Below are 72,089 nucleotides of genomic sequence, written 5' to 3' on the forward strand. Positions count from 1 at the left end.
TCAACCAATTCGGCACCGCGTGAGTGACGATATTACCAAGGTGGCACCAAAGTCTACATAGAATCTTTTCGCCTTACGCAGTGGCATTTCGAAGAGATCTGGTCATATTTTGCGGAAATATGATTTGAACTGTGTTTCTCGAGCACCATATAAGATCAGTGTCCTTTTGGGTTCCGTGAAGGATGATCTTGTTTTGCGCAAGGCGGGTGTTTTACCGTACTCCATGGTGTTGCGGCATGTCATATATTGGTTTGACTATCAGGACTGTGGGGGACCGGTGTACTGAGCACATGCGGCACATACGCTTTCAACAGCTGAGCAAATCCGCCATTGTAGAACACTGTCTTGATCATCCTATGGAATATAACAATAGGGTGATTCTGGCATGCACTACCAGCTAATGGTATAGTGTCGCTAAGGAAGCTGTTGAAATCAAATTAGCAAGTAGCCTCACAAATAGAGATGGTGGTTTTTGTTTAAATTGTGTTTGGAAAACTACTCTCTCCCTTGTCAAAACACAGAGGGACGGAGTTGATGTTACCTCACCAGTTGATTCTTTATTTCACTATCGATAACTTCCGACGTCGGTCATCTTCGGTTCGTGATGGCGCTAGCGTTTACAGCGTGTGTGAGTGTTATCTTTCTGGATTTTCTCTGAAAATAGAGGTTTTAAATTCCCTTGAACAGCGCTTTCTTGCTGCAGATTTGCCTCGAAACTGGCAGGGTATGCTCCTGTCGAAATATCGGCGGCGTCGACAACGCACACGGCTCCATTCCCGTAAGTTATTTGAACAGTTTACTTACCTGTGGTGTGCGTACTGTAAGACCTTCGGTACACGGACCACCAAATTATTTGACTTGTCGCTCTAACGAAGTAGGCGAGTATCAGCAATATGTCTCGTGGTCTTATCGTGGCGTGTTTATCTTCTGCCGTTAGGTCAGACGATAGAAATGCCACTTGCACGCTTAGAGTAGCAGATTGACAGTGACCAACTTTAAACAGAACTTGATTAATTTTCACACACATTTATTAAAATAATAACAAGCATAAACATTACGTAACTTTATTCTGGATGCTGTTTACAATTGACAATCTAAAGCTCCTTCGGTCTTGGTACGTTAATCTTATTCTCACATATCTCTGATACTTGACAAAGTGTCTATTCATTTATCTTCATGGCTATTTACAGGAATATGATAATCTTCTTAGGTGCAGACTGAAACTTGACAATAGACTGGTACAGACTAATGCAGACTGGTACAGACTGATGCAGAAAAATGCAGACTCGTACAGACTAATGCAGACTCGTACAGACTAATGCAGACTGACTAATCGGAGGTCTGTACACTCGTTATAATACCTCGCGCGTTCAGGTATCACTGCGCGAGTGTGATCCGTGAGGAGAAAAGGTTCTACGTTAGAAGCAATCTCATTGGCTGCGTTACATATTAATACGCGGATCGGCGGAAGCAGAATTTGGTCCGTCTCTAAGGCAGCGCCATCTCGTAGTGCGGAGACGGACGAGCGCTGCGCCTGCGCTGTTGTGCTTAGCGGGGCGCGCTCTAGTGGGAAAGTTGTGTACGCGCTGACTACGCGGAAGTATGTGCACAACATTACCATTCTTCCACCTATCTCGTATTCATTTGATTACGTCTTATAGCTGTAGTAGGAAAAAGAAGGGTGAACTAATTAACAGCAGATGGCCAGCACGTCCTACGTGATTCCGGACGTAACGGCCTTTCAGAGCTGTCGCGGAGAGGGGCAGGATGACAGAACCTGAGGAGGAGCGCGGGGCGGTGTTTCGCAGCGGCCACGGCGGCGCTGCCTCAGCCCTCCTCTTAATATGCAAATGGGGGGCAGAGACAAAAGCCCGGGCGGCGGCAGGACCGGCACCGGCGCTAGAAAAATTACGGGAAGCCGGTCCGGCCGCGGGGCTAGTTTTTCAGAGCTGACCGGTCCGCTAAGCGCGAGTTCGTTTGTCTTAGCCGACTGTTGGATTATTTGCATAGGCAGACAAACAAAAAAAAAACCTGCTGCTTTACCCCTTATGACCATCGCGAAACGAGGGGCGAATGTGAAACTGGTTTTGATTGCGCGGGAATCAAGCTCCCGCGAACAATACTGTTCACACAGTACTGGTACCTCGCCGGCAGTTGGGTCGTGTTTTAAACCTGAACCTCTCTTGTTTTAAATGTGTCTTTCCGTCTGAACCACACCTGTTTGGCATCGTTGACAGTATAGCAGCTGTTGCTATGGATTCCTTTGCACCATTAGCTCCACAGTTTTCCTTTCAAAGTCCACTTTCTTCGCTTTACATTTCATGGCAGGAGGAAGACGTATCTTTTTCTGTGTGAAAAATCCGCTCTGCAGCGGTGTATGTGCTGATATGAAACTTCATGACAGATAAAAACCGTGTGCCGGACCGTGACTCGAATCCGGGGACCGTTGCCTTTCGCGGGCAAGTTCTCTACCACCTGAGCTACCCGAGCATAGCTCATGACCCGTCCTCACAGCTTCACTTCCGGCGGTATCACATATCCTACCTTCCAAACTTCACAGGAATTTTGCCTAACTTGCAGGACTATCACTCCTGGGAGAAAGAACGTCGCGGAGACGTGGCTTAGCTGTTTTGATCTTCCAGGAAGTCTCAAATCAGCACGCACTCCGCTGCAGAGTGAAAATTTCGTTCTGGAAACAGTCCCCTTGGCTGTGGTTAACACCCAAACCTCCAGATGTCAGACAGTCTGATCGGTACCAAACGATGTATATCGACAGAGTATAAAGCATAGTTTGTGCTATGCACTGTCGTCCTGGAGAACATGCGTAAACAGTATGTGTCAGGTAATACATGACCTACGGAGCCCAGGAAAAGCATAACTATGTACGCGTGAAACATGTCCCTGGCATGTAAAAGGACTATTCGGAGGTTGTAGATGCACGACGGTGCTGAAATTTAGCAGTCAGTTATTATTATTGTTATTATTACTGTTAATTCTTCCGCAGGTGTGATGCAATTGTTTCCTTATTTTTCTTTTCTGTTAGTTCGTATTTATTCCGTAAAACTACAAATGTACTCTATAGGGTTGCTACTTTCAAATAAACGAAGCGAAAGCGGACTGCCAATAAAAAATGGCTCTGAGCACTATGGGACTTAACAACTGAGGTCATCAGTCCCCTAGAACTTAGAACTACTTAAACCCAACTAACATAAGGACAGAACACACACACCCATGCCCGAGGCGGTCGCACGGTTCCAGACTGTAGCGCTTAGAACCGCTCGGCCACTCCGACCGGCGGACTGCCAATAGAACACTTTTATAAACACTTAACAATCCTTTTATATGTCAGGAACACTTTGACGCTTACGACAGTTTTACTCGTACTGCATTACAATAACTGACAAGGCCAGGATTCGATCCCGGGACCCTCTACTAACTTCCCCAAGGGAGCTCTACAAAACAGACGCTCACAGTTATGCTTTTCCTATTCTCCACAGGTCATTTGCTACCCATCACTTACCGTTTATCAACATTCCCTTGGACGATAGCACATAGCAGAAGCTACAACGGAGTTCTGGTTCATACTCTATCGATATACAAAGTTAGGTTCTGATCTGACTGTCTGACATCTGGATTTTTGGGTATGAGCCATGTGTCCGCAATATCCGGTCTTCCGGGAGTGCTAGTCCTGCAAGGTAGGCAGAACTTCAGTGAAATTTGGAAGGTAGGAGATGAGATTGGTAGATCACTTATCCGTGGAAGAAAACGGTCCCGGGAACGAGTCCCGGTCCGACACACGATTTTGATCTGCCAGGTAGTTCCAGATATATCATTGCCTGTAGATGGAGCGTCCTAGGAGGAGGAGATTAGTGTTTAACGTCCCGTCGACAACGAGGTCATTAGAGACGGAGCACAGGCTCGCATTAGGGAAGGATGGGAAGGGAAATCGGCTGCGCCCTTTCAAAGGGACTGTCCCGACATTTGTGTGAAGCGATTTAGGGAAATCACGGAAAACCTAGACCAGGATGACTGGACGCGGGTTTGAACCGTCGTCCTCCCGAATGCGAGTCCAGCGTGCTAACCACAGCGCCACTTCGCTCGGAGAGCGTTCTAGGATGAAGCAGGAAGAAGAAAGGAATAGTTTGCAGCCTTTTCAAACGAAATCGTATGGAAATATAGTGATGACGGGTAGAACCTAGATCAGGGTTGCTAGGGGGATTTTTAACTCCTCTGCTTCTGACTTCCTCAACCGTTACACCACCTCGCTGTGTACACCTGTTAAGTTCTCCCGACTCTATAATCAAATGGCTCTGAGCACTATGCGACTTAAGTTCTGAGGTCATCAGTCGCCTAGAACTTAGAACTAATTAAACCTAACTAACCTAAGGACAAATGGTTCAAATGGCTCTGAGCACTATGGGACTTAACTTCTGAGGTCACCAGTCCCGTAGAACTTAGAACTACTTAAACCTAACTAACCTAAGGACATCACACACATCCACGCCCGAGGCAGGATTCGAACCTGCGACCTTAGCGGTCGCTCAGCTCCAGACTGTAGTGCCTAGAACCGCACGGCCACTCCGGCCGGCTACTATAATCAGTTTTATCGCATTACTTCCCTGTCAAACAAACATTTAAAGTGCGATATACATCACACAACAGTTCACCTTTCTGGACTAGACCGAAAGCTGCCGTATCTCCAAAGAGCAAGTCAGCAAACGTTTCTGTAATTATTAGAAGTCACGAGCGTGGTGGAAAGTATAGATTTTCTCTGAGAATATAACCCATTGCACTGCTGTAAGTTGTTGGAATTCTAGCAACCTTTTCGTTCAATATACAGTGAAGAATGAACGCAAGAACGTTAGCAGCAGATTATATTCACAAATGTTGGACAGGAATATCTCTACCAATTTGCTCCAAGTCCCTTGCTCATCACTAGAGCACCTGCATTTAAAACGTGATTGAGAAAACTTCGTGTTTGGCAACGTGCGTTAAAAGTCAATCCATTTACATGCGTATTTGCTTTGAACGATGTACATGGCCAACAGGGAAATGTAATCAAGATGCTCGGGGAACAAATAGGAATGTTTGAAATAAAGGTTAAGTTGTTCTCATGGAAACCAGGCAGGTGAATTTTTTCGATGTAGATGGTGCAACAGTTGTTCAGCCTCTATCGAATATCGCGTGTGGACTCAATTAGAAAAGAAAAGAAAGACTGAGGACGCGTATGGAGGCGTTCACACAACCATTTTTCCGTCACTACGTACAGAAATGTTGATACGAAGTACCCTCCTCCACGCCCGTCCGACTAGCCGCGCGGTCTCACGCGCTGCTTCCCGAGTGGGAAGGCGTACAGGTCCCCAGCACGAATCCGCCCGGCGTATTAATGTCGAGGTCTGGTGTGCCGGCCAGCCTGTGGATGGTTGTTAAGGGGACATTGTATGTCCTATGCTGCCAGTGTTAAATTATTGAATTTTGTGATCTTGGAAACTTTTTAAGACGCCAACTGACAATTTTCCATAATTATTGAATGCAGCTTTCTAGATACACTGAACTAGAATTATTACTAAAATTGAATTGTGGGGCATGTTATCTTTTTTTTTCAAACACTCAATTTTTTGATAGAATTTTGTAAATATATGAACATAAAAACGAAACAACTCAGGATATTTTAATCATTCTAGTTCCATAAGTGTTGAATCTAACACATGGCATGCTGTGAAAATTTCATGTCTCTACCATCAGTACTTTTTTTAGAAAACGGGTCATTTATTGCAAAAAAATGTAATTCAGAGAGATTGAGGTTTAAAACTTTTTTATTACAAATTCTTATACAGACTTACATATCTGCATTTTTTACGCACTAGAATTGCCCTGGCCCATAATCTGTGTCTTCTTCAGTGTCACAACAGCCCAGTGCCTGCCGTCTCCTTTTCTTTCTTACTTCTTTAGTCATTTGCTGAGCAGCTAACTCTGCTTCACATACACAAAGCTCATCCAGTTCCCATTGACCTTTAGCTGTGTTCTGTCCAAATCTTACCCCTAACTTCTCCAGAACCTTAAGTCTTTCATAGCTGCCACCATTAAAATTTTATTACATAATCAGACACTGCCTAACTTTAAAGTCGTAAGGCCAACAAATAAATTTTTAGCCACACGTCACCACACAACATTATTGAAGGACTTATTCACATTCTGGGTCTTCCCATGTAAACACTACTTTAGTAGCTCAGGAGTTGCCAGATCTCTATAAATAGGTTTTTTTGCCTCCATTACTGCCAGAAAATTCAGCTTGCCTATATTTACACCAAGTGTTTGGTGGAGGTGGACACAAAGCATGACATAGCGTTACATCGGTTGATATTCAATGAAAGAAAGTGCTCCACACAGCTCTTTTCATCTTCTTTAAATTGTCACAGTTATCTCTAATGGCCTTCCCATAATATTCTTGTAATTCATGAATTACTTTGTCCGTTAGTCTTCCATCACATTTTATTGTCTTGCCATCAGACAGTTTCGTGTTACCCAACTTGGTTTTTAGGTTACGCAGACGTGTTCCCATCCTTTTCTTGACGTGTCCTACACACTCAAGTTTTCGTATAAGAACATCATATGGCTTACTGTTTTGTACTGTAATGAAAACCTTGCTGTCTCCATCACCTAAGTAATTCACGTATCTGACACCTCTCTCCTTCTGCTAACGCTGGAAAATGTTAACTGCTCCTTTTACCTCCATTCTTCCACTTGTTCTATCATAATTTTGTTTATACTGCTGCTTATGAAGTAATCTGTTCTTATGGTTCACTGTACAACCTTGGCAGTACTTACTGAGAACTTCAAAATCCAAAACTATCCCCGTGTCAATACTTATTGCAGATATAAAACCATTTTTAGAACTAAACCCACGCTTTTCCCAGGATCCATCCACAGCGATGCTGATGTCTGTGTCACGCTCATTTTGTTCAACAACTTCTGATGTTGCATCAACCATTGAATCTTCAGCCACATCATTTACAGAGTCCCCAATTGCTGTTACATATTTCGTATAACTAGAAGGTGGTTTTGGCAAATTCAACACAGTGCAGAGAACATTACCAGCCCCTGCACCTTTACCAATGCATGTAAAGCCATAGAACAGTCTCACATTTTCCTGAACACTTTGCCGGCCGTTGTGGCCGAGCGGTTCTAGGCGCTTCAATCCGGAACCGCGCTGCTGCTACGGTCGCAGGTTCGAATCCCGTCTCGGGCATGGACGTGTGTGATGTCCTTAGGTTAGTTAGGTTTAAGTAATTCTAAGTCTAGGGAACTGATGACCTCAGAGTTAAGTCCCATAGTGCTTAGAGTCATTTGAACCATTTTGAAGACTTTGATGAAGTATGAAGTGCTTTTTCGTTTTTTTACTTCTGACATTTAATAATTACTTTAGACACAACACCTATTGTAGGTCCAATAGCCTCATAAAGTTTAACTTCACCACCACAAAGACAGCAAGAGATAGTTTCAGAAAGAACTTGTGCAAGAATACCATTACTTTTACTACTGTCACCCATTTCTAAAGTTACTTTCCTTTTCGATGCAGTAGGGGGCGTGGTCACTTCAGAAACATTATCGTGGTTTCCTTCAGTGGTAGCACACGTGTTTTCAAGTACTTCAGAAGAAAATGCAGGTCTCACATATCGGTTACCTGCAAATTTGCGTTTCTTGAAGTTACTTTTACGCTTAGTCATTTTACTTACGTATGAAAAGCAATAGAAGTTAGCTTACTACAAAAATAGCCGATAATCGCACTACTTTCAACGAAAACTAGTATCAGAAACAAAGGACTGATTTGTTTATTCGTAATGCCAATTTCTGAGACGTAGCAGTAGTCACAAAACAAAGTGCAATTTTGTCATATGATGACATGATGGAGACCGTGGCTGTTGTTTGAAGACAAATGTTGATGGTGTTAGGACAGCAACTAGCCACAAATTTACTTCCAGTTCCTTTATTCAAAGGGCAACGTATTATTTATATTTTAGGACAATTAATCTGTAAAAAACGCACCACATGTCATAAAGAAAGTGTGTAAACCGTCTGAGGATGAATCACACCGATTCGAAACCGGTAACGGTGCCCTTTGAATAAAGGAACTGAAAGTAAATTTGTGGCTGGTTGCTGTCCTAACACCATCAACATTTGTCTAAAAAACAAAGTAATTCACAGCCTTCTAGAATGTGTATTTCCCAAGATATGACTGCTCAACTGTGGCAGTATATGCATAGCCGCGAAATTTGACAGTCACACGCCAACATTCAAAATATTATTTGACGGTCTCACAATTGCGTGATTTTAATGTATTATATACCAAAAAGTTCAGGAAAGTCCAAAGTTCATTGTGGAGTAGAAAACAGAAATTGTCAAATTTCAACGAATTTCACTTACAATGTCCCCTTAAGGCGGTTTTCCATCTGCCTCGGCGAATGCAGGCTGTTTCCCCTTATTCCGCCTCAGTTACCCTACGTCGGCGATTGCTGTGCAAACACTTTCTCCACGTACGCATACACTAAAATTACTCTACCATGCAAACACTGGGGTTACACTTGCCTGGTATGAGACGTTCCTGGGGAGGGGTGGGGAGGGTGACACGAGGGGTGGAGGCGGGGGAACCACTGGGGGCCGAACCACGCAATAACCCTGGGTTCGTTGTGGGGCGGCGGTGAGGTGGGTGGGCTGCTGTGGGGTTGTGAACCACTGAGGGCTAACTAAGGTGGGACGAAGCCTCTCCGTCGTTTCTAGGTCCCCAGTTCAATGCACAACATACACCCTCCTCCATATTCCACACAGTAGATTCTGTACATATAGCGCAACGCATCAGGAATAAAAACAATAGAATTTTGCCGACTAAGACAAGAGTGAATTATTTCTGTGAAGAAGATTTCTCTCTTGACGCCTCATGACATACCAACTGAGGACACTTGTACGGCCGCCCGCTGTGGCCGAGCGGTTCTAGGCGCATCAGTCTGGAACCGCGCTACTGCTACGGTTGCAGGTTCGAATCCTGCCTCGGGCATGGATGTGTGTGCTGTCCTTAGGTTAGTTAGGTTTAAGTAGTTCTAAGTCTAGGGGACTGATGACCTCAGATGTTAAGTACCATTGAACCATTTGAGACTTGTGCTAGGATGGAGAGGAACAACGCACATTTATCAGGTGGTGTTAAACATTACGAGGGATTCGTATGCGGCAAGTGTGTGAAAGAGGCGTCGTGAGCAGAAGCACTCTTGGTAAGGAAAAGGAAAACTGTACATACATTCAAGTTGGTCATCGACAAGAATAACGGTTTACGACATTGAGCAAGTACGACAGATGTTAACACAGAACCTTTGCGTTTCCGGTATTATTTTTCTGGAATTGGCATATTAGTAAGAACAGCACTGAAGCTATCATTCATGAAGGCTTCGGTACGTTGAAGAGTAGATCCATGTTTGACTAGCGCTCATTAATTCATAGTGGTTATCTGGTACCACTTATTAGATGTGAAATACCATGGGAAACAGTCACCGTCGTAGAACAAAAATGTCACCGAGACATTTCGACGAACTCGCAAACAATGCACGAAATACATGAAATGTATTCGCAGCTGCGAATACGGACAACCATCAGCTACATAATGGAATGACGACAATGAAATTATGTGCCGGACTGGGACTCACCCAGATTTCCCTCTTTACAGGAGCAGTCACATTAATCGCTTTGGCTATCCTTGCCAGACACAAAACATGCATATGTAGTCGTTCATGCGTCACGAGCTGCTCTCGTACACATATAATTCCCGTACAGGGGACGACATTTTAAATGAAAGTCGCTGCCTGGTATCGACAGATAAATATGAAATATTGTAAATATGATGTTGCATGTCCGAAGGAACATTGCATCACACTTCTAAACAACACAGACACAGCAATATCGTATTTATCCAGCGATACCAGGCATCAGTTTTCAATTAAAATATCCTCCACCTGTAGGGGACTTACACATCGAGTAGATTGCAGGTTGTGATGCATGAACGGCGACATACGGAAATTTGTGTCTCGCTGTGGGTCATGCACGGATAGCCTGTGAGTGTGTGGGTTTTATTTTGTCAAGTTGCACAATGGATTGATCCAACAAGTACCCTTTGGCTCCTGCAAGAAACAATTTCCACCTCACACTACTCCAGAAGTCAGACAGACGTTCCTAATGTACCAACAAGAACTGCTTGAAAACCTTCAGCAACAAATATCTTCTGGAGTCGCCCGCTGTAAGGAAAAGACACCAAAATATTCTATATTCTTACATAACTAGTGGGATACTTGGGTACAGGAGTATTACTAGTTAGTGTAAGAAAAACATTAAACGAACGAAAAATATTATTTATTGCAAAAAAATTCTGAGAAATCAAGTGAAACTTTTTCTTGTAAAAAATTAATAAATTTCCGGGTTCTTTCTGGAACAGGATATTGCCTCTTATGGATAGGAATGCTATTACTTTTACAAAGTATGGAAAGGTTCTTTTCTCTGTTTTTTTTTTTAAGAATGTTATTTACTCGGCAGAATGGCTGAGAGCCACGCCTACAAAACTTAAATAACTTTTCTAGGTACGGTCAAGGCTGTCGCTTGAGAAATGTAATAGAGTGTACTGTTATGGAGGACAGATGGGGCTCACATATGCTGTAACGTACAGTACCGTGAGCTGCGACGACTGCTGCCTGCATCACCCGCTGCTGACAAATAACACAACTATCTCTTTCTATCTGGATTGACCTTCGCCAATCAAACTCTTCCTACACCTTGATAAAGTCAAGGACCCCTATCCGCCCCTAGTCTAACTATTGGTATGGTACATTGCTCAGATAACCAGTCCACCACGATGCCACTCAATACTCGCTCGCAGAGAATAATGCGTAATCGCGAGCGACTCAGTATAGAGTGTCACTCCGATTCGCTAACGGCAGAGGTGCTCTCCCAGTGAAGTACTGAGGAGAGACTTTGTTCCTCGCTCTTTGCGTACACATACGAGCGCACTCGCTCTCATTACCTGTTCCCGCTCCGAGAACGACAATGGAGTGGCCCCTTTTTCTGGAAAAGTTGCAAGGGTACCCTCACTCCTCTGACTCTTTGCGTCAGAAATATTCCGCCAATCAGCGTCGCTCTTTTAAACGGGAGAATGACGTTTCGTTTAAGTCGACCAGTGCGGAAATCTGGAGCATCTCTGTTAGTTGTATTCTGTCCTCCTGTGAGAACTCCGTAACTACGCAGTCGGCCCATGAAAAAAATGCATCTTCTGGGCGCTCCCACACAATGTAGCGGAATTTGCTTTTAAGTCGAACACGGGGGTCGTTATCCCTTCGCTATGGCAGAAGCTATCTTCTCTCTGGGCGGTCGCTTCAGCTGAAGTAGGTACATTGTTGACCCAGCCCTCTGAAGGGATGGTCTTCCCAGCGGGCTGGTTTCCTTTTTAGAACGAAAATTCCTGTGGCCGTCATGTTGTGTACGCCAGCCTCGACTTTTTTCAACCTCGGTGCGCACTTGCAATTTACTTATTAGATTTGCATGTCGCTTCCATGAATTCATACAAAATTGACTCTACCTTATCGAGTTTGGGTTCGAATGAAGCGTCTTGATGTGCGGAGTACGATTGTGAGGACGGAATATGTAAGAATGAAGGTCAGGAGACCACCACGCCACCTTACAAGCCACAGCGCTTAAGGTGACCCCTCGTGTAGAGCGGGAAATCCGCATTCGAGCCCCATTCCGGTACAAATTTTCATTGTTGTCATTCCATTATACAGCTGATGGTTGTTCGTTTTCACAACTGCAAATACATTTCATGTATTTCAAGATGGCTTTAGTCGCCACAGTGCCTGTTCCTTCGGACAAGCATGCATGTCGGAAGGAACACTACATCGTACTTCTTAACATCACAGGCACTGCAGTATGGCAGTGCATGAAATAGATGCTTCGATGGACCCAAAAGAAACATTCAAACACAACTTCCAAAAATTGTATGAACGTTGCGGAAAGCCTATTTTCGTAAAAAAAAGAGTTACTTCTCATTCTAATAGTACTATTTTTGTTGTATCTTCTGATTTCTTAGCTGCGCGAAATTCGTTGCATATATTGAGACTGAAACATATATAAAATTTCGTTGTTTTTAGAAGAATGCAGAAGCATGGTAAGATAGAGAGGAGATCTCCTAGCGCCTTCAACAATTTTGAGTGGTGGTGAATACCTCGGAATGGTTTCTTCGAGCTTTTGACCGACAGTCACAACAAAAAATCTTAGTTAGTAGCGGAGAAATGGTACTGCTAATTCTATACGTTAAGATCAGGCACTCATGCGTGTACAACGTTTGGTGCTTTCGTGGCTACATTGCCAGAACCTTACACAACATTTACTGAAGTACTCACTGTCCTTAAGTGTTATTTGACTGATATGTACAATTTTTCGGTGCATTTTGGCACGTTATGTCTGAGTCATAAGTCTAGGTGTCTTATTTACTGTTACATCTTGTCCTCCTCCTCCAGTTCCTTTTCTCTTTCACTATTTACGCTGTCACTATGGGTGTCACTGTCCTTGCTATGCAGATTGTTGTTGCATGTAGGCATGTATGTTATGTCGTATCCGCAGGTACACTTCATGTGTTTTTCTTAAATACTGTTTGCCGGCCGGTGTGGCCGATCGGTTCTAGATACTTCAGTCTGGAACCGCGCAACCGCTACGATCGCAGGTTCGAATCCTGCCTCGGGCATGGATGTGTGTGATGTCCATTGGTTAGTTAGGTTTAAGTAGTTCTAAGTTCTAGGAAACTAATGACCTCAGATACTAAGTCCCACAGCGTTCAGAGCCACTTGAACCATTTTGAAATACTGTTTGTTAATGCATTCAGTTGTGCCCATTATTCTTCGTCTCTTATTGCTGTGTATATACCAGGTGCAGAAGTATGAAACCCGAATTTCCCTATAGATGGTACTGGCCGTCAGTGTAGCGCCCATGAGACCGCGTCTGCAGCGCCATCTGCTTCCTGTAACGGCTGACGACAAATGTCAACACACAGTAACGCAAGTTCCATGCATCGGTATCTGTTTCAAACCTGAAAACATGTCGAGTTCTGCGCCAACGATCTAAGATTTGCGGACAGCATTGGTTTCCGGTTATCGTTTGAAGAAAACTGCTGCAGAATCGCATCGAATGCTTCTCGAAGCTTCCGACGAACACGTTCTTGTGAAAACACAGTGTTCAAAAAATTCAAAAGTAGTAATTTTGACATGAGAAACGAAGAGCGCGGGAAACCACCGAAAAAGTTCGAAGACAACGAATTGCAGGCCTTATTGGATGAAGATAATACTCAAACTCAAGCAGGCTCGCGGAATAATTGAATGTGACGCAGAAAGCCGTTTCTCCTCTGTTGAAAGCTATGGCAAAGGCTCAGAAAATGGGGAAAATGGGTTCCGCATGAATTGAGTGAAAGACAGCAAGCAAATCGTAAGAGCACTTGTGAAATGCTGCTCGCCAGATACAAAAGAAAGTCGTTTCTCCATTGAACAGTGACAGGTGATGAAAAATGGATATATTTTGAGAATCCTGAGCGTCGTAAATCATGGGTGAATCCAGGCAAACAATCGACATTCGCTACAAGGTCAAACCTCTTTGGAAAGAAGACAGTGCTGTGTTTGGTGCGATCAGAAGATCGTTTATGAGCTGCTAAAACCTGGTGATCTCTACTAACAGCAAATGATATATTTACAGCGAGCATTACTTGGAAAGCGACCGGAACATGGAAAAAGGCAACAGAAAGTCATATTGCTCCATGGTGGTGGTAAGTCCCTATGGTACCAAACTGCTGAGGTCATCGGTCGTTAGGCTTACTCACTACTTAATCTAACTTACGCTGATAACACATACCCATGCCCGAGGGAGGACTCGAACCTCCGACGGGGGAGAATTGCTCCAGGATAGCGCCCCATCACACACAGCAAAACGGGCCAGCGAAACGATCGAGGCGTTCAGTCGAGAAATACTAGGGCATGCGGCCTATTCTCCAGACTTGGCTCCGTCCGATTATCGTCTATTTGCATCACTGGGACACGCTTTCGCTGAAGAACGCTTCAGTTTGTGTGAAAATGTACGAAAATGACTCGCTAACTGGTTCGCTTCAAAAGAAGAACTGGTTTTTTGGCGTGGCGTTCATAGCCTGCCGAAGAGGTAGGAGAAATGTATAAACAGCAATAGAGATTATTTTTGAATAAAATATTGTTTATCAGTTTTAAACAACAGACGTGTAATTATTGCAACGAAATTCCGGTTTCATACTTTGCACCTGGTGAGTATGTCTGTTTCTGTGTAGTGCATCATCATCATCATCATCATCATCATCATCATCAGTGTTCTGCCACAAGGCAGGTTTTCAAATGGTAGTTCTCCAGGTTGTCCGGTCTTCTGCCATCCTCTTCAGGTCTGCATAATTTCCTCTTCCCTTTATGTCGTTTATCATCTTGTATCTCCTTCTTCCTCTCAGTCTTCTCCCACAAACCAATCCTTCTGAAGCATCTGCTAGCAAGCACTCCCTTCTCAATGAAAGTCCGAGCCAGTTCCTTTTCCTTTCTCTTACAACCTTCAGCAGACACCTTCTCTCACCAACCCTTTCCAATAATCTTTCATTACTCACTCTTTCCATCCAGCTTATTCTCTCCATTCTCCTCCACATACACATCTCAAATGCTTCTAACCTTTTTTCATCCTCTTGTCTCAGCGTCCATGTTTCTGCCCCATATAGTGCCACACTCCAGACAAAAAATTTGCCAAGTCTTTTCCTTAATCCTTTATCTAATTTACCACATAAGAGTCTCCTCTTTCTGTTGAATGCCTCCTTCGCTATGGCAATTCGAGTTTTCACCTCCTGGTGATATCTCAAGTCTTCAGTTATTGTGCTTCTAAGATATTTAAATTCACTTACTTGGCTAATGGTAGATTGCCCTATTTTAATATTGGACAGTCTGCGTCTTGTACTGATGGCCATACTCTTTGCTTTTGCTGTGTTTATTTGCATCCCATATTCCACACAAGCTTCGTTCAGATCTTTGAGCATGTTATTCACTGTCCGCTCACTTTCTGCCACTAATACCATGTCATCAGCAAAACTTATACATTCTATTCTCTTTCCGCCAATACATAGTCCTCTTTTCCCATCCAAACTTTTCGCAATAATCTCTTCAAGGTAAACGTTAAACAACAGCGGGGAAACGCAACAACCTTGTCTAACACCTCGTCCAATGCTGCTTCCTGCTGACATTTCATTTCCAATCCTTATCCTTACTTTCTGGTGGAAATATAGATTCTGTATCAGTCGTCTCTCTTTCCAATCTACTCCTTTCCTCTTCAAAATATCCATCAGCTTGTTCCACTGAACTCTGTCAAAAGCCTTTTCTATAAAAACAGCAAAGATTTGTCTACCTTTTTCCATATGTCTTTCCCCTATAGTTCTTAGCAGGCCAATAGCATCTTTTGTTCCTTTTCCTCTTCTAAATCCGAACTGCTCCTCTGCAATCCCTCTATCCAGCTTGCCATATAACCTTCTGTTCAACACTCTCAGCGAGACTTAAGCTGCATGAGAAATTAGACTGATGGTCCGGTGCTCTTAAAAAATTTTTAGTGTTTCTCTTTTTCTCTATTGGTATCATAACTGTTGCAAGGAAGTCCTCAAGCCATTCCCCTTCGTCATATATCTCGTTACAGAGGTAGACTATTTCTTTTCTTGCCTTGTTTCCCGGACTCTTCACGAGTTCTCCTAGTATAGTGATAGTGTAGTGGATGTCTATCGTTCACGTATTGCCCAAAGAAAAAGAAAGTGTATTTTGGAGAACTTTCTTCCCCGCATGGGCATGCAGGTGTCTGTCTCAGACTCGTGGTTAAAGTGCGTCCGTGTCGATTTAGGAAATGTACCATACCGCGACTGGGATCGACATGTTTCATTCTCAACCGCTCTCTTATGTCAGGGAGGAAGTCGTGCAGTCTACGTCTCTATCACTTACGTCCCACTCACCTTGCCGTGTATCCAAATGTCAGCTTTTAAGGAGACGTGTCGTCTGTATCGGCACACCGGTTACTGTGCGTAACTTATCTAGTCTCCCCATCTCTAACCAGTAGTTTGCAGCTCAGTATTTGATCGTGACATCTATGGGGCATATTCTGACAAGGGAACCTCCCCATCGCACCCCCCTCAGATTTAGTTATAAGTTGGCACAGTGGATAGGCCTTGAAAAACTGAACACAGATCAATCGAGAAAACAGGAAGAAGTTGTGTGGAACTATGAAAAAAATAAGCAAAATATACAAACTGAGTAGTCCATGTGCAAGATTGGCAACATCTAGGAGAGTCCGAGTTCAGGAGCGCCGTGGTCCCGTGGTTAGCGTGAGCAACTGCGGAACGAGAGGTACTTGGTTCAAATCTTCCCTAGAGTGAAAAGTTTACTTTCTTTATTTTTGCAAAGTTATGATCTGTCCGTTCGTTCATTGACGTCTCTGTTCAGTGTAATAAGTTTAGTGTCTGTGATTTGCGACCGCACCGCAAAACCGTGCGATTAGTAGCCGAAAGGACGTGCCTGTCCAATGGAAACCGAAAACATTTGATTGCAAGGTCATAGGTCAACGGATTCCTCCACAGAAAAACACGTCTGATATATTCTATACGACACTGGTGACGGCATGTGCTTCACATGACAGGAATATGTTGTCGACCCACCTAACTTGTACACTTGGTGAATGGGTAAAAAGATTCTTCTACCTTGCCCAATTTAGGTTTTCTTGTGGATGTGATAATCACTCCCAAAAAAGTGTGAAAACATAAGAGTTTGTCACATAAACTGCAACAAATGAATGCAACAGTTTCACAGTCGCTCAGATTTCCCTGTGCTCTGTCAAAACATATGTTTTTAACGTTTTCAAATTTTTCCGTGTGTAGACCGTCAAATCCTGCATGTGTCCAAGCAAATCTGAACATCTCCTGGAATTTTGGAGAGCGAAGTTGATTATATGTGAGTGCCTGAACTTTGATAATTGTCTGAAAATAAAAAATTAAAATTTTCTCGCGAGGGAAGACTAGAACCAAGGACCTATCGTTCTACAACTGCACACGCTAACCACGGGACCACGGCGCTCATGGGTTTACAATCACCAGGATGTTGCCTATCTTACACATGGACTACTCAGTTTGTATATTTTGCTTATTTTTTTCATAGTTCCACACAACTTCTTTCTGTTTTCTCGATTGATCTGTGTTCAGTTTTTCAAGGCCTATCCACTGTACCAACTTATAACTAATTCTGAGGGGGGTGCGATGGGGAGGTTGCCTTGTGAGCATCGTCGATTATCCGGCACGCCGGTCTACGTGAATAGTGACAGTCCTTTGGCAGAGAACAGGACTTTGGGATACGGTAGCGCGTGCCACTGCCCGCCGGCCGCTGTCCGCCATGTGCGATGGTGGGCTCGCTTTGATCCGCAGGCTGGCGCGGCCTGTATCACAGAGCGGGGCGTCTGGCGGCGGCGGCGGCGGCGGCGGCGGCGGCTCTATTTCTAGAGCGACAGCCGGGGGGCGGCCACAACCGACGCTGACGCCGACGCCGACGCCACTTGAATCAATTTGGAGCGCCGTCAATTAGTCGGCTGGCTGCCGCCGCGGCGCCCCCGTGCTGGCTAGGTGTGCAGACTCCGCCTGGCCAGCTGCCTGTCCGATCCAAGCACGGGAAGGCTGAGAGAGGTGAGAGGAGTTTATCAATGAAAGCGGGAGCGCAGCTACAGGAGCACCAGAGCCAATGACACAGCCTGTCAAAGGGGCCCAATTTCTGAGGGAGCTGCATCGTACGAGGGTCACTCCAAAAGAAATGCACACTATTTTTGTAAAAATACGGTTTTCATTCTGCATGTGTGAAAGTTTTACAGTGTGTAGATACATCCTTCCCGCTTATTTTCAAAGTTAGTTCAACCTGTTCCCGTGAGTGGCGCCGTCACAGCATTTCTTCAAGACGGCTGCTACACTTGACGTTCGTCAGAAGCAACGTGCTGTCATAGAATTCCTGTGTTGTGAAAACCAGACAGTGGGAAACATCCACGAGAGGTTGAAAAAGGTGTATGGAGATGCTGCTGTCGATCGCAGTACAGTTAGTCGGTGGGCAAGCAGGTTATGTAATGAAAGCGGGCACGGCAGTATTGAGGATTTTCCTCGCAGCGGCAGGCCTCGTACTGCACACACTCCAGACAATGTGCAGAGAGTTAACGAATTGGTGACTGCTGACAGACGCATCACAGGGAACGAATTGTCACCGTACGTTGGGATAGGGAAAGGAAGTGTTTGCAGAATACTGAAAAATTTTCAAATGTGTGCGGAATCTTATGCGACTTAACTGCTAAGGTCATCAGTCCCTAAGCTTACACACTACTTAACCTAAATTATCCTAAGGACAAACACACACACACACACACACACACACACACACACACACACACACACACACATGACCCATGCCCGAGGAAGGACTCGAACCTCCGCCGGGACCAGCCGCACAGTCCATGACTGCAGCGCCTAGACCGCTCGGCTAATCCCGAGCGGCGCAGAATACTGAAAGTGTTGGCGTTAAAAAAGGTTTGTGCCAGGTGGGTTCCCAGGATGTTGACAGTGGCTCACAAAGAAACAAGAAAAACTGTATGCAGCGAACTTTTGGAACAGTACGAGAATGGTGGAGATGAATTTCTTGGAAGAATTGTGACAGGTAATAAAACATGGCTCCATCATTTTTCACCAGAGACCAAGAGGCAATCAAGGGAGTGGCATCATGCAAATTCAACCAAGGAAAAAAAAATATTCAAAACCACACCATCTGCTGGAAAAGTTATGGCTACGGTGTTTTTCGATTTCGAAGGACTCTCGCTTGTGGACATCGTGCCAAGTGGAACCACCATAAATTCTGATACATATGTGACGACACTGAAGAAACTTCAAGCTCGACTGAGTCGTGTTCGACCACATCGGCAAAAGCAGGATGTTTTGCTGTTGCACGACAAAGCACGGCCACATGTCAGTCAAAAAACCATGGAAGCGATGACAAAACTCGGATGGACAACACTGAAACACCCGCCTTACAGTCCTGACCTGGCTCCATGTGACTATCATCTCTTCGGGAAACTGAAAGACTCTCTTCGTGGAACAAGGTTTGAAGATGATGACTCCCTTGTGCACGCTGCCAAACAGTGGCTCTAACAGATTGGTCTAGAATTTTACCGCGCGGGTATACAGGCGCTGGTTCCAAGATGGCGTAAGGCAGTTGAGAGGGATGGAAATTATGTGGAGAAATGAAAATATTGTTCCTAAAGGATGTATCTACACACTGTAAAACTTCCAAACATGTCGAATAAAAGATGGATTTAAAAAAAAAGTAGTGCGCATTTCTTTTGGAGTGACCTTCGTAAGATCACGATTTCATTCATTATAGCTAGAGAACGTATGTATACACTACCTGATCAAAAGTTTATGGACATCTGTCAGCCGACACTAATGCGAGGTGTGTCCACCCTTTACCTTTATGATTTGCTTGAACTGTGCTGGGGAGATTTTCAATGAGGTGCATGAATATCTGCAGAGGAATAACAGCCACTTCCTTCTCAAGCGCCGAAACCAGAGATGGTAGCGATGTTGGACATGGAGTCTGGAGCAGACGTCGACGTACTTACTCATGCCAGATGTGTCCACTGTGTTCAAGTCGGAACTCTGGACAAGCCACTCCATATCAGGGATGTCATTTTCCACAGACCGTTGCCTCACAGACGCTGCCTTATGACAGGGTACGTTGCCATGTTGATAGAAACAGTAGTCGTTTCCGAGCTGTTCCTGTACTGTACGCAGTACACAATGGTCTGAAATGTGTTCATGTGTTCATGTCATCGCGAATTTACCGTTTTTTTTTAAGCGCGATAAAGGGATCACACCATAACCACAAAAAACTCCCTCCACACCGTAGCATCACCTCCACGGCACTTCGCTGTTGGCACCACCCACACTGATGGCAGTGAAAGGTCTCTGTTGGATTCCTTTCATGTTAATTTCTTAAATCTGTTGTCATTTACGGCATAAATTCCTCTTCTAAATTTACTGTGGTGTTTCTGACTATCTGGGAGGAGACTGAGCAGTGAAATGTGTTACTTTCACACAAAAACGATCTGTCACACTACTACACTTTAAAACACAGTTTATATGTAAATCATGTCACACAGTCTCATACGGAACCTACATCCGCTTTCTTTTATATACTGTATATCATAAGATACTGTCATCCCCCTTCCCTTCTGTGTGAGAGGATGAATGAGCAAATGTATTTCTAGTTGCATGCTGGATGGTAGCAGACAAGCCTGTCTGCCAGAGAACAGTAGGACCAACGTCGGAACAGGTGGCTACGCTTACTAAAAGCAAAGAGGTTAGTATAGTCCTGTCCGTCCCTTGTCATGTTGGTATAGGAAGCTGCCTCTCTGATCACTTCCGTTTGTATCTGTTAAGCGCTCCGTAGGAGCCCAGGGCAGTCTGTCCGCGGCGAGCGTCTGAAGTGGTAAGATCTCCGGCTAAGCGCGTCTCTGCTAAGTCCGTAGGACAATGGATTTCTTAAGTTCAGCCTAACTGAAAATTTAATCACCTTTATTTCAGGTTTATCTCTAAAATATATAATGTTATCTTAAATTGCAACGCAGTGTAATTCGAGTGTACAGTTCAGAATATCTTCCAGTAGTTGCTTTGTCACTACTTTGTTAGTAAAGTGGAACCACGTGTTGATCAGTAACTCTAACTAAGATCATCAATCTTAAATGCGAATGTGCGTGAGATTATAACGTCTCGTCTTGACAATATTTTTCAATATAGCAACTTTTTTTTATGTTCAACCCACGTGGGGTGTCCTTTGTGAGACCAGTACCACGTGCTTATAGAATTGTTTGACCCATCAGATTAATAGTAAGACGATAGTAACCAGTTCGAGGTTTTTCTTTTGTAAATTGCTTTTCGATCTAATTTATTTTAATTATCAAAATTATTGTGGAGTTACACTCTTTGTGTAAACCAAGTTGACAACGTGAATCATGTGGTGTAATCATCAAAGTAGCCCTCAGCTATTCTTTTCGGGAAGATTTCACAGAGAGTTAGTATGAATTTAGTATACCAGTGTGTGGTAATTACATGACGGACAGGATTGCGCTACGAACGTAACTTCTTTGGGTGAAAATTGAATCGGTTGGTTGTGGTTAATTTCCTCTTGCATATGTTACAACGTTCTTCGTGTGTTATTTTATGAATGCAGTGTTGTATGCAGTCTCCCAACTTGGCTCCATATTTGATGTGTTCTGTAAGATTACAATCTCACATTTTCACAATCCTAAATAAGACACCAGTTTAGTTATGAATCAAGTTTAATATGCTGAAATTTCAATGATCAATGTTAAAATAAATTTCCAAATATAAACTGATTTATTTCTTTTTATTTAAATTCTCTTTTATATATATATATATCTCCGGTTGTCGTATGACTATTAAAAGATTATAATTAATGTTAGTCTGGTTGGGAATTTGGTAAGCTAGACTGGATACCTGGTGAAACAGTTGCGCAGTAATGCAAGGTTAACTTCCCCAGACAGCTCACAGCTTTTAACCCACTTTTATGGTCTTGAATAGCAGCGCCGCTTACACCTCAAATTAATGCAACAACATTACAGCAGGCAACATGACACTTCATAATCCTACGACAGATTTACGACAACTATATGCGCCTACAATTACGTGCATCTGTCTTACGACACTTGTTGAAAACGGGGTGACCTGTGCCTTTTTCCTGTCTCTAGGTGCCCTTCGTTGCTCCATCGACCTACAGTAAACTGCTCTTAGAAGGGGAGCAAGTCCTTTGGCACACTCTTTGTAGTATCTTACAGGTACATCATCTTGTCCTGATGCCTTCCACTACAAATTTTAGTGTCTGTTATTTCGAAGTTCTTAGGATCGCATTACGATCTTACGAGGTAAAACTGTTTGGGAAGACTTCTGTCCGTCATTTTCCGTTTCGGTACCGTTATGATCACTGAGTGTTTGAAAAGGTGATTTGGAACCGCTTACTCATTTTATGTAAAGCCAGAAGCTCTTAGGGTTTCTAGTCAGAGTGGTTGACAAAATTATGTTTCAAAGTCACTGAATCCTTGTCTCACTGCTTTCGCTATGCTCATTTCTCTTCGTTCAACATTAGTTCGTCAGATATGTTCTGACGATCGATAAGATGAATACCTTGAAAACTTCTCACCTACTTCCACCTCGTCTATTTCCCGCCCTTCCTCGTGCTCCGTGTCTAATGACTTGGTCGTCGCCTGGACCTTATCCCTTATCTTCCGGTCCCCTTCCACCTTTTGTGCCGAGGCAGGGGAGCCGCCTCTTTTCATCTTGCGACAACGTCTCATGTCGTGACAGGCATACAGAATTGGTCGCTTCTGCAACCTGTTGTCTTTTTCTGTTGTCGGTCTCTTGAACCACTCTATCACAGCCGTCCATAGTTCCAAAAACTATCTGTCATACAAGGTACATTGTGTCTGGAAAACAATCTGTTGCAGATACACATTTAGTATCTTGAAAAAGAGCTAAAACAAAAGGACCCAAGATAATCTCTAATACAGCGGTTTTCACCAAACTGCACACTCCATCTTTCTTTTTCGGAAACAACCTATAGCTGTCCTTTTAATACCACAACTATAAAGAGTGCTAGAGGAGGAATAGTAAATATTTTCAGTAGGTGCTAATATAGACTGGCTCTGAGCACTATGGGACTCAACTGCTGAGGTCATTAGTCTGCTAATATAGACTAATTCGAATAAAACATTCCATGTAATATGTGTCCAATCGTTATTGGTTACAGATATACTGCTGGTTACTTGGATAAGGTTTGATTTCGTTTGTTGTTACACCATTTGTTATGGGACGCGCTATTTATCGATTGTCATTTTTGTTTTAAAGTTTAAGTTGGGAAGGGGGCGTTCTCTGGAAAAACGACTTCAAAAAATGTGTTGAGATCGAGGCACTGAGCACCAAACGTTTTAAATAGTTTTTTTTTATTATTGAAACTTTCTGGCAGATTAAAACTGCGCGCCAGACCGAGACTCGAACTCGGGATCTTTGCCTTTCGTGGCAGGTGTTCGCGAGACGCAAAGATCCAGAGTTAGAGCCTCGGTCCGGCACACATTTTTAATCTGCCAGGAAGTTTCATATCAGCGCACACACCGCAGTAAAGTGAAAATTTCATTCCGTTTCTTTTGTACATTTTAAACATTCGTGCATGGACAAAATTTCAGTCAAATATAAAAGAAATATTGTGGTTTCAAAATAAATAATAATATGTAAGAATGACAGACTGATTTGGATTGCAGTGAAGTCCTTGTTCCAGAGAGAACGGCTCTTGTGCTCGAGTAGTTCAACTGTGATTGTGATATGTTTGGCAATTCCTCTGTACCGATTAAGCAAGCAAAATACTAAGTACACAGGCATGGTATTTGCGTACGGGTTTTGTAATGCAAAAACCGCTGCTGCTGCTGCTTTTAGAGAATGCCACAAACGATTACGAAACAGCAGAAAAGCAGATTCGAGAGCGTTTACTCGCGTTTTCACTAAACTTAGTGAGACTGGCGCAGTGCCCAGCACTCATATTTCATCTGAACGTGAAGACGAACAGACTGTGAATGAAGTAGAAGGCATTATTCAGCTCGTAGGACGTAGACCAAAGAAACGCACGCAGAATTTCTAGACGTATCGGTGTATCACATACAAGTCTAAGGCGGACATTATGTATGCACGTTCTCTATCTTCATCATTCATAGCGGTTTCAACACCTCCGAGAAAGAGATAAAGGCAGACCATTGGCTAATGGAAAATCACAGAGTAATCCCATTAATTGATGAAGCTACGGTCGCAGGTTCGAATCCTGCCTCGGGCATGGATGTGTGTGATGTCCTTAGGTTAGTTAGGTTTAAGTAGATCTAAGTTCTAGGGGACTGATGACCTCAGATGTTAAGTGCCATCGTGCTCAGAGCTATTTGAACCATTTGATGAAGCCACTTTCACGTTTGATGGTATCAACAACAATCGTAAGTCACGTAGCTGGTTCCGACGAAAATCTCTATGCCTTTGTGGAGACATATTTCCAAAAACACTTCTCTGCAAATGTATTGCGAAGTATGACAGATAGTCAGTTGATTGGGCCTGTTGTGTTACCGCATCGTCTTACAGGGCTCTGTTCTGTGTACTGTCTTAAAAATGAGCTTCCAGCATTTTTGGAAGGGGCTGCTTTCGCTACTAAGATGGCCATGCTCTTTCAGCATGACGAGGCCCTTCACATTCTAGTGGTCAGGTGCAACATCATTTGGACCTAACATTCCCCGAAAGAGGGCTCGACAGAAATGGCCACGGTTCCTGGCCACCGAGTTCCCCGAACTTCAGCCCTTTAGATTTTTGCCTGTGGTGAATCTATCGTTCGGCTAATGAATAGTGCTGCCAAGATAAAAGAACGCCAAGACAACCCCAGAAGAGATGCAAGTGCTGTCGTCAAGAGAAATCGAAAGTGCACTGAAATTGGAGTTGAAATACTGGAAAAGAAGCTTAGAACTTAATCATTTGTCTATGCTTAATACCTTCCACAAGTATTCGTTCAGGTTGCATTCTAACAGCTGTATTTCTGTAAGCAATAAAAATTCGTCTATGTTATATGGAATGTATTAGTTGAATTAGTTTGTACTAGTGCCTCCTAAAATATTTATATTCCTTCTGACACAGTGCATATATGCTGATGAGTGTAACGTAGTGTGCTGTATTGCTGTGACTTATAAAGTCTTCTGACACCGCCCATTGAATATATCCTCACTGTATTTTGCAGAGCTACGGGCAGCTTTTAAGGCTCTGGAGCAGATGAGATCTGTCCGCTGTGGAACTACCTTGCACCTCTGAGACCATGTCAGACCCGTCAGTACCCGACGAATAACTCGTGATAACGTGACAGACATCTGTTCCATCATACGACAAAAGATGCGATACCATGCGGAATAATTTCCACCTGTTATTGAACTGCAGAAGCAGACCGTAACAATTCGGTGTGGTAGTGACTTTCCGAAATTGAAACACATCCGGCAGTCTATGCAGCAGTCAGATCGACCGGTGTGCACTTCGTTTCAGCCTCATAAGAAGCATGAAGTAGTCTTCAGACCCATTCGTACTGGACATTGTCCATTTATTAGTCAACTGTGTTTCGTCTAAATGGGACGTCAAGTGATGATGGTGTTCTGATGAAATGATGACCGCGAGATTCTTAGTGAGTCCAATTTTCATTTTTACTTGTTTGCAAGTTGAAAAGACTCATTCGGGGTATTCTTTCAAACTCTTTATTTAACAATGTTAATTTCCTCAATTTAGAGAATCCACGAGAGGACTTTTCTTCGCGATCTGCCGCGGTCTTCGCCGCAGTGTAAACAAACGTTCCTAATCCCCCTGGCGCTTTTAAGATCTCTATCTATTGTTCTGAAAATAGCGGCAATGCACTTCCGGCAGCAGAATGTTCTCGGCCCATTTCTTCTGAAAATCCTACATCCGCCCACCTGAAAATTTCTCGGGTGGAACTAATTCGAAAACACGGGCAGCGCGTTACGTAGCATACGGCTACAAGGTGAAAGGTGGCTACACTGAGCCACAGCGCCAGAGATCGCGCTAGAGAGTATTGTTCGGCCGCCTCCACTGGCAGTGATTATTGAGAACTCGTAGTGGGCAGTGCTTGTCGAGGACTCGTAGTAGTCAGTTCGTGTTCAGATGTGCTAGTAGGGAGTGCTTGCTGAGATGTGATACTGAAAAGTTCTTGTTGAGATGTGATAGTAGCGAGTCGATGTGGAGAGATTGTAATGTCTAGAGTGCTTTTCATCAATATAAATTAAGGTAACAAACTACTTTTCTTTTCTTTCTCATTATTTCAATGTCCTGAATAATGCGTCATTACAGGTTCAGTCAACAAAGCATCTGGCTTGTGTTCTTGTATTAGAGTGTAATTCTGGTTTTCTTGAGTAATTATGGTATTTTTATTTTCTTTAATTAATTCAGTATAAATGATATTTAAAATTTCTTGTGTTATTGAAGAAGAACCGTGCCAGATGCGTACGTTGAGTCATACTTCCACACACAGAACAGTTACACTTGTGCTTTGGTTTCGTAGGTTTTTATAGTTGCTGGGGACTTAATTAATTAATTGTGTTAATGAAAATTTCCATTTCATTCTTTGTTATTGTTCTAAGCAGTCAGATTGCGTAATAATACTAGTCAGGGCCAACCGTTTACGAGACTTCGTAATCGAACAGACAGCTACTAAAGCAAAAAAATTAAAATTATTTTCATTATATATTAATTAAGCCCCCATGCAAAGGATCAAGTCTTCGTCAAGCGATGATCACCGCCAGAATAGAAGACGAAGGCCAAAATGAAATAAAAATAGAACGCCTATATTTCCTCACTGACACACACTTACCTTTGATGTGATAAGCCACCAGAATACAGTACCTGGGAAATATCGCTTGCAGTGCACCAGACTTCAATATCATGTATTTCATATGGAGATATATTACCAAGAAACTTACCTTCAGTTTAGGAGATGAAGGGATAGATAAAAAAATGGTTCAAATGGCTCTGAGCACTATGGGACTTAACATCTATGGTCATCAGTCCCCTAGAACTTAGAACTACTTAAACCTAACTAACCTCAGGACAGCACACAACACCCAGTCATCACGAGGCAGAGAAACCCCTGACCCCGCCGGGAATCGAACCCGGGCGTGGGAAGCGAGAACGCTACCGCACGACCACGAGCTGCGGACAAGGGATAGATCCTAAATTTTCTACTGTCGTATGGTTTTCTACCAATTTGTTCCAACTAAGATGTATCTATGGGCGTCCGCAAAGTGTGTGTGTTTGGGGGGGGGGGGGGGGAAGGGGCGGCGGCAGAGGTAGCACTTTCCTCTCCTGGAACCTGCGCACAGGCTCCTTATTCATTACAGAATTCTCTTGAATTTCTAGCAATGATTGTCTTCAACGCTGCTAAACTGGAGATTAGCAGTGCCTGGTGCAACAGGAATTACTGTGACTTCAGCAGTGACTACTTACCTCGAGGATTTTTTTATTTCACTCCGTTTACGGAAAATTATTCTGGTTCATTGGAGCGGTGACTGTTTCGGCGATGTTCACTAGTCTGAACAGGTGAGGGACTTAAAAAATAGCGTTAAAATAATGTCACCAGTCTTTTATCGCTCTTCCTCGCAGAGCTCTTTCCAGCTAAGGAAATGCCTTGAAGCGCGGTTTCCAGAGATAGATAGTCATGGCAGCAGTATATGTGCCTGTGATCCGTCCCCAGTTTCTCAAGAAGCTTCCTGCAGTTGCTGTACAAAGGAATCTCAACAGTAGTTTGCAGTTTGTCTGCGGACAAAGAAGACGCGAGACGGCTTGCAAATTTTACCTTCAGTTTTAGACGGTAGAGCTGATGTAGTAGACTGAAGAATACAGCCGTTTGTACTTAACCTGTGAGCCCAAGTGCTCCAGTCGATACAGAAAATGTCATTTTCCGCACTATAAGAGCGGAAAGAAGTGCAAAATTTCAATGTCGAAAAAATGTTCTTTCTAGGAATTGAAACCTTCTCAACTCTACACAGCGCCAGTGACTACTTGCAGAGACGAGGATTGCCTTGGTTCAGTCCTAGGCTGTCAAAAGTCTATTTTACCGCGAAATTTGACGGTGGTTTTGGAAGGTTTCTCACGTTCATCTAGATGGCTATTGGCCATAGGCGGCGCTTTACATCAGCGAGACAAAAGACGTAGTTTTTCAAAGTACATTTTATTCAATTTTAATTGTGCAAAAAGTATAAAAAATGGAAAGCAAGAAAGTGATGAAATAAACCCATTAACGTGATCAGATTCGTTCTGTAAGCGAAGGAAGTATTTTAGATAGGAAGTATTTTAGATAATATCAAATATAATAAGCGTTTTTTCAAAGTTCACAGCCTGTTTCTGCATTTCAAGGGTTTGTTTTGCTCATATTCATCAGGATTTTCTCAATCACTGACTTTTTTCTATTTCTTTTTTTTTATTTTCGTCTCATATCACATAATGGAGAGACAAATAAATTTTGGTAAACTTTTTCTACCTTTGTTTCATAACTCATTGGTTGTGCTGGATGTAATCATATGAGAATAACATTTTAAATCGTTGAATGAAAAAGTGGCATCTATATTCGTTTTAATAACGTAAAATACGTACTTCGCAAATCAAATTGATAACGCTTACCTTTGAGATATGAAATTGATCTATCTTACGAATACTAATTTGATAAATATCAATCGTTTAAGGCCCAGTAAGTTTTGTGTATGCTTTGCCCAATTTAGTTCCTGGGCGACGACACATTTTCTAGCTCAGCGATGCGGTTACATATAAAACAGTAATTTAAAAACTTTGCCCCCTCTTGGAAAAATTTCTCCAGATAGCCATGAGTGTAATCTATATTTCTCATGCTCAGCAGTAGTTCCACACAAGTTGTAATAATACGAGGCTAAGTCAGGAAATAAATTAGGCTTGGCTGTTAATGAGGAAGGAATCTTAATTAACGATATACGATTACTGGAGTACAAGGAACAATCGTTAGTACTGAAACGTTTTTCATCATGTGAAAACAACGTTTGTGTTTATTTATCGTAGTGATACGCAACCATTGTGTGAAGCCCGTCAACTACTAACAAGAATTTCTTCAGATGTAATGAAGAACGGAAATCCATGGAAGCGAGATTAGTGCTGTGCGACTGATTGTTAGTTAACGTCGCAGTGACGCCTACGAAAAACATTCTGTGCGTCCAGCTTTATTATGCAGGTGAGGTTTTTCGTGGACCGGTACTGTGCCAGAATTTTGTTTTGAATGGTCGTTTGCAGTATCTGGGATCCGGATATCTGCTGGAAATTGCTGTTGAGTCCTGTGCGGAAAACGACGGCTCTCCGTAATGCGCTTCCGCACATGCTCCACAAGATTACTGTTCATAAAGGGACGTCCGGCCCAATACGCTCTCGGACATTTGGACGAATTCGGAAAATGCACGCACGTACAACACAGTGTCTGTATTCAATCTATATGCTGTATAGGACTGAATTTATATTGGTACTACGTAATGTGCATACGAAGACTTAGGCAACCTTACTTATCAAAGTCGCATTTTTAGCCGCAATAAGGGCAAAAGTACTAGCAGTCGGCGACTGTAGCACACGTCAGACAGTCTCTGCATCTCCGTATGAGCACTCGCTGTCTTTCAGCGCGATGTAAGAAACTTACTCTCTAGCTTGAAGGAATCCCTATAAAATGCAGCGCTGTTTGGAAGAATCTAGGCATTATTCGAGACGAGAAAACAAACTTCCTAGAACATGTAGAAATCCTTTTCTCAGAAGGGAGTCAAAATAATGCCTAAGATTGGCCCCCAGTGGCACAGGTGTCGTATCAGTTACCGCTGCATGTTGTGCGGTCATGTCATAAAGTCATCTTCAACGCTATTGTGGGCTTCCCAGTCGGCATTTATTACTACCACAAATGAAGCGGAGTGTACTCACGAGGCTCACCGGTACCTTTCGCAATACACCTGTCAAGGTTTTACTGATCATTCTCGGGATATGTCCCTCAGATATTGTGTTAAGTTATAGGGCAATGTCGTGTACGTTGGGGCTTGTACAATATGACTGAGTATAAGAGACCACAGCATCTCAAATATGTAATAAAGGACGTCTGCGAGTTTGGAGATTAAATGAACAGCAGTCTGAGTGGGATACTAGAACCAATGAAAAGAGTGTGTACACCATATTCCCAAACATTAAAATAGTCTGGGTATGCTGACATTGCCCATTCTCGAGTTATGTTGTATATACAGGGTGATTCAAAAAGAATACCACAACTTTAAAAATGTGTATTTAAGGAAAGAAACATAATATAACCTTCTGTTATACATCATTACAAAGAGTATTTAAAAAGGTTTTTTTTCACTCAAAAACAAGTTCAGAGATGTTCAATATGGCCCCCTCCAGACACACGAGCAATATCAACCCGATACTCCAACTCGTTCCACACTCTCTGTAGCATATCAGGCGTAACAGTTTGGATAGCTGCTGTTATTTCTCGTTTCAAATCATCAATGGTGGCTGGGAGAGGTGGCCGAAACACCATATCCTTAAAATACCCCCATAAGAAAAAATCGCAGGGGGTAAGATCAGGGCTTCTTGGATGCCAGTGATGAAGTGCTGTGTCACGGGCTGCCTGGCGGCCGATCCATCGCCTCGGGTAGTTGACGTTCAGGTTTCATAACTAACCTTTTTCGTAGGACTCTCCATACAGTTGATTGTGGAATTTGCAGCTCTCTGCTAGCTCTGCGAGTCGATTTTCCTGGGCTGCGAACAAATGCTTGCTGGATGCGTGCTACATTTTCATCACTCGTTCTCGGCCGTCCAGAACTTTTCCCTTTGCACAAACACCCATTCTCTGTAAACTGTTTATACCAACGTTTAATACACCACCTGTCAGGAGGTTTAACACCATACTTCGTTCGAAATGCACGCTGAACAACTGTCGTCGATTCACTTCTGCCGTACTCAATAACACAAAAAGCTTTCTGTTGAGCGGTCGCCATCTTAGCATCAACTGACGCTGACGCCTAGTCAACAGCGCCTCAAGCGAACAAATGTACAACAAAATGAAACTTTATAGCTCCCCTAATTCGCCGACAGATAGTGCTTAGCTCTGCCTTTTGTCGTTGCAGAGTTTTAAATTCCTAAAGTTGTGGTATTCTTTTTTAATCACCCTGTATAATGTCAATCGCTAAGGAGTTTCTGATTTCAAAATCAAATATCTCACAAACTAAAATCGAAAGAAAAGTGCAACGAATGGTATGTTTATTGTGAAAGCCGTAAGAATTTGTACAGAACGTGTACAGAAGTTTCAAAGTAGTTTGAAAAGCTGTTACCTGATGGCGTTGTAGTCGCAACACATGGTGCCTAAAAATACAGGGAGGTGACAAAAGTAAGAGGATAGTGATATGCACATACACACATGGCGCTAGTATCGCGTGCACGTCCTATAAAGGGGCAGTGCATTGCTGGACCTGTCATTTGTACTCAGTGATTCATGTGAAAAAGTTTCCGACGTGATTATGGCCGCACGACGGAAGTTAACAGACTTTGAACGATGAATGGTAGTTGGAGCTAGATGCATGGGACATGCCACATATGAAATCCTTAGGAAATTCAGTATTCCGAGATCTACAGTGTCAAGGGTGTGTCAAGAATACCAGATTTCAGGCATTGCCTCTCACCATGGACAACGCAGAGGCCGACGGCCTACACTTAACTGACGAGAACTGCGGCGTTTAAGTAGAGTTGTAAATGCTAACAGCCAAGCAACACTGCGTGAAAAACCATAGAAATCAATGTGGAAGATGCGACTAACGTATCCGTTAGGAGAGTAACACGAAATTTGGCGCTAGTGGGCTATGGCAGCAGAGGACCGAAGTGAGTGCTGTGCCGAACCCAAGACGTCGCCTGCAGCGCCTCTCCTGGGCTCATGACTGTGTCTATCTGAATCTAGACGACTGGAAAACGGTGGCTTGGTCAGATGAGTCCCGATTTAAGTTGGTAAGAGCTGATGGTAGGGTTCAAGTGTGTTGCAGACCGCACGAAGCCATGAACGCAAGTTGTCAACAAAACACTGTGCAAGCTGGTGGTGGCTCCATAATGGTATGTGCTGTGTTTACATGGATGGGCTGGGTTTTCTTGTCCAACTTAACCGATTATTGACTGGAAATGGCTATGTTCCGCTACCTGGAGACCATTTGCAGGCATTCGTGGACTTCATGTTACCAAACAACGATGGAATTTTTATGGATGACAATGCGACCTGTCACTGGGCACAATTGTTCACAGTTAGTTTGAAGGACATTCTGCACGGTTCATACGAATGATTCGGCCACCAGATCGCCCGACGTAAATCCCATCGAACATTAATAGGACATAATCGAGAGATAACGTCGTAATCAAAATCCTGCGCCGGCAACATTTTCGCAGTTATGGACAGCTATAGTGGCAGCATGTTTAAGTATTTCTGCTGGAGACTTCCAACAACTTGTTGAGTTCATACCACGTCGAGTTGCTGCACCAAGCCGGGTAAAAAGATGATGATGATGATGCCGGGAATCGAACCCGGCCGGGAAAAAGGAGGTCCGAATCGATACGAGGAGAAATCCCATGACTTTTGTTACCTCAGTGTTGAGTGCCACAGCTCAGAGCGATCAGCTCCACCGTTGAAATGTGGAAGGAGGTTAGCGTACCGAAAGAAGAGATTGCAATCATGTACTGAACTGCGTGTTTTTCGGTACTGGAATGCCACAGGTTAAAACAAAGTCCTACGGCCACAGGGCGCAGCTTTCAAACACGATTTAATGCTCCAAAAGGACTCCATGCAAAAACCATTCGTAGGCTCTTCGCTAAATTCCAACTGACAGGCAGCGTGGCTGATGATCTAGCGGAAAATGTGGGCCCTAGGCAAACTATACTTACTCCTGAAAATGTTGCCACGCTTTCTGGAATTATTCGGCAAAATACAAGGAAGTCAGTTAGAAGAATTGCAACAGAGACTGGCTTGAAGCGTTGCAGCACACACAAAATAGTGAGACAGAGCTTGTACATGTTTCCATTCAAAATCTAAAACCGTCAGGCCATACCCGTACAAGCTGTGCGTCAGAGGGCTGACTCTCCAAACCAGATTCTCACAGTGATTGATAATGAAGGATTTGAGGTCCACAGATGAAATACACTTAGACCTGGATGGAGTCCTGAGTAAACTAAACTGACGATTTTGAGGTACTAAAAATCACCATTTGGCTTAAAGCGAAACCACTTTATACTCCCAAAGTTAATGTTTGGGCTGCGGTATGCAGCAGTGGTATTCGTGGACAAACCGGATGAAAAATAAATTAAAATAATTGGTATGCGTCGAAATTATAAAAGAAGTAAAAAATGCTACGGTTAACCACATGGATAGGTGTACAATCTAGGATTGAAGGCATGCTTATATCAATGATGACACTGTAGAGTATTGTAATAACAATGGGTCTAGATGTAGGTATTGTTGTAGTTAGCTCGATTTTAACGACTCTTCCGAGGCAGCCGGTAATGTAGTAATATAAGCTGAAAGTTAATCACTTTAATTACACTCCTTTTATTTTATATTACTTCATTATACTTTCATCGTTGAGTTTTATTTATACATTATACATGAAAAATAGTTGATTTTAAGGTACTTTATCACTGTATATATACTACTGTTTTGTCAGTCTCCGTAGCGTAGCGAGGGTCCCGGCTTCGATTCCGGTCAGGGGACTGGGTGTTGTGTGTCCTTCATCATCATTTTCACCATCATTGACCCGCAAGTCGCCGAAGTAGCGTCAACTAAAAAGGACTTGCCATACGGCGGCCGAATTCCCCCTTGGGGCCTCCCGGCCAACAATGCCATACGATCATTTCCATTTCACTACTGTTTTAATGGTACGGTGGCAACGAATCGCCAGCACCGATTCAGCCTCAGTTTGTGGATGGGGAATATCGACGACCGCCTCGTGGGACCAGTCACCTCTCCACAACACGTCACTAGTGGCGCACATCTGCACGTCCTGTGTGTGACTCAGGCTCCCCTACCGAGAGATGTGGCTTTCGTGGCATGGCGGATAATGTAGGTAATACATGATTGTGCTACAGCTAACACTACTACAGACAGAACGTTCCCACATGCCTAGTGTATCCTTATGTGTGCCTTTAATCATTTAAGCCTAGGCTCTCAAAGGTCTTTTGTCTCTGCCTTCAAGTTTGTGTACCTGTCTCGGAACGCATTTCTGGTGATGTGACCATATGACCGCTTTCGTTCTTTAACCTCTCAGGAATCGTTTCCCGCAGTTTGCTGCCATCTAGCAAAATCACCCTGTATAATACAAAGCATTGTATGTTATCATGGCTATTGAATTTGTACGCCCCTTTTCAAAATCTCCAGATAACAGGTCCAAAACTTGTGGAAATAAATTAAATTGCACTGATATCTGATTACTGACGCAACCATCCACAGTTTTTGACTATTCAGATTGGTAATATTACATAGATGTTTTGGTCAACGACATGCCGTCTGGTCCACAGTGCTCAAGAATATTTGAGTATTTAGTGCAATTTTTTCAGTTGTTTCGTTAATAAAAAATACGCTAAAGTGCGGTGGTCCATTGATCGTGACCGAGCCAAATATCTCACGAAATAAGCGTCAAAGGAAAAAAAAACTACAAAGACGAAACTTGTCTAGCTTGAAGGGGGACACCAGATGGCGCTAGATGGTGCTGCCATACGTCAAACGGATATCAACTGCGTTTTTTTAAATATGAACCCCCAATTTTTATTACATATTCGTGTAGTACGTAAAGAAATATGAATGTTTTAGTTGGACCACTTTTTTCGCTTCGTTTGATGCTTATTTCGTGAGATATTTGGCCCGGTCACTATCAATGGACTACCATATATATATATATATATATATATATATATATATATATATATAGTTGTTCACGTGCATATCTTCCAGTAGATGGTGGTTGGTTTTGTTGTGGTCCGTGTCGTTTTGTAGCACCAGCCCGAAAATCGCATGGACCACAGCGAAACGAACAATCGTCTCCTGGAACATATGTAAGTGAAGACAATTATTTTGCATCATATATATAGTGCAAGCACTTTAGCGTGTTTTTATTAATGAAACAACTGATAAAGTGGCACTAAATACTCAAATATTCGTGTGCACTGTGGAGCAGACGACATCCTGTTGACCAAAACATCTATGTAAAGAAAAGTACTAGCCATCTACAGATGGGCGTGGTAGATCGAAACCGGTATGGCAGTAAAATAAAACATTCAAAAAGTATTTGTGGCAGGCTCCATCATTCAGCAACTATCGTTAACGGCCGCGGGGTTCTCAAGATCCAACATGGATGAAATAACACTGAACATATTTCTGCATAATCCCTGTAGTTTTTCGTGTATTTCGTCTTCTTCTTTTTCTTCTTCTTCTTCTTCTTCTTCTGCTTTTACGTCTCATTGGACAACGTCAATCATTTTCGGTCATCTCCTTCAGTAGGTTTTCTTTCCGCTTTGCTCAGTATCTTTTCATTCCTTCTGATGTTTCTTGTCGTTCTTCATCTGTAAATATTTTTATTGTTAGTCGTTTGTTTTTGGTTTAAATCTTTCGTTTATGTTTTCGGTTTCTTTAAATTTTCTGTTTTGTTTTGCAAGTCTCCCAAGGTTAATTCTAGGTCTTTCATATCTTCTCTGATTTCGTTTTTCAATGCTACTTGTTGCTTCACTTTCCAAAGTTTCTCTATAATTTTTCTAGATAATCTGGTTTCTTGTGTCATTGTACTGTGTTTTTAAAATGTATTAAGATTTTTTTCTTTACACTTACTTAATGGAGCTCCCGTGCTATGTCCAAAATCCAGTAGAGCCACCATCGCAACAGCTTGTTGACCGTTTCTTTAAGCGACTGAAAAACTCCGCCACACCGCTGAGGGTGTTAGGGACAGATAGCCCATAAAGGATCAAAGCGGTACCCCGTTTCGTCGACGCGGCAGCAATTTGCCTTTCGGCGCGGCGTCGAGAAATTCCTGCGACACCTGGATTCCCAGAAAGCGGCTTTACCGATTCCGGAGGGGTAGGAGTCCGCGCTACATGCGAACCTTTTTATATTTATGATTTTTGTGTGTAAAGTGTTGGAGGGAAGAGCGCGTTTCTGGGAAGAGCGGCGGCGCGCGGGCAGCATGGTGATGGCGGCGCGCCGGCGCATGCTAATAGCCCTGCCGGCGCGGGCAGCGCTAGGCAGCGAGGGCTCGCATTGTTCCCACGAGCGTGTGTGGCCGGCCCCCTCCCTCCCCGATTAATGGCCGGCCGCTGTGACGGGGCTTTGAACCCGGGCCGCCACCCCCGCGCCCGACCTGCATGCGCTATGGGCCCCATCTCCGCCGCCGCTGCCCGCTGTCTGCGTGCGCGCTGCATTTGTACTCCCCGAGCAGCCGTACGGCGTGCGACGTAGCCTACGTGGCGTACCAGCTTCATTTCCGCCCTCAGACCTCTTCTCCTATTCCTTTCGCGAGTTCGGCTCCCGAAGTCCTATGTCGAATTTCTCTAATTTACGAACTGCATCTACCAGGTGCTTATAAATAAAGTGCAGCTACTCACAGAGTTCCATTGTGGGATGTAATTATCGTGTGACAGCAAAATTTGGTACATATGCTAATGAATTAACGTGGAACCGATTTATGCTGGAAAAAAAATTAGTTCTAATTTGGCCACCAGATGCAAATGTGGTGCTGTACAGCATCTAGTCGACGTCTCTGATTCTCATATTGAACATATTGTGTAAGTGGAGATGTAAATAAAATGTAAATGTCCTGTGACTAGGGCCTTCCGCCGGGTAGACCGTCCGCCGGGTGCAAGTCTTTCGATTGGACGCCACTTCGGCGACTTGCGCGTCGATGGGGATGAAATGATGATGATTAGTACAACACAACACCCAGTCCCTGAGCGGAGAATTTCGCCGACCCAGCCGGGAATCGAACCCGGGCCCTTAGGATTGACTTTCTGTCGCACTGACTAATAATGTCAACATAATGGCTTGCGTATTGTACCAGGGACCTAGGAACGACGGAGAGGCTTCGTCCTGTCGTAGCCCTCAGTGGTTCACAACCCCACAGCAGGCCACAGCAGTCCACTCACCCTACCGCCGCCCCACACCGAACTCAGGGTTATTGTGCGGTTCGACCCCCAATGGACCCCGCCGGGAACGACTCATAGCAGACGAGTGTAACCCCCAAATGATTGCGTGGTAGAATAACTATTGTGTACGGGTACGTGGAAACGTGTTTGCGCAGCAATCGCCGGCATAGCGTAACTGTGGCGGAATAAGGGGAACCTGCCCGCATTCGCCGAGGCATATGGAAAACCGCCTTAAAAACCATCCACAGCCTGGCCGGCACACCGGATTCGACACTAATCCGCCCGGCGGTTTCGTGCCGGGGACCGGCATGCCTTCCCGCTCGGAAGCAGCGCGTTAGACGGCGCGGCTATCCGGACAGGCAAGATAATGGCTATCTCACTTGTTAGACTATTTCGACCCACGTCCCGTTCCCAATCAGTTACATATAGAAATGTTTCTATGTGTCTTCCTTGCATTCACAGCGCCAGATTTGCACGTGGTCGCCAAAATTTGAACTGATTTTTTTCCAGCGCAAATCTGTTCCGCATTAACCATTTAGAACATCCACCAAGTTTCGCTGCCATACGCTGATTACAACCCACGTTGTATCTCTGTGACTAGCTACACTTTAATTACGAGGTGCATTCAGTAAGTAATGAAACATATATTTTTTCTGAAAGCAGTTTGGTTTTATTCAGGATTCCGATACATCACATTATTCCCCACTCTTTTGGCTGCAAAACCCTATTTTTCAACATAATCACCGTTCAACGCGACGGCCTTACGCCACCTTACTGGGAAGGCCTGTATGCCCGCAAGGTATCACTCTCCTGCTCGATTTCGGAGCCAAAGTCTTGCTTCTTCAATAATTTCTTCATCATCCACGTACTGCTTCCCGCAGAGTGCATCCTTCATTGGGCCGAATGAGTGGAAGGTCCGAGATCCGCGCTGTAGGTGTATGAGGAAGAGCGTCCACTGAAGTTTTATCGGCTCCTCCTGGGTGCACAGACTTGAGTGAAACCTTGCGCTGTCGTGGAGAAAGAGAAATTGGTTCACGTTTCTGTGGGGACGAACAGGCTTAAATCGCTACTTCAGTTTCCTGAACGTAGCGCAATACACTTCAGTGTTGATCGTTGCACCATGAGGAAGGACATTTGATTGTTATCAGCCGATCATCATGAGTGAGAGTGTCCGCACGTCCCAACATTGCAGGTGTCACAGCCGTATGTGGCCGGCCGGCAGGCGGGATACCGGATGGGAAACGAGAAACGCCGTCCAACAGAGCCACGCGCGAACAAAGCAGTGTCCTACCGACATTGCTCGGAACTTGTTCACTGATGCACAGAGCGACGCTGTTTGTCGTCCACATCGGCCACGCTGCGCCGAACCTCTTTTCTTGGTTTTGTGCGGTTCGGCGCAGTGCGGCCCGTATGGACGCGCCTCTACGCTTTGGCGATTACTAACCGAAGGGGAGTGGCGGTTGACTTTTAATGTAAACAAACTTAACTAACTGCGCGTAAATAGACAGAAATATCGATTACTGTATGATTTCAGGATTGCAGAGAATCACTGGGAGCTGTTACATCCACAAAATATCTAGCAGTATGCGTACGGGCGACACAAAACTAATTGCAGGTAAGGCAGATGACAGAATGAGATTCATGGGTAGGATCCTCAAGAAAACGTCCACTCAGAAAGGAGGTGTCTTACACAACACTCATCCGACTAATACTTGAATATTGTTCATAAATCTGGCATCCGCACTTGACAGGAGTGATAGACGAACTACAAAAGATCCAAAGAAGAGCAGCGCGTTTCTCTACAAGTTCATTTAGTAATTCCGAAAACATCACGGAGATGCTCAGCCAAGTCCAGTGGCAGACGCTGAGTAGCAATTGCAACCTACGTCCTCAATTATGTGCTGGGAGTATTCCAGTTTCTGTCTTCATCTACAGTTTTTATCCTCTGCAGCTTCCTCGAGTACAATGGAAAATATTTCCTGATGCCTTAACAGATGCCCTGTCATCCTGTCCCTTCTTCTTGTCAGTATTTTGCATACAATCCTTTCCTCGCCAAGTCATCAGAGGACCTCCTCATTCCTCAGCTGATCAGTCCACCTAATTTTCAACATCCTTCTGCGGCATCACATCTCAAATGCTTCCATTCTGTTCACTCCTGCTTCCCCACGGTCCACGTTTCGCTACCTTACAATGCTGTACTTCAAGCATCGAGTATCAGAAGTTTCTTCCTGCAATTAAGGCCTTGCTATCTAAGGAAAAGTCCTCCCCGATAGCTGAGTGGTCAGCGCGGCGGTCTGTCAAGCCAAGGGGCGCGGATTCGATTCGCGGCTGGGTCGGAGATTTTCTCCGCTCAGGGACTGTTTGTTGTGTTGCCCTCATTATCGTTTCATCATCGCCAGTGGAAGACAACGGGAAACCACCACTGGAATCACTTCCGTAGACGCTCATGCGGTGGACCACTCTGTCGAGGCTTCCCCCATGACAAGAGCTGCCGTAAGACAGAACACAAAGTAAGATATTTAACTCCCTAACGTAATAAAACTGATTATGGTGAGCTAAATGTGCTAACCGATCTTGGGTCATATGGATTGAACGATACCGCATCGAAGACATAAAAAGCAAAAATCCACTACTACTTAATTATGCGAAAATGTTTAAATTTCAACGCTTGTAAGTACTTAATTTAATTATGACGATAATTATGGACGTCTCAAAAAAGATAGACAGTTAGACAATTAATTATATTTTATTTCTGAAATGTATGTTCCAAGGATTGTTTTGCATAAATAGATCTATAAATGACAGTAATTTCTTTGCTATATGTGGTTAGAGGTAAATCTTTGTTGTTTTGTGCAGTTGGTCGTACGAGTTTGAAGTGCGAGGATAGAGAACGAGTTATGTGTGTTTTATTGATTTTTACTGTGAACTGAAATGAATTAATGCACAACGAGCCATCAATACATAACAAAGAAGAGCAAAAAAGAGCCCCCATCCACCCCCCCCCCCCCCCCCCCCCCCCCCGCGCCCCCATTCCGAGACTGCTTATTTACGCCAGTCGTTCATCTGCAGCGGACGTATTGTCACCGTCAGACAAGCAGTGCCCTCCTCAGCAGCCTTCATTTTCGTAATTTCGCTTCAGAAATGATTACAACAACGAAAGGGGAGCCTTGTTCTCTCAATTATGGCTATCTATGCCAGGTGCACAGACAATGTTATGAGTATACGCACTGTTCTTGTGTGAATTCCGAACGTAGTAAGTGTCGAGACCGTTTAAAAATTGAATGTGACAGAATTATAATTGAACGGCAACATTCTTACCCACCTGGCAAAGCAGATGTGCGGATTAAGAAAACAATGCATAACTGCTGGAAAAGCGTCCTTCAATAAAAGGCAGTGACTGCTTTCGAGATTTTGGAAGAGGCATTTCAAGTTTTGAAAGATGAAGGTTTAGATTTCGTCGCAAATATGTCAAACTCCGAGAACTCGAAGATTGCATTGTGTAAAGCAACAAAGAAAGCTATTAGGACGACCCATTCGGTGATTCGCCAAAGTGTAGACATTTTTAATTAAATGCAGGTAAAAGTTTTTCGAAAATTGACGATGGGTCTGTTCCTGACGAAAGGGCCCTGGTGTACTGCTGTGAAGAAGCGGAAAAAATCGTGTGTGCAAGTGAAATCTGTCTTATGGAAGAGACATTTCACAGTTGTTCGTAACAGTTCAAATAACTGTACACCATACACGTTGATATCGGAAGCACAGAAGAAGAGACGAACGTATTTCCTATTTTATTTGCTTTGCTCCGAGACGAAAGTCAAAATACATATTATGAGAGATTTTTTCTGGGCTGGAAAATAAGACACATGGCTGGTCACCGAAAAGTGCAGAGCTAGGCTTTGAAATGCCTACAATGAAAGCTATGAAAACAGAGTTCCCCGAACATCCCATTCCTATTGAAGTTTTCATTTTACCAATGTTAGACGATGATCAAGTCGCAGGGTTATGGTCTTTGGTGTGACGTCATAAGCGAGTGACTGCGTGTGAGATCGCTCTCCAAGTTTTTATATATTTTTAGGTTTCAGATACATATTTTAACGGTTTTTGTGATAATATTTACTATATAAGTGACTTATTAGTGGTTTCTTCATTCACCTCTGCGTTTCTTGTGTTGTGACCTGATATTTGTGAGTGTTTCGTATCGAGCAACGTAACCTTTTACCTGTGTTTACATTCCGCGCTGACCAGTTGCAGCTGTAGCGGCGCATCGAAAGCTAAGTACTAATTAATTATTTGTGTATAGTGGTTTATGTAGGAACTTTAGTAGTCTTCAACCGGAGTTTTTTGTGTTTTGTGGTGAAATAATTTCAGAAGAACCTTTTAGGAACTGTTTTCAGCTTCGTTACTGTACCATTAGACGTTTGATTCTCTTTCTGTATTAGTCTTTTGTTATATTCACATTTGTTGTTTATTAATACTGTTAATAATAGTAGTTACTTGTAGAGTAAGTTTGTGATTATTGTAGTCAGGTTTTTAACATCTTCTTATTGTAGTAGCCGAACTTAATAAAAGTAAAATTTTACCATCAGTGAGAAGTGTGGGCTTTGCCGTAGGTTCGTGAGTAGTGGATTGCGGTGTGAGACTTTTTCGAAGTATTTTCACTGGCGGGAATGCAGTGGGGAAGCCAGTTGGCATTCTGGTGAGATCCTCTCCTGGAACTGCAGGTTATGTAGCAAGAGTAAGTTGATAGAGGAGCAGGAGCGTAAGATCTGTGCCCTTCAGGTGCAGTTGAAAAACGCACAGGAGGAGCTAGATAGGATGAGGAGGGAGAAGGGGGTTGGGGAATGGGAGCTGGCTGTTGGCAAGAGATCTGCTAGGAGAAGATTATTTTCAGATAGTTTTACTATTGGTGTTTACAATAGATATGACCAACTGTCAGAGTCTAGTGGAGAGGAATCTCTAGTAGCTGTAGATGTAGGAAGTATGCAGCAGACCTCAGTAGTTACGGTGGCTAGAACAGTTGCAAAGTTGAAGAGGAGGAAGAAGGTTCTGCTGTTAGGTAGTTCTCATGACAGAGGTGTAGGCCAGCAGTTGCAGGAAGTGCTGGGGAGTGAGTACCAGGTCACCAGCATTGTGAAGCCTACTGCAGGATTGGCTCAGGTGACTGTTAACATAGAGGGGTTATGTAGGGATTTTACTAAAGAGGATCAGGTAGTGATTGTGGATGGGGCTGGTAATAGTATTGATAGGGATGGGGAGTATGACATAGATGGTGACCTGGAAAAGATAGCCACTCAGACTGGCAACAGGAATGTGCATTTCTTGGAACTGTTTCAGCGTCACGATCGGCCTCATCTTAATACAGCCGTCAGGCGTAATAACATGAGACTTGGGGGTGCGCTGATGACAGAAAGCATGGGTCACATTACAGTGGTGTCGGTGGAATCTATCAGCAGGACGGGTTTCACTAGACATGGCCTGCACCTCAACAGGTATGGGAAGGGGAGGTTGGCAAAGCTTATAGGTGACAGCATAGGTGGGGTGGGTGGGATCACTCATGGGAAAATTCCTGCAGTAGTGGGTGTTAGAGCTGCATCTTTCTTAGATTGAAGTCAGCTGATAGGTATTCCTGCTTAAGGGAAGTCTCTCTAACAAAGGAACCACTTTTGACAAAGCTTAGGTATCCGAGTAATGAGGGAATTAGTATATTTCATCAAAATATACAAGGTATTAGAGATAAAGTTAGTGAACTGCTTATAGATGTTGACTCTGAAATTATTGGTATATCTGAACACTTCTTAAATAAGGAGATAATTCAGAGGCTTCCTTTACCAGGATACAGGTTGGCTGGCAGCTTTTCGAGGAGCTCTTTGCGGTGTGGGGGAGTAGCCATGTATGTGAAATACGGCATCCCATTTGAGTCAATTGATGTTTCAAAGTACTGCATTGAAAAGGTGTTTGAATGTTGTGCAGGTGTGGTTAAATTTAACGGAGCTAAACTTCTAACTGTTGTTATTTATAGATCCCCAGACTCCGATTTCACAACATTTTTGCTAAAGCTAGAGGAAGTTCTTGGTTCACTTTATAGGAAATACAAAAAGTTATTTATATGTGGTGACTTCAATATTAATTGTATAAGTGATTGTGCAAGGAAGAGGATGCTGGTAGACCTCCTTAATTCATATAATCTTATGCAAACCGTATTCTTTCCAACGAGAGTGCAAGGGGACAGTAGAACAACCATAGACAACATTTTTGTTCATTCCTCATTACTAGAAGGGCATTCTGTTAGTAAAAAGGTGAATGACCTTTCAGATCATGATGCACAAATTTTAACTCTAAAAGATTTTTGTGCTGCAACACGTGTTAAATATAGTCATCAGCTGTTTAGGAAAGCTGATCCAGTTGCTGTAGAGACCTTTGTAAACCTTATCAAGGAACAAGAGTGGCAAAATGTTTATAGCGCTGATACAGTAGACGATAAATATAATGCTTTTCTCAAGACTTTTCTCGTGCTCTTTGAAAGTTGCTTTCCGTTAGAACGTTCAAAACAGGGTACTAGCACAAACAGGCAGCCTGGGTGGCTGACTAGAGGGATAAGAATATCTTGTAGAACAAAGTGGCAATTATATCAAAACGTTAGGAAATCAAAATGCAGCAGCCCATTACAAACAGTATTGTAAGGCGCTTAAAAATGTTATTAGGAAGGCAAAAAGTATGTGGTATGCAGATAGAACAGCTAAGTCTCAGGATAAAATTAAAACCATATGGTCAGTCGTAAAGGAAGTGGCTGGTCTGCAGAGACAGGTCGAGGATATAGAATCAGTGCGTAGTGGGAATGTCCGTGTTACTGATAAGTCTCATATACGTACAGTATTTAATAATCACTTTCTGAATATAGCAGGTGAACTAAATAGAAACCTAGTCCCAACAGGGAATCATATAGCACTCTTAGAAAAAAGTGTTCCGAGACTGTTACCTGAAATGCTCCTCCATCATACTGACACGAGGGAGATTGAGTTAATAATTAAATCACTAAAGACCAAGAACACTCGTGGATATGACGGGGTATCTAGCAGAATACTGAAGTATTGTTCTATGTATGTTAGCCCAGTACTTAGCCATATCTGTAACTTTTCCTTTAGAAGTGGTCGGTTTCCTGACCGATTAAAGTACTCGGTAGTGAAGCCACTTTATAAAAAGGGAGACATTGATAATGTTGACAATTTTAGACCTCTTTCTATGCTATCTGTGTTTGCTAAAGTTATCGAGAAGGTTGTATATACAAGGTTACTGGAGCATTTAAATTCACATAATTTGCTGTCAAATGTTCAGTTTGGTTTTAGAAATGGTTTAACAACTGAAAATGCTATATTCTCTTTTCTCTGTGAGGTTTTGGACGGATTAAATAAAAGGTTGCGAACGCTAGGTGTTTTCTTTGATTTAACGAAGGCTTTTGACTGTGTTGACCACAAAATATTACTGCAGAAGTTGGACCATTATGGAGTAAGGGGAGTAGCTTACAATTGGTTCGCCTCTTACTTTAGGAACAGAAAGCAGAAGGTAATTCTCCGCAATATTGAGAGTGGTAGTGATGTTCAGTCCCAATGGGGCACTGTTAAGTGGGGCGTTCCCCAAGGGTCGGTGCTGGGGCCACTGCTGTTTCTTATTTATATAAATGATATGCCTTCTAGTATTACAGATGATCCAAAAATATTTCTGTTTGCTGATGACACCAGCTTGATAGTGAAGGATCTTGTGTGTAATATTGAAACAGTATCAAATAATATAGTTCATGAAATAAGTTCGTGGCTTGTGGCAAATAATTGGATGCTAAATCACAGTAAGACTCAGTTTTTACAGTTTCTAACTCACAATTCAACAAGAACCGATATTTTGATCAGACAGAATGGGCATATTATATGCGAGACGGAACAGTTGAAGTTCCTAGGCGTTCGGATAGATAGTAAGCTCTTGTGGAAAGCCCATGTCCAGGATCTTGTTCAGAAACTAAATGCTGCTTTATTTACCATTAGAACAGTATCTGAAATAAGTGACACTTCAACACGAAAAGTAGTCTACTTCACATATTTTCATACGCTTATGTCGTATGGTATAATTTTTTGGGGTAATTCTTCTGATTCAAAAAGGGTATTTTTGGCTCAAAACTGGGCTGTTCGAGCTATATGTGGTGTAAGTTCGAGAACCTCTTGTCGACCCCTATTCAATAGTCTGGGAATTCTGACTTTGCCCTCACAGTATATATTTTCTTTAATGTCGTTTGTTGTTAGCAATATTAGCCTATTCCCAAGAGTTAGCAGCTTTCACTCTGTCAATACTAGGCAGAAATCCAGTCTGCATGTGGAATGCACTTCCTTGACTCTTGTGCAGAAAGGAGTGCAGTATTCTGCTGCATACATTTTCAATAAAAAGGTAAAAATGAAAATAATAATCAAAAACATTTAAACATGCTTGGGTGCTGTGTCCTAAGCCTGGATAATATGTAAAGGAATCCTCTTATACAAAACATTCGGTAGAGCCTGTTGCGACTTCCTTCGACGGTCGGAAAACCCATGGCTATAATATTAGTGGTCGGAAACACCATGCTGACGTCACAGGTCGCAAAGCCCACGGTCGGGAAGGCCATGGCACCAGTTCCACGGGATGCAGTTTTCATATATCCAGTTTCCATTTAATGTGTAAACTAAATAGGATTCTAAAGTAGTGAGACTTACCCTGACACTTCTAGCCATTACAAGTAGAGTATGAATCTTCCACATTTCTAGCGACTCGAGGTGGCTAAACGTCTGAAAAAAAAACCTGAATCATCCTCAGCTGACGATAGCGAGACGAGCGCCAACAGGTAGCAAGAGTAGATAGGATTCATTTGAAGCGCCGACTGCCAGGTACACTCTAGAGCAGTGGTCGCCATACTGCGGCCTGTGGACCACATGTTGTCCCAGTCAAGCATTAGTGTGGCCCACGGTTTGCAGCCGTATTTTATAATGAGGCAGTAAACCAACGATTATGTAAGGAACTAAACTCCCATATATAAAGTAGTTTCAACGTCTGATTACTTTACAAAATAATTAATGCGTTGAGTACTTGCCGCTGACCATGTAAGCGAGAAAAAGTTTCGAAACTGAATGGGTGAAATTTTTTGTATGTATTCTTGAGATCCCGTTCGTGAACAACGTTGAAAATTGTCTTGATATCTTTAACCGTTTCCGTGATACGCGGTTTCGAAGTTATCCTCCTTGTACAAGTAAAATACGCACGTAAAATCCGGTGTAAAGTAAGCTAATTTTATTTAAAGGTCAGTGACGTCATTGCAAAAACACGTGTCAATGAAAACGCTGTAAAAACGAAATGTCAATGAAAACAATTAGAAATTAAATTCCTGTAAAACATCGTGGAAATTAACTGTCAATAAATTATTTTATCGGCTTGTAAGTCATTATTATTACTGAATTATTTGTGTTAATTGCCAACAACATACACTTTTTAACAATATTCTCGTTCATAGTGCACTGGTGTTTGAAGCCGTGTCTGTCCTTAAAATACAAACAAAAGTACAGAATTTCTGCGGCAGTTAACTACAACGCATTTCGATGTTTACTCCCCAATCTTCGGATGGAACCAAAACGCATTGATTTACATTCAGTCTACTGGCAACAAGAAATTATCGTGGGTGGACGAACATGTTTTGATTCATCTTGAAGTTTTATCCACATTGAAAAGTTTATCCATATTACGACCCAAACTTCCCTTGTTGCTACCAGTATACACAGCAGTCACCATTGTTTACTGTTTTTTGAGAAAAAATAAAAACGAATATTTTCAGCAACAAAAATTTGTGGTAAGTTCTGTAAGTAGGCTGTTTAGGTTTTTATGTTGGTAACGTCACGTAGCGCTCTGTATGAACATCACTGGCTGTGCTGTGTGCAGTCTGTGGCTGGTTGGCATTGTTGAAATATTCGCTATTGTAGTGTTGGGCAGTTGGGTGTGAACAGCGCGTAGAGTTGGGCAGTTGGAGGTGAGCCGCCAGCAGTGGTGGATGTGGGGAGAGAGATGGCAGAATTTTAAGAGCGGACGATCTGGACGAGTGTCCGCCAGAAAAACGAAATTTGTAAGTGTTGTGTACATAGTTCCGCCTAGTCAGCGCGTACACAACTTTCCCACTAGAGCGCGCCCCGCTAAGCACAACAGCGCAGGCGCAGCGCTCGTCCGTCTCCACACTACAAGATGGCGCGATGCCTTAGAGACGGACCAAATTCTGCTTCCGCCGATCCGCGTATTAATATGTAACGCAGCCAATGAGATTGCTGCTAACGTAGAACCTTATCTCCTCGCGGATCACACTCGCGCAGTGATACCTGAACGCTCGAGGTATTATAACGAGTGTGCACACCTCCGATTAGTCAGTCAGCATTAGTCTGCACCAGTCTATAGTCAAGTTTCAGTCTGCGCCTAATAAGATTATCATATTCCTGTACATAGCCATGGAGAGAAATGTATATACACTTTGTCAAGTATCAGAGATATGTGAGAATAAGAGTAACGTACCAAGACCAAAGGAACTTCAGATTGGCAATTGTAAACAGCATCCAGAATCAAGTTGCGTAATGTCTATGCTTTTTATTATTTTAATAAATGTGTGTGAAAATTAATCAAGTTCTGTTTAAAGTTGGTCACCGTCAATCTGCTACTCTAGCGTGCAAGTGGCATTTCTATCGTCTGACCTAACGGCAGAAGATAAACACGCCACGATAAGACCACGAGACATATTGCTGATACTCGCCTACTTCGTTAGAGCGACAAGTCAAATAATCCGATGGTGTGTGTACCTAAGGTCTTACAGTACGCACACCACAGTAAGACTGGGTGTCATGAACTTATATATATATATATATATATATATATATATATATATATATATATATATTATGACTTTTGAACACTATTAAGATAAATACATTGTTTGTTCCCTTTCAAAATCTTTCATTTGCTAACTGCCCATCAGTAGTTAGTGCCTTCAGTAGTTAGAATCATTTATTTAGCTGGCAGTATTGGCGCTCGCTGTATTGCAGTAGTTCGAGTAACGAAGATTTTTGTGAGGTAAGTGATTCATGAAAGGTATAGGTTATTGTTAGTCAGGGCCATTGTTTTGTAGTGATTATTGAAATTCAGATTGAGTTGCGCTAAAAATATTGTGTGTCAGTTTAGTGTTGATCAGAATAAGTAAAGAGACAAATGTCTGAGTACGTTCAGTTTTGCTCAGCTGTTTGAAAATCAAATATCGTGAGGGGTTTACCTGCACAGTAATTCATAAATTTTTCTAAGGGGAGGTTTCAGTTCCTATGGATCCAAACTGCTGATGTCATCGGTCCCTCGGCTTACGTACTACCTATTCTAACTTAAACTAAGTTACGCTGAGGACAACACACACACCCATGCCCGAGGGAGGGCTCGAAACTCCAACAGGGGGAGCCGCGGGTGATTATTTTCAACAGACCGTAAGACGAGTGGTACTTCGCAAACGTACTTTAAATAGCTTATAATTAGAGTGTGGCACTGAAGATGTTGAGGATTAGTTTTAATTTTTTGGTAGTTTTTATAGATATATTATTTTTACAGCAAAAATTAAAGCCGGCAAGGGCTATTTGAAGTTAGTCAGAGGCAACTTCAAGTGGACGCGACACAGATGACGATGTCCTTGTCTACCGATAAAATGGCGGACGGGAATTCAGGTTGCTTCAAACATGGCGCACGTGTAACCACTCTACGAAATTTGAACTCGTTGGCTAATACCCTCATGGGCCGAGCATTCCACGATGTCCTCGGGTGCCACGCTGCTGAATAATCACTTAAATCAAAAGGACGTCTTCATAAGGAGCCGCAGCGGACGTCGTCCAGGCGGCAGGACAAAAGGGCCGGGCTCGCCGCTTCCCTTCGCCTGTCCCTGTCGCTGCAGCTGAGCCGCTACAGCCAGCCGCAGCCATTGTCGGACTGCTGGGCCATTGAATGACGCCCGTGAATGAAACCGCGTGCTCGCGAGTATCGCCACCGCCGCGGCCGCCGATAAAGATATGTAAACAAGTACCGAGAAGGCGACCCGCCGTGCCGGAAGGACAGCATCCGCAGCGGCAACAAAGACGTCTTGCCGCCTCCTCACTGCCTCTGCCTGTGCGGTATTTCGACGCTAAAGATGCTTTTAATTTCCTCGCCGGTGAGCTCTCGGATGACAATGGCGTGCTACTCATTTTGAATATTAACTGCCTTCTACCTGGAATTGCTTATACGTACATATGGCTCGTATTGGAAGAGTGTCTGTATTCCTGACGAAGACACCGGGCAGAACAATTTGTGAGGTCCCTGACCGGACACCTCGGCCGAATGTTTAACATTCTTGATTTATTAAGATGTGTGGAAGTGCCTCAGGGCGGATTTGGTGCAGGCAAAGCAGAAGGTTCGAAAGAAGTTGTTCTGTTTACAGCCCAGAGAGTGTGCAACGTCCAGAGCATCTCCAGCGACTTCTTCTGGACTTCCTGACTCGCTGTCCAAGTCCTTTAGGAGTGTAAGCCTGCCCTGCCTGCTTAAGCAAGAGAAATTGTGAAGATGCTCTTACACTCCTCATCCCAGTTGATTCGTAGGCAAAGCCAGCTATCTCAGCCGGCCGCGATGGCAGAGCGTTTCTAGACGCTCTCAGTCCGGAACCGCGCGACTGCTACGGTCACAGGTTCGAATCCTGCCTCGGGCATGGATGTGTGTGATGTCCTTAGGTTAGTTAGGTTTAAGTAGTTCTAAGTTCTAGGGGACTGATGACTGTAGATGTTAAGTCCCATAGTGCTCAGAGCCATTTGAACCAGCTATCTCAATACCTACTGTGGGGACTCCCCTTCGGGAGGAGGATACTATTCGGCATTCTCTCCTCCCCTCCCCCCCCCCCTCCTCTCACTCCACCGCCTTGATAGCAATGATTTAGGTTTCTTTGATGTTCCTAAATCGTCTAAGGCAGGGGTGACAAATCTTTTAGCTTACCTGGCTCGCACTGGAAGAAGCGAGTGTGTATGGACCTCACATAACATACTTAATACTACTAACAATAAACGATGAGAAAAGGGAGAGAGACCGAGTGAGGTGGCGCAGTGATTAGCACATTGGACTCGCATTCGGGAGGACGACGGTTCAAACCCGCGTCCGGTCATCCTGATTTAGGTTTTCCGTGATTTCCGTAAATCGCTGCGAGCCGCTGTGGTCAGGAGGTTCTAGGCTCTTCAGTCCGAAATCACGCAGCTGCTACGGACGCAGGTTCGAATCCTGCCTCGGGCGTGGATGTGTGATATGTCCTTAGGTTAGTGAGGTTCAAGTAGATCTAAGTCTAGGCGACTGATGACCTCAGATTTTAAGTCCCATAGTGCTTAGAGCCATTTGAACCTAAATCGCTTCAGACAAATGCCGGGATGGTTCCTATGAAATGGCACGTCAGACTCTCTTCCTCCATCCTTCCCTAATCCGATGGAACCGATGACCTCGCTCTTTGGTCTGCTCTCCCAAATCAACCAACTAACGGAGAGAGAGAGAGAGAGGGAGAGAGAAAGAGAGAGAGAGAGAGAGAGAGAATATTATCGTGTGCCGATTGATTTTGAGACTGAAAATATTCAGTTTATCATAACCTTATATAAAAGTAATTTTATGGATATTTTTTCTGGTCGTGTGATACATGCTCACTTCGGCCACATTGATACCTTCTTTGGCCCCATGCAGGCCACGGCTGGCATATCAGTGGTTTGCAATCAAAATTTGGAGCCTGGTACTTCGCAAAAGTGCTGGCAGCAACATGTACACCTGCACGTCGTCGATGCGTCAAGCAACACACAAACTCAACATTCGCTGACACGAATCTTTTATGTGACCTGACGAGTCACAATTTTGTGTTTTATCATATGATACAAAACGTCGAGTGCATCGACAGGACAATGTGGCTGTTACCCCACAGCATGTGTAGGGTGTAGTTCAGGCCGGAGGTGGTCCTCTGATTTCTGGGGGTTTTGTTCCGCACATTGACTTGGATCCAGTTACTCAGGTTACGGTGAAGAAAGACGAGAATGTTTATTTCGGCTAAGCACTGCCGTTTCCTGTATATGTTCATGATGAGTGTTTTGCGGACAAATGGTTCAAATGGCTCTAAGCACTATGGGACATCTGAGGTCATCAGCCCCCTAGATTTAGAACTACTTAAACCTAACTAACCTAAGGACATCACACATATCCATGCTCGAGGCAGGATTCGAACCTGCGACCGTAGCAGCAGCGCGGTTGCGGACTGAAACGCCTAGAACCGCTCGGCCACCGCGGCCAACTTTTTCGGACACTTCCGTCTTTTGCTGTAACAGAACATCCATGTTCACAGGCTTGCACTCGCACCTTCGTTGTCTGCCTGACAGACAGCGCACGGTACTCAGACTATTTTGAACAGCCAGTGTAACGCAACAATCAACATTCCCGCTGTTTCATAGCTCTACATTGTCTAACTGGATCTGGCATACCTGACCGAATGGAGGCCATTATTAACGTCAGCGGTTTTAGACGGTGTCAGGGTACAGACATCGATACAGTTGCCACATATCTCATCTCTGCCGGACCGCGCCCAAGTGCGCAGTGATGTTTCAACATCACAATGTAGCAGCCCATTGACGCCTGTCTAGTCTGGACGAGCCTGCTGTGATGATCGTAGGCGAGCACGATGTGCGCAGATGCGCATCGGAGAGTGACAAGCAACCGGGGAAAGTAATAGTTCCCGGTTCAAGGAAAGAAGATACGATATTTCACGACGATCGAGCGGAAGCTGTAAAGCAGTGGCTAATTCGGAGTGAAGTTATTTATTCATAGCAACGTTTCTATTACGTAAAAGCATAATAAATTCACTGTTTATTATAAACTGTTTCTGATTGCAAGAGACCTTTTCACAAAGTTTACACGCTGCTGAATTGGTTGTGGGGAGGAGTGAGAATATGACTTTGATGTTGGGCGTGTCATACAGGCATACGACTAGAGACGCTATTACTGAGACTATTATTGTGATATGTGCACCTTGGGAACAGAGCCGTTCGCTAATGCTGTCATAATCAAGAGTCCGATACCAAACTAAAACGACACGAAACGAGATACAATGAACAAATTTGATGTATAGAACTAACACTTAATCCAAATACAGTGTGGATGCCTTACAACGGTATTAGCTTTACACTGTTTGATCTAAAGTATCCGGACGCCTGTTAGTGGGATGTGTCCACCATTCGCCTTTACGACGGCTTGGATTCTGTTGCGTCCGACTTCCTGTGGAGGAATAACGTGGCATCCTTCCTCAGGAACTGAAACCAGAGTTGAAAACGATGTTGGACACTGGACGTGGAGCGAAGTTGACAATCTAAATTATCCAAATGTTATACTATAGGGTCACGTCAGGACTCTGGGCGGGAACGTTATTGTCCATCAACCATCGCCTTACAGATGCTGCTTTATCACAGGGTGGATTGCCTTGCGGGTGCAGACAACCTCTGTCTCCGAAGTGTTTCTTTACCGTACGCAGTACACAATTCACTAAGATATCATAACACCCTTCCGCAATTATCGTTTTCCTAAGCGCCATAAGGGGACCAGACCCTAATCACGAGAAACAACTCCATACTGTAACACCATCACCACCTCCGTACTTCATTGTTGGCACCACACATGACGACAGGTAACGTTTCCCGGAATTAACCAAACCCAATCCTTCCATCCGATAGCCAAAATCTACTGTCCAGTGGTATTGCTCCTTACAGCACCTTAAGCGTTGCTTGCCATTGACGATTTTATAGAGATGGGACCCCTCCACGCCTGCAGCAACATGGTGATCAAACCAAAAGTTCTACTGTCCCCTCCGTGAACATGTTAGTTGTCTAGTCAGTGGATCACAGGATGCTGGGCTATGATGTTATCCGTGCGTGTGGGTAACGGTCCATTAGGTGATAGATTGTGGACGAAACGCGAATGAGGTTAGCGATTTGAAGAGCAGAGGGAAAAAAGTGCCAAGGCTCGTGCCGAGGGAAGAAAGCCTCTGCAACAGTGGGATGGGTAGTAAGAGCAGTAGTGGCTTACTAGCTGCGATAGTTCACGCAAGGTTGGGTTGGTTAGTGTGGGTATCATGCACCGATACCGTGGTAGGCGATGACGATGCATCCCGGTAGGCTGAAGCCGCTGCATTCCTGGAACAGTCAAGATCGTCATATATTAGTGAGAGATCGGCCATAGATCATCTCACTGTGTGGGGGGTGGGTATAGCTTGTCTGCATGTAATGTACGGTAAGGCTTCCCTGCGTGGTTCCGGTTTTTCGGCAGGTGTATTCCAACTGGGTATCTAGTAATGGTGGCTGATAAACAGGGGCTCACCTGTGCCTTTGTGTTTGCGTGTTCTTGGTCATAGATGTTAGGTCCTTGCAAGTATGTTTTTTTGGTCTAATATGTTTCCATCTATGGTTGTCGTCGTAGTTCCCCATATTCAGAATGACCGGGTTCTGCGAATGTCTGGAGTTTTTGTATAGTCTTGTGGCGAGTTTGTGGATTACCTCCGTGAGAACTCAAGTCGCTATTCCCGGTGAAGAACCGCGATGCGTGTGTATCGTGGAGCATTGCTTATGATTTTGAGTACTTTGTTTTGTATGACCTGCAGACGGCGCAGGTCATACACACAAGTTTGGAAGGTAGGAGACGAGATACTGGTAGAAGTAAAGCTGTGAGGATGGGTCGTGGGTCGTGCTTAGGTAGCTCAGATGGTAGAGCACTTTCCCGCGAAAGGCAAAGGTCCCGAGTTCGAGTCTCGGTCCGGCACACAGTTTTAATCTGCCAGGAAGTTTCAACCTTCGTAGTTGTGGACGCTGTCTGGCAGCGGCGAAAGTTTCGGGTGTGATGTTGAACGCTCTGATTGGAGGAAACCAACTATAACGCGTGAAGTGTCAACAATCAAGTAATTTTAATCGGCCTATAGTTCACGTTCGAAGTTACTGAGTTCTTCTGCTTCTCCATCTCTACTGGCAACACAATGGCCCGTCCCCACCTTCTTTTATACTGCCAAATCCGCGACTCAACTATAGCAGACTAAAATAGTAAACACTGGAATGGTTGAGTGTCGCAGTGAGATAAGCCGTAATTGTGTGTGCTTCCCTTTGTGCACCCTGCCAGCAGCGTGGGCTGTCTGGCGAGGAAGCCTCGCTGCCTCGTGGGCAGCGGCGCCGGGCCGTCGCGACGCCGGGGCAGGCCCAGGGGCAGCCCTGGCCGCGGTCTCGTCAGGCGACAAATGAGAACAAATTAAGTAAACAGCGGCTGCGGTGGCGGGGGCGGACGGCGAAAGGCGAGCGCAGCAGAGATAAGAGCCCGGCCGGCGACTGGCTGGCTCCACCTCGTCGCTCCGCCCGTCCACATTAGGCGCCGCTCGAAGAAGCCACGCTGCGGCGATAGAACGACTTAACCACAGAGGTGACTCGACTGTCTCTCAGCGAATCTAATAATACTATAATAAACTCGCTGGTCGTGTACGGAGTAATCGTGTAGCTGAGGAGAATGCCTGCGTTAGAGGGAGGCAGGGAACTGGGAAAGAGACTTCATCCCCTTAAGTTCTCCTTGTTGCATATGGTCGGTTTTACCGGCCGCCTGAAAAATATTGTCTAAGTTCACTTTAATCTTAACCGTGTTGTGCTTTGTTGCTCACCCACTGTCTTTGCAACATCAAGGCAGAAGAACATTAGACTCCTTGCAAAAAAATAAAAAAAGTGAAGGGGGAGGAGGAAACGAAGTGAAACTTCATGAATTGAGAGGGTATGTGATGTTATTTCAGTGATCAAAAAATCGATCCGAATGTGTAAATAACTTGGTAGTATGAACCCACTTATCAGTATTGCCATATCACGTATCACTCCACAGGCGTTAAGTTGGCAATAGAGTTAAAAGTTTCCGTTAGCCACCGATAGCAGTCGCGCAGAATCTGGCAGACCCAGTGGTGCGTGCCTGCTGAACCACACCTCCAGCGACTCTGGACTACGAGCGCACTCTGCCGCTGTGATATAGGACAGCTGTTGGCAGCCACTCAACCCATTTGCACTTGGATCCTCATCGCTATGACACCATCATTCACTTTCATACTTGCTATTGTATGAGCTGGATGCTGCACTATATGTAATGAGTCTTCATACTCTGGAGAAATAGATAGTTAATAATTTCTGCTCTTGTCCAGCGTTCCTATGACGACAATAGCCACACCACTTTGTAGCCCAGCTCTCCTTACCGTTGTGTACGAAGTCATACACAACAATCATTATGTTCCATCACGTCGGCCGGTGTGGCCTTGCGGTTCTAGGCGCTTCAGTCTGGAACCACGTGACCGCTACGGTCGCAGGTTCGAATCCTGCCTCGGGCATGGATGTGTGTGATGTCCTTAGGTTAGTTAGGTTTAAGTAGTTCTAAGTTCTTGGCGACTGATGACCACAGATGTTAAGTCCCATAGTGCTCAGAGCCATTTGAACCTTTTTTTTTTTTTTTTGTTTTTTGTTCCATCACTTCTGCTGTAGATGAAGCACTGGTTCGTTTCAGAGGTGTGTCATACAGTCGTTGTATCCTCTCCTGAGGCAAACAGTCCCACCACTCTTGTAACTGCTCCTTAATATCACGCGTATTGGCACTGGGACGAAATCGGCATCTGAACTGGTCCCATGCATGTTCTGTCGGCGACGGATCTGGGAATCTTGCTGGCCACAGGAGAACCTCAACTTCGCATAGACAGTTCATAGAGACAGGTAAAATTTGTGGACAAACATTGTCCTGTTTAAAAATTGCATCACGAAACTGTCACCTGTGACTCGACACTTGAGGGCTCAGGATGTCCGTGACGTACCAATGTGTTATCAGAGATCCCTCAGTAACTACCAACCATGACCTAAAGTCAAACCCAGTGGTCCCACAGACCAAGATGCCCAGACAGCCCGCTGTGCCTCTCCAGAACAATGAGACAGTGGGACCTCTCTTTAGGTCACCATCATATTCACTGACAATAGTCATCCATGGTCGTGCAGAACCGCGATTCTTCGCTGAACACAATGCAACGCCATTCATCAGCAGTTCACGCTTTTCGGTCATGGCACAACTCCAAATGCATCCGTTTCTGTTTTGATGTCAAATGGCTGCCTATGCATGGCAGGTAATTTCTCAGTCTGCCTGCTGCTAATCAGCAACAAGTGGTGTAGGATGATACAGAATCTTGCATGAAATCCATTACTTGCTCCCTAATGGCAGGCGCAGACTGGCTGGCTGATTTGGTGGAAGAGACCAAACAGCGAGGTCATCGGTCTCATGGGATTAGGGAAGGATGGGGAAGGAAGTCGCCTGTGCCATTTGAAGGAAACCATTCCGGCATTTGCCTGAAGCGATTTAGAGAAATCACGGAAAACCTAAATCAGGATGGCCGGACGCGGGATTTAACCGTCGTCCTCCCGAATGCGATTCCAGTGTGCTAACCACTGCACCACCTCGCTCGGTCGCAGGTGCAAAGGTAAAGGGATTGCGACATGCTAGGTACGTAATAAGGCGATTCCCGCTTGTAGTAGTCACACGTGGTCCAGAGGAAACTTGACGTGTATGCTTGTCCTCAGTTTTCATGCAGTTTAACACAGGGCCAATTTCACATCTGAATGCCTCAAAAATCTGGATATTACACGATACTACCGTTCAACCATATAGAGACCGACAATGAAATCCCTTTCAAACTCTGACAGGTGCTGCTAACTTTCTCTCACACAGGTAACTGGCATCTCCGTGTTCTTCACAGCGATTATTCATCATCTGACGCTGACCACGCCTGCTATATACCATACCAGGATTCGTAAGAACAGTAAACACGAGCAACATTAATGCACTCTGATGGGTATTCTACCTCTCACAGAGGATTGCTACTCATATCCTTTACATACTCGCCAGTGGTGTGAACGTGCGCAAAGTTACGTATCCGACCACGTTTTCTGGGTGCTTCACATTTTGTCACAGCCAGTGTATTAAAGTTAAATGTGCACACAGGCAACACATTCCCATTGCAAGCAAGAAACCTACAAGAAGAACATCCTCCCAACAGGATGTTTCAATTGGTTAAAACTAAACTTGATCTGTGACGAAGTAATTCGTTTTAACAGTTGTGTAAGCTATGTAGGATATTACTGATATAAGTACAGATATTTGTTTATATGTGGTACCTTATATGTACACACATTATTGTGTCAGTTATTTTTCTCTGTGTCGAACAGTCTTCCTATGTCACAAACTTCACTACCTTATGTTTCCTGCATAGTCCTAACTGCATCACAGAGTGAACTACGTCTGTCAGTATAGACCATCCGTCTTTCATCAACATGTCGACACTTTAACGCCTTGACCTGCTGTCCAGAGGAAAAAAAGCATTAATGACTTGCTCTTGACACATGTAATTGGAGGTACTAACCAACATAAAGACATACAATTTGTAAATGCTATATTTATTAGTTTGTAAACGACATAAATACTGATGTAATGTTATTGAGTACACCGTCGTCAATTACCGATAGAAATATCAGCACTTATACTCCTTACTCCATGTACAACAGAAACTGCTAGCGTTTACATGAAAGCGAAAAATTTGATCGTTGTTATTCCGAAAGTATTTACTCCCCTGGTCCAAAGCAAGTCACAATGAACTCTGCACTCATTCCCACATTTATGTCGTGGGACTTAACTTCTGAGGTCATCAGTCCCCTAGAACTTAGAACTACTTAAGCCTAACTAACCTAAGGACATCATTTATATCAGCATTGAACAGTACAGATGCTTGACAAGTACGCTGACCAATATTCTGGCCGTGACTCCAACATTACGACACTGGTTAAAGATATGCAAGTGTCCCAAAGCTTTCAGATAATAATTATACAGATTAAAATAGTTCTAAGCTATTTTGACGTATATACTGAAAGGTCAAGAAACATCACACAGCACGAGATCCTGAATGAGTAATGTGTGTGACACACATGTTTGTGAACTAATTATGTTTCCTTTGAACATACCAAATTTCCCATAGAATATCACCTATGAAATCTTCTCGGGGTGTCAGCCGAGCGATAGCATTATCTTGAAGCAAAGTTTGAACGAGTTTTCTGCGTGTCTTCAGACGAAATGCCAGGTTCTGTTGGGTTGTGAAATCTTACTGCCAAAAAACTTTAGCTCTGGATTATCTTGTAAGGTGTAGCCCCCTCGGCTGTTAGTTCACATGTTCCCTAGGATCCAATACCAGTGATCTTTCTTCGTGCCTACCATATCTAATGATATCTGAAATACACTAAAGCGTTACCATCTCAGCTGTTTATGAGCTTATTTTCTTATTTGGTACTCTAGTCAGAGACTACAGTCCGGTCGAATTATTGATCATACTGACAAAACCTGTTATTGCGATTGTCTGCAGACATGCTAGTTATAGCCGGCCAGAGTGGCCGAGCGGTTCTAGTCTGGAACTCCGACTCCTACTTCGGGCATGGATGTGTGTGATGTCCTTAGGTTAGTTAGGTTTAAGTAGTTCTAAGTTCTAGGGGACTGATGACCTCAGAAGTTAAGTCCCATAGTGTTCAGAACCATTTGAGCCATGCTAGTTATAGCTTAGATGTTCTACTTGTGAACAGGCTTCAGATATTTAGCTGCGCCTACCCTACAGCACAGTAGATGCACACAGTGGAACCCCCACTACTACCATTGCCTCCTCCCCTACCATATCGTCTGCACAGGTACGAGCAAAGTTATTTCGTATTCAGTCTACCAAATTTACATAACTGAAGATAATAGTCATATACATAGGTGCAGCAATACTGAGCCATTGCTATGGAGATGTATATTAAATCATGCTAAGATCAAAAATGTTTCAAATGGCTCTGAGCACTATGGGACTTAACTTCTGAGGTCATCAGTCCCGTAGAACTTAGAACTACTTAAACCTAACTAACCTAAGGACATCACACACATCCATGTCCGAAGCAGGATTCGAACCTGCGACCGTAACAGTCGCGCGGTTCCAGACTGTAGCGCCTAGAAGCGCTCGGCCACCCTGGCTGGCAATCATGCTAAGTGATTGGTTGTGGTAGACGTGCAAAGCAGCCACGCATAGCCCACTTTGACGGTCAGGGCTCTTGTTTCGCATTATGGGCTACAGTGGCCCTGTGTCACTGGACACTGGTATGCAGGTTACCAGTGTCTCATATTCTGAGTGATTCTATAGTTCTCGAGGAAGTCACCAGCCGATTGCATAATCCTCTTCCGGAGTTAATGTATTCAGTTTACCTAATGGAGTTGGTTACTGAGGATGGGTTTTTCTATACGCGGAGTGTCAACTGGGCCAGTCGCGTGCCTCCAGAAGAGAGTGTACAGACTTGTGCGGGTGATTGGGGAACGGGGATCCGGGCGTCGCGTTCTGGTGTTAGCTGTTTATTCCCTGTGCTGTTCCCCCACATCCAGAAAGGGGCGCTAACGGCGCACTTCGTATGCAACTTATTTGTAAACAAATGCAACGGTTGACAATGATTTATCCATATATCCACAGACTATTTGGAGACAGAGTTCCAGAATCCACCTCATTCTATTTAAAATCTAACGAGTGTTCTTCATTAATTCTGTTGATGCTGTGCTCTCCAGACTTTCTGTCTCTCCAAACCGTTAGTTTCTTGTATACACTATCTGATCAAACGTATCTGAAGCCTTATTAGTGGACATCAATGTGAGCTGTGTCCACACTTCGCCTTTATGACGGCTTAAACTCTTCTGGGAATCGTTTCAGCGAGGTATATGAATGTCTGTGGAGGAATGGCAGCCCATTATTCCATAGGATCCGAAATCATAGATGGTACTGACGTTTGACGTTCTAACTCATCCAAAAGGTGTTCCACTGAGTTCAGATAGGGGCTCTGGGCAAGCCAGTCTATTTGACGAATGTCACTGTGGACAGACAATTGCCTCACAGATGCTACTTTATGATGGAGTGCACTGACATGCTGATACAAACAACCATCGTCTCTAAATTGTTCCTGTACTGTATCCAGTGGAGAACACTGTAATATGTGTTCATATCATTCCAGATTTAGCGTTTTCCTAAGCGCAATACGGAGATCACACCCTAAACACTAAAACACCCACACATCATAAAACTACTCCCCCTTACTTCACTATTAGCACTACTACACACGATGGCAGGTTACGTTCTCCAGGAATTTGTCCAACCCAAACCCTTCCACCGGGCTACCATAAGGTATAGCTTGATTTATCACTCAAAATCACTAGTTTCCAGTCAGCCACTGTCCACCTCAAGCGTCGCTTAGCATTGGCTTATGAGGAGCTGCTCGATAATTGCGCCCTATTCTTCTTAACCTCCTACACAAAATTGTTGTGCTGACTGGTTTGCTGGCAGCAATTTGGAATTCGCAATGGACTACTTCTGCTGATTTCATTCGAGTGTTTAGAACAACCGTCCATAGTGCATAATGTGCTTGGAAAGCAGAACTAATGCATATGTCAACCTAACTGAAACAAATTTAAACCGTGTTGTTCCAGCCGCAGTGTACTGACCAAGGTTCTCAACAAGGAATTGTTCGCACACACTCTAATATGACGATCGAATTTGAGAAGATAAGGTTAGATCGTGTGGGACATGATCCATCGGCAAGTATTTTGTCCTTAGTGACTTCATGTCAATGAGAAGGTACATACTGGCCTTCTTTCCAAGTAGTTGACTTGGCACATGTTACTAAACCAAGTGTTACAGTGGTAAACGGCTCGCACACTCGGGAGAATCCCCCCTACTGTACGAATTCAGTGACGCTGCTGGCCTTAAAACTCATGTGGTTCAATTTCACTGCTCAAGGTCCTACGACCCTGGGCTTCATGAGACGATATTTTTATACTTTGAATTAAATAATAGCTCAGAGAATAAGTTGAATGACCCGGAAATAAATATCAAACTCGTCTTGTGAAAACAGACTATGCAGGTATTAATGGGTATAAGTGAATATTTTTTATATTTTGTTCGTTAATATGTACACACATCAGTGTACTTTTTTTTATGTGCGTCGACCAGTCTACCCACAAACACATCGCATAATTTACTACCTGATGTTTTGTGCATGGTTGTAAATACACCACTAAGGAGACTATGCCTGTCAGTACAGACTAACCGTTTTGTGTCCTTACGTCCACACTTTAACGCCTGACTTCCTGCCCAGGGCAAAATAAGCATTAATTGCTTGCTCTTGACATGTGTGCTTGGAGAGCCGGCCAGGGTGGCCGAGCGGTTCTAGGCGCTACAGTCTGGAACCGCGCAACCGCTACGGTCGCAGGTTCGAATACTGCATCGGGCATGGATGTGTGTGATATCGCGAGGTTAGTTAGGTTTAAGTAGTTCTAAGTTCTAGGGGACTTAATGACCTCAGACGTTAAGTCCCATAGTGCTCAGAGCCATTTGAACCTTTTTTTTTTTCCAATTCAAAATGAACCACAGTGCATCGAAACGCCACGTAGCGCTCCGATCTACAGGATCTCTATCTTGTAGATGTAGAGAACAACGGGGAGAACCACTATCTTGTATATTATCAGTTTCGTACTCACATTAACTGCGCTCAATTGGAAGTGGGGCTCACGACTGAGCACTATTTTACTCCAGTAAATGAGATTCCAGGCATAAGACGTGTCTGGAGAGGCCCAAAATAACAACATGACTGTCACCCGCCATACAGCCCGAAATTTAGGATTGATGGTCTTCCAAGCCTTTTCGCAGCAGGACCCGTTTGGTTATCATGCATGCCACACAACAGTGCGTCTACGATATTCTACGCCCTGTTTTCTTGCCGTTCATGGCAAGTCATCTTGGGCTTACATTTCAGCGAGCTAATGCCTACCCGCACACGGTGAGAGTTTCTACTGCTTTGTCCTCGTGCTCGCCAAACGCTGCCTTGGCCACCACCGTCACTGGATCTCTCCCTAGCTGGAAACGTTTGGAGCATTGTGGGCACGGCCCTCCAACCACCTCGGAATTTTGACGATCTAACGCGCCAGTTGGACTGCATTTGGCACGATATCCCTCAGGAGGACATCCAGCAACTCTGTCAATAAAGGTCAGAGGCGGGCCAACACGTTAGTGGCTTGCTCAGTTTGTGAAGCGTTTTGAATAAATCACACAATTTTTCTAAAATAGTAGTCACTTGTTTGCCTGTACACGCACGTCACCTCTGTCGATTTCCGTCCGTCTCTAAACAATACCGTGGCGTTCCGTAGTGGTGGAGTTCATACATTAATCCTTCCTGCCAAACGCGGCCGCCCGGGAGGAGCAAAGAGCACGGCCCCTTTATGCAGCGGCGGCGCTGGCAGGGCGCCCGGCAGCTGCGAGGTGTCAGCCGGAGGCGGCGGTGGCAGACAGGCCGGCGTTTAATTGCGGCGCCGTCCGTAATGAGGCCGTTCGCCGCCGCAGCAGCCGCCGCCGCTGATTGCGTCTTGGCAGTATTGCTCCGCGGCGCCCGGCCTGACACGCCGCGACGCCGACGCCGACGCCGGACCGAGCCACCGACGCCAACCAGAGATTACTTGCCGACTGCCAGGCTCCTGCATGCTCCGCGCCCCTGTGCCAACCTTTTCATCGCGGAGCAGCACCTGCAACCTAGGTGCTCAATTATTAGCTGGATCTATCCCAATACACTACTGCCATTAAAAAATGCAATTTGGGTGCATAGATCCTGAGAAATCGGTACCCAGAACAACCACATCTGGCCATGATAACGGCCTTGATACGCCTGGGCATTGAGTCAAACAGAGCTTGAATGGCGCGTACAGGTACAGCTGCCCATGCAGCTTCAACACGATACCACAGTTCATCAAGAGTAGTGACTGGCGTATTGTGACGATCCAGTTGCTCGGCCACCATTGAGCAGACGTTTTCAATTGGTGAGAGATTTGGAGAATGTGCTGGCCAGGGCAGCAGCCGAACATTTGCTGTATCCAGAAAGGCCCGTACAGGACCTGCAACATGCGGTCGTGCATTATCCTGCTGAAATGTAGGGTTTCGCAGGGATCGCACGAAGGGTAGAGCCACGGGTCGTAACACATCTGAAGTGTAACGTCCACTGTTCAAAGTGCCGTCAATGCGAACAAGAGGTGACCGAGACGTGTAACCAATGGCACCCCATACCATCACCCCGGGTGATAGGCCAGTATGGCGATGACGAATACACGCTACCAGTGTGCGTTCACCGCCAAACACGGATGCGACCATCATGATGCTGTAAACAGAACCTGGATTCACCCAAAAAAATGTTTTGCCATTCGTGCACCCAGGTTCGTCGTTGAGTACACCATCGCCGGCGTTCCTGTCTGTGATGCAGCGTCAAAATTACAGACCAGAATTCTTGAGCATATTCTAACTTCGAGTAAAATAAATTTTCCCGGGAGAGCCTAGCATCTGTCCGCAGATCAGCACGGTTTTAGAAAGCATCGCTCGTGCGACACTCAGTTTATCACTCTCTCACATAATATCCTGCGAACCATGGATGAAGGGCAAGAGGCAGTTTCTATATTCCTAGATTTCTGGAAAGCGTTTGTCATCGTGCCCCATTGCAGACTGTTAACAAAGATACGAGCTTGTCGAATAGTTTCTCGGATACATGAGTGCTTCGAAGACTTCTTAAGTAATAGAATCCAGTACGCTGTACTCGATGACGAATGTTCATTAGAGACAAGAGTACCATTAGGAGGGCCTAAGGGAAGTGTAGTAGGACCGTTTTTATTCTGGTAGATGACCTGACGGATATTGCGAACAGCAATATGCGGCTGTTTGCTGATGATGCGGTGGTGTAGGAGGATATAACATTACTTAGACAAAACTTTCTACTTGTTGGGATGAATGGCAGCTTGCGCTAAAAGTAGAAAAATGTACGTTAATGCAGATGAGCAGGAAAAAGAATCCAATAACGTCCGAGCACATCATTAGTAGATTGCTGCTTGAAACAGTCATATCTATTACATATTTACGCGTAAAGATACAAAGCAATACGAAATATAATTATCATGTAAAATCAGTAACAGGGAAATCGAATGGTCGACCTAGGTATGTTCGGAAAACGTTTGGAAAGTGTAGCTTATACGTATGTTGTTGTTGTTGTTGTGGTCTTCAGTCCCGAGACTGGTTTGATGCAGCTGTCCATGCTACTCTATCCTGTGCAAGCTTCTTCATCTCCCAGTACGTACTGCAGCCTACATCCCTCTGAATCTGCTTAGTGTATTCATCTCTTGGTCTCCCTCTACGATTTTTACCCTCCACGCTGCCCTCCAATACTAAATTGGTGATCCCTTGATGCCTCGGAACATGTCCTACCAACCGATCTCTTCTAGTCAAGTTGTGCCACAAACTCCTCTTCTCCCCAATCCTGTTTAGTACCTCCTCATTATTTATGTGATCTACCCATCTAATCTTCAGCATTCTTCTCTAGCACCACATTTCGAAAGCTTCTATTCTCTTCTTGTCCAAACTAGTTATCGTCCATGTTTCACTTCCATACATGGCTACACTCGATACATATACTTTCAGAAACGACTTCCTGACACTTAAATCTATACTCGATGTTAACAAATTTCTCTTTTTCAGAAACGATTTCCTTGCCATTCCCAGTCTACATTTTATATCCTCTCTACTTCGACCATCATCAGTTATTTTGCTCCACAAATAGCAAAACTCGTTTACTGCTTTAAGTGTCTCATTTCCTAATCTAATTCCCTCAGCATCACCCGATTTAATTTGACTACATTCCATTATCCTCGTTTTGCTTTTGTTGATGTTCATGTTATATCCTCCTTTCAAGGCACTGTCCATTCCGTTCAGCTGCTCTTCCAAGTCCTTTGTTGTCTCTGACAGAATTACAATGTCATCGGCGAACCTCAAAGTTTTTATTTCTTCTCCATGGATTTTAATACCTACTCCGAATTTTTCTTTCGTTTCCTTTACTGCTTGCTCAATATACAGATTGAACAACATCGGGGAGAGGCTACACCCTGTCTCACTCCCTTCCCAACCACTGCTTCCCTTTCATGCCCCTCGACTCTGATAACTGCCATCTGGTTTCTGTACAAATTGTAAATAGCCTTTCGCTCCTTGTATTTTACCCCTGAAACCTTCAGAATTTGAAAAAGAGTACTCAGGTCAACATTGTCAAAAGCTTTCTCTAAGTCTACAAATGCTAGAAACGTAGGTTTGCCTTTTCTTAATCTGGCTTCTAAAATAAGTCGTAGGGTCAGTATTGCCTCACGTGTTCCCATATTTCTACGGAATCCAAACTGATCTTCCCCAAGGTCGGCTTCTACCAGTTTTTCCATTCGTCTGTAAAGAATTCGTGTTAGTATTTTGCAGCCGTGACTTATTAAACTGATAGTTCGGTAATTTTCACATCTGTCAACGCCTGCTTTCTTTGGGATTGGAATTATTATATTCTTCTTGAAGTCTGAGGGTATTTCGCCTGTCTCATACATTTTGCTCACCAGATGGTAGAGTTTTTTCAGGACTGACTCTCCCGAGGCTGTCAAGTTCTGATGGAATATTGTTTACTCCCGGGGCCTTGTTTCGACTTCGGTTTTTCAGTGCTCTATTAAACTCTTCACGCAGTATCATATCTCCCATTTCATCTTCATCTACATCCTCTGCCATTTCTATAATGTTGCCCTCAAGTACATCGCCCTTGTATAGACCCTCTATGTACTCCTTCCCTTTCTTCTTTCCCTTCTTTGCTTAGAACTGGGTTCCCATCCGAACTCTTGATATTCATACAAGTGGTTCTCTTTTCTCCAAAGGTCTCTTTAATTTTCCTGTAGGCAGTATCTGTCTTACCCCTAGTGAGATAAGCCTCTACATCCTTACATTTGTCCTCTAGCCATGCCTGCTTAGCCATTTTGCACTTCCTGTCGATCTCATTTTCGAGACGTTTGTATTCCTTTTTGCCTGCTTCATTTACTGCATTTTTACATTTTCTCCTTTCGTCAATTAAATTCAATATTTCTCCTGTCACCCAAGGATTTCTACTAGCCCTCGTCTTTTTACCTACTCGATCCTCTGCTGCCTTCACTACTTCATCCCTCAGAGTTACCCATTCTTCTTCTACTGTATTTCTTTCCCCCATTCTTGTCAATTGTTCCCTTATGCTCTCCCTGAAACTCTGTACAAGCTCTGGTTTAGTCAGTTTATCTAGGTCCCATCTCCTTAAATTCCCACCTTTTTGCAGTTTCTTCAGTTTTAATCTACAGTTCATAACCAATAGATTGTGGTCAGAGTCCACATCTGCCCCTGGAAATGTCTTACAATTTAAAACCTGGTTCCTAAATCTCTGTCTTACCATTATATAATCTGTCTGATACCTTTTAGTATCTCCAGGCTTCTTCCATGTCTACAACCTTCTTCTATGATTCTTGAACCAAGTGTTAACTATGATTAAGTTGTGCTCTGTGCAAAATTCCACCAGGCGGCTTCCTCTTTTATTTCTTACCCCCAATCCATATTCGCCTACTACGTTTCCTTCTCTCCCTTTTCCTACTACCGAATTCCAGTCACCCATGACTATTAAACTTTCGTCTCCCTTATGTGTAAAGGAGACCAAATACTAAACACTTTCATCATCTTTCATCCATCTTTCATCATCTCGATCTTCATCCGCTTACCAGCGGATCTTCAGTAGATCAGCATCGTTGGCAGCACGGTTCTGCGGAGCTATACAATACGTCACCTTGGCATCACACTGGACAAGAATTTAATAAAGCTTCACCACATAGTCGACATCAAGAGAAAGACTACTAGAAAACTCACCACTTTACAACCAGTGTTGAATCAAAACCCGGCATTGCCTCCACACCTCGGTGTGGTGTATTAGATGCTACTCAGCCTTGTTCTTGAGAATGCAGCGACTGTATTGGACAGCCCCGCTGAAAAACGTATCAACAGGCTCCAAACTCTACAGAATCGAAATGGAAAGAAAGCGCTACATTTGGTACATGATCTCCCGTCAGAGATCGTACACTATATTGCTGACGTTCAGCGCGTCCTGCGAACGCTTCTGCGAGAGTGCGATATTTTTCTACAGAAAAATGCAGACTTTTAAAACCTCGAAGATCCAGGCACTTGACACAAAATACATTTCCGAGTGCCAACGGGATAGCGTAAGCTGTTACTCGGGAACGCCAGTTAGCACCAGGAGACATCAAAGAAACTGGATCAGAAAGAAGGATAACAAGGAAAAACGCAACAGGAATTGGAGGAATAACCGCAAAGTTTGAACTCCATAAAACAGAGGGAAGAAGAAATCCCAATGAAAATACATCGCCGGCCGGAGTGGCCGTGCGGTTCTAGGCACTACAGCCTGGAGCCGAGCGACCGCTACGGTCGCAGGTTCGAATCCTGCCTCGGGCATGGATGTGTGTGATGTCCTTAGGTTAGTTAGGTTTAAGTAGTTCTAAGTTCTAGGCGACTGATGACCTCAGAAGTTAAGTCGCATAGTGCTCAGAGCCATTTTTGAAAATACATCGTCGTCGGAATGTTGTGAAACTCCAGCGTTGAAGCAAGTATATCAGTGAGGTGGTATATACTTCTCAGTCGGTTATATTGAATCATTCTGTCTCACTGGTAGGACGACGTGGAGACTCGACAGAATGACAGGAAGCAGCTATCGTGTTTGGACGTGTTCGTAACCACACAGTTATTGAAGCTTTCCGATCTGTTACTGTGTGACGCTGACTGCCCAATCTGCACCAAAATGACTACGCCGCAATTAATACATAAGTGCTTGGCAGTAGGTTCATCCAACCACTTTCAGACTGTTACTCTACAGTTCTACTCACGTATAGCATGCGGGGAAAACGAACACCTAAATCCTTCCGGGCGTGCTACGGTTTCTCTTATTTTATTACAATGGCCATTTCTCCCTATTTAGGTGGGAGTCAACAAATATTTTTGTATTCGGACGAGAAAAATGAAAAATCCCTTTGCTTTAATGATAGCCACCCTATCTCACACATTATTTCCTTGATATTTTCTCCTCTTTTTCGCGGTAATACAAAACGAACTGCCCCTTGTTGGACATTTTCTATATCCTCCGCCAGTTCTGATTGATAAGGATGCCGTACCCGCAGCAGAATTCCAAAAGAGGATAAGAGTAGTGTAGTCAGGATCATTGTTGAAAGAAGCCATTGAGGTTGAAGGAGTAAGTATGTGCCATATAAGAAAAAGTATGGTTCTACACTCGTCGATTTGTTTCACTGTGTACTGAAACACACAGAAGTATTAGTAGCAGTCCAAGGTCACAATCGTCAAAGGTTAATTTCAAATACAGGCTGATTTACTATTCCGGATTTTTTTTTCAGACCAGCAGTTACGATAGTGCGTTCCTCAGAATATTTAATATCACAGAGCATACAAAACGGAAAAGAAGAAATATGGCAGAAAATTATTTCATTATAAAGTTATCAATAAGTCAGTTATATAACAAAAGAAAATTCTACATTACATTTTCTACATTGATAACACTGTAACGGACAGAAAATGATACTTTAATTCTATAAGGAAATTCAGAACGCGCAAAACATGAATGATTTCTTGATGGTTTTGCAGTATGAAAGCTTCAGAAACTGGTGCCGTGTAGAGCTTGTAACGAATAACGGTTTAGATGCCGCCTCAGAACACGGCTGATTACTTTCCAAATATTTCCACACCTGAGCTCTAACGAGCTGGCTGATGTGACGTTAGCTCCTGAGATCAACTTTCCTCATCTGCCTGCCCTCATTTATCTGTTCACCGTAGACTCTGCGAGATAGGTTTCGAACAAAAAGAATAAGTGCGCCTCTTGCAAAAGACAGAAAGCGCAACGAACGGTTGGAAAAAAAAAAACATGGTTTACGGATTGTACAAGGGTGGATCAATCGTAGAACGTTCACTTATTTCACCTCTGGGAACGGTGAACAATGTCAAGTTGAATCGTGATTTTGAACCAACGTTAAACTGTAGGTCCCCCAACAGCTGGGTGGGTAAGTCAGTTCAAAGGTTGGTGGGTGTGTGGGTGTGAAATCTTATGGACTGATGACCTTAGCAGTTAAGTCCCATAAGCTCACACACTACTTAACCTAAATTATCCTAAGGTCAAACACACACACACACACACACCCATGCCCGAGGGAGGACTCGAACCTCCGCCGGGAGCAGCCGCACAGTCCATGACTGCAGCGCCTAAGACCGCTCGGCTAAAAGATTGGTGGAAGCAACGGCTTACCATCACCGACAAAGATCTTGGCTAGTCAAGTTCTGTGGTGTTCAAATCAACTTCTTTGTTGATGACATCTTTATGTTTAGACTGTATACATTGTCCACCATAAGCATGCGATTCCACCACGGAAATTTTCCCACTCAGCCCTACAGAACATCTTCTTGCAACTCAACAACACGAGGTCATTTGAGTCACGTATTCTTTCCGTATAAGTGGTATCGCAGTGAGGAATCGCTCTATGTAATACACTATGCAAGATGAAATACTAACTTCTCACTTAGAATTACTGTTATAAATAACACTTTACAGTTGGTTGCTACTTCTAATGATCTACACTCCAGCCTTTATTTTTTGCAGCTGCCATAACTTTCTTGTATTGTTATTAAACTTGGTCCTGTAAGTTGCACGTACAGTTCCGACACCTTGCGACAGACGCTAAGAGCGCTGAAGTGATTGCACCACAGCACGATGTCAAAAGTCCCATCAGTCAGTCGTCTGAGTATGTAGTCTCGTGTTATTGTTTTCATTTCTGGACGTGCTGGATGTAAGCCGCATTTAATTAGATTTGCCGTTACCATGTTGACGTGACTGTTTTTATTCCGTGGACGTTTTTACATGTTGACGTTAAGGGATGGCTATGGCTCTGGCTCTGAGCACTATGGGACTCAACTGCTGAGGTCATCAGTCCCCTAGACTTACGTAGAACTACTTAAACCTAACTAACCTAACCTAATGACATCACACACATCCATGCCCGAGGAAGGGTTCGAACCTGCGACCGTAGCTGCAGCGCGTTTCCGGACTGAAGCGCCTAGAACCGCTCGGCCACAGTGGCCGGCATCCCGCCACCCAGATTTAAATTTTCCGTGATTTCTCTAACAAGGGAACCTCCCCATCGCACCCCCCTCAGATGTAGTTATAAGTTGGAACAGTGGATAGGCCTTGAAAAACTGAACACAGATCAATCGAGAAAACAGGAAGAAGCTGTGTGGAACTACGAAAAAAAATAAGCAAAATATACAAACTGAGTAGTCCTTGCGCAACATAGGCAACAACTAGGACATTGACGGTTCAGGAGCACCGTGGTCCCGTGGTCAGCGTGAGCAGCTGCGGAACGAGAGGTCCTTGGTTCAAGTCGTCCCTCGAGTGAAAAATTTTCTGTCTTTATTTTCTCAAAGTTATGATCTGTTCGTTCGTTCATTGACATCTCTGTTAACTGTAATAAGTTTAGTGTCTGTGTTTTGCGACCGTACCGCAAAACCGTGCGATTAGTAGACGAAAGGACGTGCCTCTCGAATGGGAACCGAAAACATTTGATCGCAAGGTCATAGGTCAACCGATTCCTCCACAGGAAAATACGTCTGATATATTCCATCCGATACTGGTGATTGCATGTGCGTCACATGACACTAATATGTTGTCGACCCACCTAACTTGTACACTTGGTGCATGGGTAAAAAGATTCTTCTACCTTGCCCAATTTAGGTTTTCTTGTGGATGTGATTATCACTCCCAAAAAAGTGATCGCATCGGACCGACAGACGGACTGATAAAAATTGTCTGAAAACAAAAAATTAAAATTTTCACTCGAGGGAAGACTTGAACCAAGGACCTCTCGTTCCGCAGGTGCTCACGCTAACCAGAGGACCACGGCACTGCTGACCGCACATGACCCTTGTAGTTACATATCATGCACATGGACTACTCAGTTTGTATATTTTGCTTATTTTTTCATAGTTCCACACAACTTCTTCCTGTTTTCTCGATTGATCTATGTTCAGTTTGTCAAGGCCTATCCACTCTGTCAACTTATAACTAAATCTGAGGGGGGTGCGATGGGGAGGTTCCCTTGTAAGACGCTCCGAACAGATACCGGGATGGTTCCTTTGAAAGGGCGCGACCGATTTCCTTCCCCATCCTTGTCACGGTGCGAGCTTGTGCTCCTTCACTAATGACCTCGATGTCTACGGCACGTTAAACCCAGTCTTCCTTCTTTCCTTAGTAACGTTTCTTGCCAATCAATGCAATTATTTTAGATCACCGAGAGAAAAAAAGGTAAACAATACACTTTATCTGTTCTGAAATGAAATTGCTGTCTAATCTTCTGCTTATGTACTGTATTCCACCAGGTGCAAAAGCAAGACGGAGCTATGGCACTATTGCTTGACAGCCCCTGAGATGGTACAAATGTTCTTCATGCGAATAGGCACTACATTCGAAATGCAGGTTACAAACTTTCAAGGATATAGTATTGTACATTGTTTCATTTTTTGATGCGAGGATAGTATTGTTGCGAGGATAGTATTGTTGTTCTACACCAAGTTACTACCTGCTAGCCAACACACTCACTCGAAATAAATAGGTGATTTAAATCACCTTCTAACTTTGAGTCAAATGAACAGGTTTTCAAGTCTCTAACGACAGTACTATGGAGGTGATGGTATGGTTTTCCGCGATGAAAATACACTCCTGGAAATTGAAATAAGAACACCGTGAATTCATTGTCCCAGGAAGAGGAAACTTTATTGACACATTCCTGGGGTCAGATACATCACATGATCACACTGACAGAACCACAGGCACATAGAAACAGGCAACAGAGCATGCACAATGTCGGCACTAGTACAGTGTATATCCACCTTTCGCAGCAATGCAGGCTGCTATTCTCCCATGCAGACGATCGTAGAGATGCTGGATGTAGTCCTGTGGAACGGCTTGCCATGCCATTTCCACCTGGCGCCTCAGTTGGACCAGCGTTCGTGCTGGACGTGCAGACCGCGTGAGATGACGCTTCATCCAGTCCCAAACATGCTCAATGGGGG

The 72,089-nt window shown here is 43.9% G+C and overlaps 1 protein-coding gene across 1 annotated transcript; it reads left to right on the forward strand.

Annotated features, from left to right (window-relative positions):
* The first annotated feature begins 17,486 nt into the window (after positions 1-17,486).
* Positions 17,487-54,370, forward strand: LOC126252195 (ESX-1 secretion-associated protein EspB-like). The gene is made up of 3 exons (XM_049953066.1): positions 17,487-17,674; positions 35,906-36,209; positions 54,131-54,370. The coding sequence occupies exons 1-3, from the start codon at positions 17,487-17,489 to the stop codon at positions 54,368-54,370; spliced, it is 732 nt and encodes a 243-aa protein (XP_049809023.1).
* Positions 54,371-72,089: the final 17,719 nt, after the last annotated feature.

Source organism: Schistocerca nitens, chromosome 4, assembly GCF_023898315.1.
Source record: "Schistocerca nitens isolate TAMUIC-IGC-003100 chromosome 4, iqSchNite1.1, whole genome shotgun sequence".
Classification (NCBI taxonomy): domain Eukaryota; kingdom Metazoa; phylum Arthropoda; class Insecta; order Orthoptera; family Acrididae; genus Schistocerca; species Schistocerca nitens.

Excerpts from the sequence above, each read along its gene's own strand:
- LOC126252195 (XM_049953066.1), top strand. The coding sequence starts at position 17,487 with ATGTGCGATGGTGGGCTCGCTTTGATCCGCAGGCTGGCGCGGCCTGTA. Across the intron at positions 17,675-35,905 it reads ATTTGGAGCGCCGTCAATTA|TGTTGGAGGGAAGAGCGCGT; the intron begins GTCGGCTGGCTG and ends TTGTGTGTAAAG. Across the intron at positions 36,210-54,130 it reads TTTGTACTCCCCGAGCAGCC|CGTGGGCTGTCTGGCGAGGA; the intron begins GTACGGCGTGCG and ends CCCTGCCAGCAG.